Source organism: Camellia sinensis, chromosome 11, assembly GCF_055761805.1.
Source record: "Camellia sinensis isolate YWXY chromosome 11, ASM5576180v1, whole genome shotgun sequence".
Taxonomy (NCBI): domain Eukaryota; kingdom Viridiplantae; phylum Streptophyta; class Magnoliopsida; order Ericales; family Theaceae; genus Camellia; species Camellia sinensis.
The window spans coordinates 10,513,632-10,585,720 of NC_138971.1; the positions used below are offsets into that span (position 1 = coordinate 10,513,632).

Consider the following 72,089-nt stretch of genomic DNA (forward strand, 5'->3'; position numbering starts at 1 on the left):
TTGATTGTACTTGCTGTACTCAGCCAACTTTACTCTCAAGGGCCTGTTATGACACCATAAGCCATCAGTTTTTCTCACTGCCACCTCTGCGGCCACCTTGCAATCGTACCTAACAAATCCAAATCTTGATCTTGTAGTTTTCCTCCTTTTCAATGGTATGAAGACATCCTTCACAACTCCAAACTTGCTGAACAGATTAAATAGATATGAGGGGGTCATAGCCTCTGGTACTTCATCCACGAAAAGAGAGACCAAGTCATTCATCCCTGATCGACCAGTTTGCAGACCCATCCTCCGTTTTTTGAGAACCGGATTCCACCCTCCTTCATTCATCCTTGAGCTTCCTTATTCGGTTATATGATGCAAATGACTTCTATGATTTAAGAGATGAGTCAAATTACCATTATTGTTCTATGTATATTTATAATTCATTTTTTATCGGCATCATTTTTTTAAAAGCTTTATAGATGTTCTTTTATTTGTGATGAAATTCAAATTTATAGTCCTGAGTTATCTTCAATTCATGAAAAAAATATGTAATCAACTAGGCACGTGATTACATGGATGCTGATCTTTTTATGTCTTGGATTGGCAATCTCTACAACTCTCTAAAAGAGTTCGTGAAGGTGATTTTCGTACATATTCTACAAAACCAAAACCAAAAGCATGTCTTTCTTTGTAAGCTTTTTTTTTTTTTTTTTTTTTTTTTGCCATTGTTATTATGAACGTTATGATATTTTGAAATTTACTTTTTTGCGATCTCATTTTTATTCAGTTTGTTTGATTCATTAGGCCTAGTTTGTGAATGATATATCTTCATTTTTGCTAATCAAAACTGTGGATTGAATGTATTTTTTTGATTTGGATTTGTTTATTGAATTTTCTGTTGTTTCTTGTAAAAATGAAGCTTAGTGTATGTTTGCAAAAGGCTTGTTCCATTTGTATTGTGATTACATTGTTTTAAAAGCAAGGATTTATTGTTAAAAATACATGTTTCAATGATTGTTGTTAACGTGTTATTTGTTTTATATGATGAAGTTTAGTTGTTATATTATGAGAAAGCTTGGTCGACTATTATTTGAATTGTGCATGTTCTTAGAACATTTAGATTTCATTATTGTTTTAGGATTTTAGTGATATATTTCATTGTATTATTCATGTGTTTTGTATTTTACAATTTACTTCGTAAGATAGTTTGTTTGTTCTTTTAGTTTTATTTACTTTTTATTTTGTTTTCATGTATAGTGTTACCGCTAGATGTTATTATGTTAATGCAGTGATTGATAAAGTTAGGTTTCACTGTTTTTTTGTTTGTAGTTAAGTGAAACCGTTATAGTTCATATGCTAATCTTATTTCTTCTTATTAAGGTAATTAATAATATTGTCAGAACTAACTATGTTAATTGAGTAAATCAAGACATTTAACCTAGTGGTCGTATAGTATCATTTATAATGCGAGGTTTTAGGTTTAACTCCTATAAACTACAAGAAATTTAAGTTTTAGAGACTAAAATTTAAGGACAAAATTATTTTTTGGGGACAAAATTATTTTTTGGGACCAAATAATTTTGTTGTGAAAAGTGTCGTTATTATATTTTTAGTAACAAAAATTGGACATTAGTAATAAATTATTATCCTTTTTGGACCAAATGTTTTGTCTCAAAAAATAAACTATTTTGAGATCAAATTATTTTGTCCCTAAAAGTCTATTTATTAGTGACATTTTCAAAATTTTGTTGCTAAATGTCTTGTTTTTGACTTTTCAGGACAACCTTTTAGCGACTATCTTCATCACGATGGAAATTGGTCTCTAAATATCTTTTGCAACAAAATTTTCACTATTAGAGACCAAAATATTTTTGGTCTCTAAAACTCTTATATGTTGTAGTAATAGAGAGAAATTTGATACTATTTATGGTAGCTGATTTATTTCTCCTCTATTTGATGATGTAAATATTTCTTATAATGTAATTACTCTCCTATCTATTAACAAAAATATATATATATATATACTCTAACTGGTGTTTTTTTTTATACTATTTTTTCTATGTAGCGCATTAATAATGGTTTATTGCGCTTTCTTGGTGATTTTTATATGATAATAAAATTCTAGGTGTTGGAGCAGTGTCTTTGGAAAAATGATGTTTATTTTTTAAAAATGTTTATGCATAATTTGATTTTGTATTGCTGGAATTAAATAGATGGTCCATTGATAATATTTGCAAATATGACATGTACATTTCTCTTATTCATTTGCTTGAGGATCAGAATTTTGATTCCTTGGTTAAGAGTATTTGTATGATAGAAAAATTTGAGTTATTAAGATAAACCTATGTATAATTCAAAAAAAAGTTAAACGATGTTGTAAAGTGAAATTTAATTGTATTGTTATATTAACATTAAGGGTTATGACAATAAAATCTAACGATTTTTTTTTTCTTTTTTTTTTTATAATTTTGAACGAGTCTCTCCGTTTGATACTTTAGACTTTTTATAATGTAATCATAAATTTTTAAATTTTGAAAAGACGATGTTTATTCTTTGATACACAGGATACATAGCCTAACAATAAGGTTGATAAAGGCGAAACATAAGTTAGAATAATCTCTATGACATTACAAAGTTACGTTTGGTAGAGTTTTCTTAAATATGATTTGAGAATATGAGTTATATTTTGAGTTTATGAGTTTTGAGATTATGATTTGAGTGTGAAAAATTTATTTGGTGAATAAATTTTGAAAAAAGTTTTGAATTGAGTGGGAAATTTTTGTTGTGACATATGATGTTTGATACAAAAACTTACTATTCATAACCAAACACACAACTGAAAATTCTATTAAAACTCATAATTTTTTTTAAAAAATTCAAAAAATATTATTTTTTGAATATATAAAAATTAACATGTGTCAATTGCAACAAAAAAAAAAAAAAAAAAAAATTACACTGTTCCGGTCAACTGGCCGATCAACTGCCCGGACGACCAGTGGAATGTTCGGTGGGACGACTGGTTAGGCTAAATTTCAAAAAAAAAAAATCGAAAATCGCACTTCACACAGAATTTTCTACAGAGTTTTTTTGTTTGTTGTGAAAATATAGTTTGAAAACTCTATCCAAACATGATATTAGAACGTGTGAGTAGAATTATGATTTGAAAATCTTTCCAAACACAACCCAAATCTTTCACTCAAGCTCTTGAAATATCATGACTGGAGGTATGTTTTGATTTCTCCACTGCTTTTGCGTATGGATATCTTATAGCTAGTTCTTCAACAAAAGTGAAGCAAATTGGAAACAACTAGTCAGGGGGATCAAGAAGTTCGCAAAATAAAAAATATATAACAATTTAAGCCATTTAAAGCCATCTTAACTTTAAAATAACCCTTCTACATTTACCACATTATTTATCTTTAAACCTCAGTGATTTTCTCAGCAACTTCAGAAAATCGATACTCCTGTTTGTCATTGATTGTGCAATGTGTCAAACATACCAACATACTTGTGAGATTTTGAATATGTTTTTACAGTCTAAAGTAAACAAAGATATGTTTTTTTTTGTTTTTTTTTATTTTAATATATATTGGAACAAAGATATGTTTAGAAATCTCTTTTTATAATATTGCTTTAATTTCAAAATCATTTAGTCAATGGAATTATTCTGTAGCTAGTTTGTGTGTAATTTATTAATATTATTGAGTTTAATTATTGTGGATCCAAATCCTTTTTATTATATAATTTTAATGGATGATTTCTATTATATTATTTATTTATTGTAAAATAGTAATATGAACTTATTATTATTTTAAATTTTAAAAAATAATTATAACCATTAGATCATATAATGAAAATTTTCATTTAAAATCATATAATTAAGAGGATCTTAATCCAACTATTGTTCTCTCCTTTTTTTTCATCATTCCTTCGGTCCGGTGTGATAACTTTTTTCTAATAAGGAATACATAAAAAAGCAATTTTTGTGTCTTTGGTTATGACTTTTATGTCTTTGGTTATGACGTATTGTATTGTTAGTTATAATTTATTGTAATGTTAGTTATGAAATTATTTTAGTTATGATCGAAGAGTCCTTTATTTTACTTTATGTGTGTTTGGTTATATCTCTTTTTTTTAAATATTTTTTATGACTCCTATTATATTAAATTATGTCATTTGTGGTAATAAAACTTACAAATGATATCATTTGCATGTAGTATAGTATTACCCAATAAAAAAAAAGTAAAAAAGTAAAATTATGTTTCATAACAATACATAGAAGTGATGTAATTTATGCATGTTGATGTAATGTATGCATGTTTTGTGTTTTATATCAATAAAGTTTTTTTTGTTGATAAAAAAAAAAAAAAAAAACAAACAAAACAAATACATAGAAAGTGATGTTAATGCTCGATATATCTTAAAATTATTTTTTCCATTTTTCTTAAAATCAAAAAGCAAAGATAAAAGAGAAAAATATGTTTGATAAATATAAATATAGTTTGAAGTTAGTTTAATAACTTAAAATTACTTTATTAGGTATACTATAATGATTTTGTTTAGATCATCAAATTAAGTAGGATAAATTATACTTTGCACCTTTGCATTTTATATCAAATCCTACTTTGATGTCTCAATTTTCTTACACTTTTGGTCTGTAATCATTCTATTAGTCTGGTGTTAAATTCATTAATGGAAATTAGGGTAAACTACACTTTGTAACCCTGCATTTTACATCAAATATTCCTATCGTTTCTCATTTTTTAATTATAACATTTTTTTTTATTAGCAAAAAAAAACTTTATTGACGATGAAAACATACATATACATGTGAGATGAACATCAATAAAGAGGTAGAAGAGCAGAAGTGCATCATAGCTAACAAACTCAATCCCAACTAGGTTGGCACCGAGAAGAAAGCTCAATTATTTACAAGCTCAACTACAGAGGGATGGTGAGAAACCATGCCCAGCAAGAAAATAAAAAACAAAAGAAGACCCTCACAAACTTAACCCCTAAAACAAACCCACAATACATTCCACACAATTCATTCCCACACAATTCACCTGCAGAATGCTCCACAGCCTGAGACAGCCAAACCCCACTTCACAGTAGCAATCACCATGTAAGCAGTAAAGCTGTTGGATGTTACCTAATGCAAAAAACTACAGGCACAACAGACATATAGCGGCTAAAACCAAAACCATCAATATTAGCAGCACCACTGTCGCAGAGCCAAACCAGTGAGCTATCTACCAGCAGCAACTGCAATCAAGGACAACAGCAGCAGCACCCCTTTCAATTATAACAATTAACATCTTATACTCTCAGTCATGTTGCAATGTGGCCCTTCTATTAGTTTAGTATTAAATTTTCTAATGAAAATTGTCATGTAACCCTTACATATGATATTTTTTATGACAAAAATATAATTTTCATTCAGTTTTTTCCCTTATCTTTTTTCATTGTATTTTCTTTCTATTATATTTTCTAAGCCCATCACCATCAATCATCCATTCTTTGCTACTCCTCCACCTTTTTCTTTCGGCCTCACTCCTTTCCCACTACACATGGCCACTACCCTCATTTTTTCTACAAACTTCATCAATTTTCCACCCACTCTCCACCACTATTCCCCGTTTCATTATTTGCTAGCCAACCTCGCCTAACACCACCTTCACTTATTTTCTACTCGCTTTCCACACGTTATCTGCACCCCATCATTTGACAGCTAACCCTCTTCACACCTTTGCAACCATGAAGGGGTGGTCGATGATGGTGGGTTTATAAAATATAGTTGAGATAGAAAATACTATAAAAATAAATAAATAAATTACATTTTACTTTTAAAAATGCCTCATGTAAGGGTCACATAACAAATTTTCGTTAAGAAATTTAACATTAAACTACGGAATGACCACATTGTAATATGATGTAAAGTAAATGAGTGCAAAGTGTAAATTACTCTAATTTTTGTTAACGAATATAACACCAAACTAACATAATGATTACATTGCAACTTGACAGATAGTGTAAAGGGTTACTATTACAAATGAAAAATAAGAAACTAAAGTGAGATCCAGTGTAATGTGCAAAAGTGTAAAGTGTAATCTTACCCAATTAAGTAATATGAAGTTAATAATAAGAATCAAAACAACTAGCAAGAAGGTATTTCAACTTGCAAAAATTTGGATGCATCATGACTTCATGGTAAAGCCCCAATTTTTTTTGAAAATGTGACATGTTTGGCATGCAACTGGGCATTTGATAGCACTCTAAAATATATCGTTAAAGTATTTTGATATAAAGAGATTAGATGGTTATTGGATTAGTTAACTCTCTATGATCTCCATAACTGAAGTAACAATATATATATATATATATATATATTATAAGGGTAAGCACACTATGTGTGTAATTGAAAAGATCATTAGTGTGTTATGATTAGTGAATTTGTATATCAATCTATCCAAGTCTCTCTGTATATCTACCTAGAACTGCTCTTGGGATATATAAAAGTAGTTATAAAGAAATAGTTATAAGGAATAATTTAGAAATAAGAAAAAACCACAGCATAAATACCAAGTCAAGCTTTTAAAAATATATTGCTTCTTGGGATTATCAATGGTATATGTGGTGAAGTGGTTTGAAAATACTCTTGGATCCTGAAGGACGTCACTGATCCTCTGATTGCCACCTGAAAAGGGATTAACACTCCGGTCGGGGGTGCCGGAATTAGTACTCCGACGGACAAATTAGTATATGTCTCACGTTTGCTTATGCCTTAAGTTTCTTGGGGTTTTCTCTTACATACCTTTCTTTGGCTGATGTTCCTCTATTTATATTCGCTTTTGGGCCTCAGGGTCGGGCCCACTCTTAATCCATCGTGTGATTGTTCACTCGGCCCCTTCTATCATATGCCAATTCCTACTCGGCTCCTCGCTCAACTAGTTCTATAGCTGATTAGGATATTCGGCATCTGGATCATACAAGACGGGACCGAATATAATATATATCCTGATTTTCTAAGTGTGTACTCAGCCTCTCTGCATCCCCTGATATTCGGCTCCCACAATTGCCCCCCAAACACCCCACTAACACCAGTTAATCGGCGTGTTTGGTTTTGAACTTGAAAAGTCAAAACAAAAATTCGGCGGTCAACCTCATGCCAACGCGAGTGTCGGAACGCACACGCTTTTTGGTCATCATTACAATTTCCCGCCCCTTCATACGCTTCCTTCATTTAATGTGAATACTCAAAGTTTCTGGTTCGCCTTTTAGTATAACATCTTCATTTCACGACTTTTTCAATTTCCTTCCGTTTCTCATTGTCTTCTCCGCTTCTTGTAAGTTCTCTTTTCCCCCATTTTGAATCTCATTTCCTTGTTTATTTTTAGTTTAGCATACTCCTTAAACTGGCTAGGATGGCCAAACACTTGAAAGATCTCCTTTCAGCGAATTGAGTCACTGGTTTTCGACGCCATTTTGCCATTCCCGACGACGTCCACCTGTCACTCGTGGCAGAGAGCACACTTGATATAGAGAGGACTGATGAGAGTACAATCATCTTTCCTGTCCTATCAATTGCTGAAGGTGGAGTCCGTTTCTCCCTTCACCCATTTCTTAGGGTCATCCTTTGCCATTGGGGTCTAATCCCTTCCCAACCTAATGCAAATTTTTACTGAATTATAATGGAAATTGTAGAGTTGAACCGACGCCTTAGGATCAATCTCAGTATCCCTGCTCTTCGGCATTACTATGCCTTGGCCAAGTCTTCTGGCCGGCAGGGGCGCTACTTTCTCAGGGCTAAGGACACCGACCATCATTTGGTGACTATGCTTGCTAGCTCTGGCAAGCGAGTTAACGATGTCATGGTCATTGTTCGAGGCAACTGGGAATTCGGCGAGGACGAAAATCGCCTAGATCCTGTGCCTAGACAAAAAGGCAAACTAGATAGCCGTATAGGTTCATACATGCATTTGCTATATATTTACTCGGCTCTCCTTTCATGCACTTATCGTTATGTGTATGCAGGAAACGATTTGAAGAAAGTTTTTGTTTCGACCGACGACGCCGTGCTTGCGAAAATCAAACTGCACTCCAGTTCTTCGGCCGTCCAAACCTCCAAAAGCAAGGGAGGGCAGCTCATATACTTCTTAGATACGAGCCGACTTATGCAACCTTTTCGGCTGCAGACAACATTTCGATTCCGAGAGCCGAACAGCAGTTCACTGCTCTTATCTTCCCCAGCTTCAAAAATCTCAGGCATATTGGTTTGGAAGCTTCTGACTCAGAGCAGGCGGAAGAACAAGTAATTGAGGAAGTTGCCGAACAACCTAATCAGTCCACTTTGGAAGCCGAAGTTGATGAGGCTCTGAACTTGGCTTTTGAGGAAGCCGGCCTTAATCAATCTGACCCTCCATCTACTTCAGGCCGAGGGGACGCCTCATTCGAAGACATTTTTACCGACTTAGGGGACCTTCCCAGCGCATACACTGAGAACATGGTTGGGAAGTCTCTAACGCAGCTGGCCAGAAGAAAAAATGCCGAACGTATGGCCACCCGGAGGAGGGCTGAGACTAACCGGTCCGAACCTCCCCCTGTTACCGTGGCTGAGTCTTCTCCGCCGGATATTGAGACGGAGCAGGTTGAAATGGCTCAGACGGAGCAAATTGAACAGTTGGATCAGGAGGCCGAGCAGAAGGGGAAAAAACGTCCAGCCGAGCGCGAAGCCGACCCTGAGGAAACACTTACCGATAGACGGCCGCGTTTAGAGGAGTCGGACTCAGTCGTGCCGCTCATTGCCCAACAGAGGAAAAAGAACGTGCCGATTGCGTCCGACGCGTCGGCTCTGAAAGATCTGGCTGTGACCTTGAGTATGGCTTCCTCAATTTCCCTGTCGGTTGACAGGGTGACTTTTTATGCGGAGCCATATCTGCTGTCAATAGCATTAGCCGCTCAATCGGCCATATTGGTACGTGACTTAACCTTATTTTCATTCTTCCGCCTATATGCATATAAACATATATTATTAATTAATTTTTAATTTTATTATTATTATTATTTATATTTTTTTTTCTAAACTCTGACTCCTTATTTTGCAGACGGTAGGCAGGATAGCCGAGATCGGCCGCCGCCAACATGATGCTATTGAGCAGATCGGCTTTTTGAAAGCCGAAATTGAGAATGAGAAGAGCAAAGCCGTGGAGGCCTCTCAAAGAGTCGAGTTTGAGGCGGCGAGAGCGGCGGATGAGCACGCAAAAGCCGACGTTGAGGCAAAAAAGGCAAAGAGTTCTGACCAGCTCAAATTAGCCGCCGAGGAGAGGGCAAACGCGAGCGAAGATGTGCTCAAGTTAGCGAAGAATGTGATTGCCAAACTGGAAGCCGACTTGGAAGAATCGAAGAAGGCGAAGGAAATAGCCGACTCCAAGATTTCCAAAGCGTTCCAAGCTGGGAAGGATGCCGCTTTGGAGAACTATGTGGCGGAAGTCTCCAAATTCAAGAATCGAGGCTTCAAACATGGCTGGCTCAAAGCCCTCACTGCCACTAATGTGACATTGGCCCAGCCGATTCCATACGAGCAGGTGGACGTTGAGTCGCTGGTGTTTGACTCCGAAGATTGACTAGGGTGACATTTTGATTTTTGTTAGGCATCTTCCATGCATGGTTCTTGTAAATTTTTGTTAGTAGATTTCTGTTAATTTAAGGTAATTTTCATGTATAAAATGACTACTATCTGTACTCAATTTATTAATGAAAATTTCCTTTGCTTTTCACTATTATCTGTACTCAATTTTTGTTATTAATGAAGATTTTTGCTTTTCACTACTTTGAGTAAAATGACTGCTGTCTGTTACGCGTGCTAGCTATCTATCCAATAGGATGTAGGATCATAAGATGAGTAAATTAAACATCCCACTAAATAGTTGCCGATTAGATAACTGCGTATCTTGGCAATTTAGCTGTCTTTCAATTTAGCCGAATGAATTCATGAATATGCCCTTGCCCCAGTTAAGGAATGAACTGGAATGCCGAATATCGGTGGCTCATGGAATGGCTACAGCACATGATTCTATCGGTGCAAGGCCTTGAGATTTGGCCGATTAGATTAGCGAATCCTTAGCTGCTAAGATTAACGAATTTGTCATTGCCCCAGTTAAGGAATGAACTGAAACGCCGAATATCGGTGGCTTATGGAATGGCTCGGGCACATGATCCTATCGGCACAAGGCCTTGAGATTTGGCCTATTAGATTAACGAATCCTTAGCCACTAAGATTAATGAATCTGCCATTGCCCCAGTTAAGAAATGAACTGGAACGCCGAATATCGGTGGTTCATGGAATGGCTGGGGCACATGAACCTATTGGCGCAAGGCCTTGAAATTTGGCCGATTATATTAGCGAATCCTTAGCCACTAAGATTAACGAATCTGCCCTTGCCCCAGTTAATGAACTGGAACGCCGAATATCGGTGGCTTATGAAATGGCTAGGGCACATGATCCTATCGGCGCAAGGCCTTGAAATTTGGCCGATTATATTAGCGAATCCTTAGCTGCTAAGATTAACGAATCTGCCCTTGCCCCAGTTAATAAACTGGAACGCCGAATATCGGTGGCTCATGGAATGGTTGGGGCACATGATCCTATTGGCGCAAGGCCTTGAGATTTGGCCGATTATATTAGCGAATCCTTAGCCGCTAAGATTAACGAATCTGCATTTGCCCCAGTTAATGAACTGGAACACCGAATATCGGTGGTTCATGGAATGCGAGCATTGATGAGATCGCCTCGGGAGTGCAGCCCCTGTAATAAATAAATTGGGTGGGGGCTACGTGCGCGAGGGTGCCATTATTGCTTTCAAATCCAACAAATTGAGAGAAGAAAAAAGAAGTGAGGACGACTGTAGATGGCAAGAAGACTGTTCTTCAATAACAGAGGGGAAAGTAGGACACTCGCAAAGCTGGACGCAGAGGTGAACCGGGGTGGCGAGTCTACGCGCATGGTGAGTAGAACGTCGACGGAGCGTGAGAAACGCCAATCCCCATGTCACCGAAGTAGGTCACCCACAAAGGAAAAACAGCAACGAGGTAACTCCCTTCATTTGAGAGGTGAAACCAGTGCGACACCGCGTCCGTTGAGTTTTTCAATGTTTGTTGGGAACAAACGGATGACGGAGGCCGATTCCATCATCCGCGACCCAAATGTAGCAGCCGTGTTTGCGCGACAGATTTTTCTGCCAGAAATTCAGCAGTCCATGGTCGGCCGGGCAGATTACGAAGTTTTCCAAGAAGGCGTTCATGGAGCAATAAAGGGTCTGTACACCTCCTATGAAATCGGCATGCGTCTACGTGCCGTACGAAGAGAGATAGAGCAAAGGGATGCTCGCATTCAGAGCTTGCAAGCCCATGCGGAGAAGGCCGAAAATAAGTTGAAGAAAACTAGCACCTCTGAGACTCATTCGGCGAGCCAAGTGAATCTGATTATCGATGAATCTAAAAAATAGGGTTGAGGGTTGGAACGAACGTATAACAAGAATTCTTGGAATTCTTTGGGTATTCTTGATTGGTGCTGAGTTAACTATAGTACAAATTCGTATCTCTTTGGTTAATAATATCCAAAAGGTTTATTGATCCCAAGGGGTACAGATCCATAATAGGCATATAGAAATTATTGTACGTCAAATAACAGCAAAAGTGTTGGTTTCAGAAGATGGAATGTCTAATGTTTTTTCACCCGGCGAGTAAATCGCCAAATTTTGGATCACGTGATCGCCAACCGAGATACAGCCAGCATGTTCGCAATTGAATCGGCGAAGGCTAGGTCTTACGAAAAAGGCTTTCACAAAGGCCAAAAAATCGGAATAGAAAAGACTAAAGAAAAACTAGCCGAGGAGGTCTGTCGATGCGAAAATCGCGGATTTAAGCATGGATGGACCAAGGCACTCTAGGCCACGGGCGTTGATCTAGCGTTACCCTTATATTAGAGTTATACTTTTCCGTTCGAGGCTTTCGAAGCCGAAAAGACTGATGACAAGGGCGCGTCGAATAATTTTGATGTGTTATTTTTTTAAGTGTAAAGCATGTACTTATGATCTATTGAATAAAACGTATTATTCTGGATGTCGATATGTTATTTCGATCAATGCTTGTAGATTAAGTTGTCTACTACTTCACGTTGATCACAACATCCACGAAGGAGCTCCGGATTCGGGGGCTTATTCGGCCCAAACGTGTCAACCACGAAGGGCGTTCCGAATTCAGAGGCTTCTTTGTGTTGGCCCAAACGTGTCATTCACAAAGGGCGCTCCGAATTCGGATACTTATTTGGCCTAAACGTCATTCACGTAGGGTGCTCCGAATTCGGAGACTTATTCGGCCCAAACGTGTCATTCACGTAAGGCGCAACGAATTCGGAGGCTTCTTTGGGTTGGCCCAAACGTCATTCGCGAAGGGTGCTCCGAATTCGGAGACTTATTCAGCCCAAATGTGTCATTCACGTAAGGTGCTCCGAATTTGAAGGCTTCTTTGTGTGGGCCCAAACGTCATTCGCGAAGGGCGCTCCGAATTCGGAGACTTATTCGCCCCAAACGTGTCATTTACAAATGGCGCTCCGAATTTGGAGGCTTCTTTGTGTTGGCCCAAACATCATTCGCGAAGGGTGCTCCAAATTCGGAGACTTATTTGGCCCAAACATGTCATTCATGAAGGGCACTCCGAATTCGGAGGCTTCTTTGTATTGGCCCAAACGTGTCATTCGCGAAGGGCGCTCCGAATTCGGAGACTTATTTGGCCCAAACATCATTCACATAGGGCGCTTCGAATTCAGAGACTTATTCGGTCCAAACGTGTCATTCGCGAATGGCGCTCCGAATTCGAAGACTTATTTGGCCCAAACGTCATTCACGTAGGGCGCTCGAAATTCGGAGACTTATTCGGCGCAAATGTATCATTCACGTAAAGCGTTTCAAATTCGGAGGCTTCTTTGTGTTGGCCCAAACGTCATTCGCGAAGGGCGCTTTGAATTCGGAGACTTATTCGGCCCAAACGTGTCATTCACGTAAGGCGCTCCGAATTTAGAGGCTTCTTTGTGTTGGCCCAAACGTCATTTGCGAAGGGCGCTTCGAATTCGAAGACTTATTCGGCTCAAACGTGTTATTCACGTTAGGCGCTCCGAATTCGGAGGCTTCTTTATGTTGGCCCAAAAGTCATTCGTAAAAGGCACTCCGAATTCGGAGACTTATTCGACCCAAACGTGTCATTCACGAAGGGCGTTCCGAATTCAGAGGCTTCTTTGTGTTAGCCCAAACGTCATTCGCGAAGGGCGCTCCGAATTCGGAGACTTATTTGGCCCAAGCGTGTCATTCACGAAGGGCGCTCTGAATTCGGAGGCCTTTTTGTGTTAGCCCAAACATTATTCGCGAAGGGCGCTTCGAATTCGGAGACATATTCAGCCCAAACGTGTTATTCACGAAGGGCGCTCCGAATTCGGAGGCTTTTGAAACCACCTTAAATTAACAACCACAACTCGCTGGGCAAGAGAACATTGTATTGAAAAAGGAAAGATATACACGGCGTAAAATCAAAACAAGTTATCGTGCCATACAAGGTGACTTAATGATGAAATTTGCGTAAGTGTGTGGAATTCCACGGTCGTAGCAAGCTTCTTCCATCCATGTCTTTGAGCCGATATGCCCATGTTCCTGCGATTGAGTCAATCTGATAGGGGCCGTCCCAGTTAGGAATTTTCCATCAGCCGAATTCCTCACAGCGGGAAGCAATTTCTTGAGGACCAATTCTCCTGGTGTATAACGGCGTAACTGAACACGTTGATTATACGACCTAGCGAGCTGTTGCTGATACTGTGCCATGGATCCAAGGGCTCGGTCTCGACGTTCTTTAATCAGAGTCAAGTCCAAGGCAAACATCATGTCATTTCGGTCCATGTCAAAAACCTTCGATTTCAAGGTTGGGAGGCCGATCTCCAGGGGGATGATTGCTTGGGTTCCGAAGCATAGCGCAAACAGCGTTTCCCCAGTGGATCGCCTCGGAGTAGTGCGATGGGCCCACAGCACACTAGGCAACTCTTTGACCCATCTGCCTTTAGCTTTCTCCAACCTCTTCTTGATGCCGTCCAAAATAACCTTATTGGTGGCCTCCACTTGACCATTGCTGTGGGGGTAAACCGGCGAGGAAAAGTAGGGCCGGATACCATAAGTGTTGCATAATTCTCGATACACGCCACAGTCAAACTGGGTACCGTTGTCGGAAACAAGTGATCGTCGTATGCCGAACCTTGTTATGATGTTTTTCCATACAAAACGCTTAACGTCGGAATCTCGAATATGAAATAGTGCCTCCGCCTCGACCCATTTTGTAAAATAATCCGTCGCAACAATTAGGAATCGCCTGTTGCCTGGGGCCCGTGGTAACGGTCCAACGATATCAAGCCCCCATTGAGCGAACGGGCAAAGATTAGTGATAGAATTTAACTCCTCGGCTAGCAGATGAGTTAAGAGGGAAAACTTCTGGCATTGACCACACTTCTTGACATAACACTCGGCATCGGTTTGCATGGTCAGCCAATAGTACCCCTACGATACAGCGCGATGAGCCAGAGAACGTCTGCCCGAATGGGCACCACAACTACCTTCATGTATTTCAGACAAAAGTTCCTCGACTTTATCTGGGTGAACACACTCTAAGTACGGCCTAGAGAGAGACTTTTTGTAGAGTTTCCCCTGCGGATCCAAATAGTATCGGAGGGCTCTATTTCGTAGTTTGTGTGCTTCTTTCTTATCCATCGGGAGCTACTCTGAAGATAGGAATGCAGCGATAAGGTCCATCAACTCAGACCCGGTTCGATAACGTTGACCTGAACTGATTTTGAAAAGGCTATGCTCGGCTCGGGGACGAACCCTACTTCGATTGTCCGCTTAATTTCTGAGTTGATAGCAGAGGCTAAGCAAGCCAGGGCGTCTGCATGCGTGTTTCGATCCCGGGTTATTTGATTCAGTTCACGGTGATCAAATTTTGCGAGTAAAGAATTCGCCGTTTTCATATAGGCTGCCATGCGGTCATTTTTGGCTGCATATTCCCCTTTCAACTGGTTGATTACTAGCTTTGAGCCATAGAAAATAAGTAGACACCGCGCATTGAGGTGAAGTGCATTTCGCAGGCCGGTCAATAGTGCTTCGTATTCGGCCTCATTGTTCGATGCGTCGAATCCCAATTTGACGGTCTGTTCGATTATTACCCCTTCAGGGGTCATGATTACTACGCCAGTCCCACTGCCACGCTGATTGGATGACACGTCGCAATACATCTGCCAAACGTCGCCAACATACATTCTCCAGTTAGGCTTAGTTTGCACTTGATCAAACTTAAAGTCGGCGAGGGATCCTGTGAATTCGGCTACAAAGGCCCCGTTTGGCAGAGCTGTGGAAAAGTGATTATAGATTATAGCTTACAACTGTGAACATACGCTGTTAAGCTGTTTGGTGCAGATTATAAATTTAAGCAGCAGAGTAGTGTTTGGTAGATAAGCTGTAAAATAGAAATTTTTTGTATAATTGTCCTTTTTGCCCTTATATGATATAAAAATGATAATTTTGTCATTTTTTTTAATTAACATAATTAGTATTAATTAGTATCAATTTATAGAAAAATTGATACATTTGATAAAAATGTAATGGCTTAATTAGTCTCAATTAATACTAAAATTATTAATTAGTATCAATTAATATTAATAATTTTTTTTCCTTGTTTCTTTTATTTATTTTTTCTTTTCTTAATTGATACATTTTCTCTTTTTTTTTTCCTTGTTTCTTTCTTTTCTTAATTAATATTAATAATTAGTATCAATTAATATTAATATTAATATTTTTTTTTCTTTTCTTAATTAGTCCCAATGATATAAAAATGTAATTTTTTTTTTCAATTAAAAATTGATACTTTTTTTTTTCTTTTATTATTAATGGCTTAATTTTTTTTTCTTAATAATTTTCTTTCCTTAAAAATTGATAAATTTCCTTGTTTCTTTTAATAATACTAAAAATGTAATGGCTTAATTAGTCTCAATTAATTCTAAAATGTAATGGCTTAATTAGTTTCAAATTATATTCATTTTAGTTTATAAATACATGAATATTAATTGATATTTTTTTAATTTATTAAAAATTGTTACAAATACCAATTAATATTTTTTTAATTTATTATTACAAAATTGTTACAAAATATACCAATTTATTAATATTTTATAATTTAATTTATTATCAATTAATGGCTTAATTAGTATCAATTAATACTAAAATTATTAATTAGTATAAATTAATATAAAATTTATTTCATTAATGGCTTAATAAAAAAATAGTATTAATTAATAAAAAATTTATTATTATTATTATTATTAAAAAAAACTGATAACCCCTCTTCTCCAGCAGCCCCGGCAGTGGGCACAGAGGCGACGGGGCGTTAGGGTTTGAGATCGCGACGGAGGAAGGGAGATCACGACGGCATGGAAGGGATCTGCTGCGATCGATCGCGATAAAGGACAGGGTGCTAGGGTTTCAGATCGCGATGCCGAAGAGAGATCTACTGCGATCACGATGGCTGTGGTTAGGGTTATCGATCGCGAGCTCTGGTTCGTCACCGTTCGATCGTCATGTCGTCGATGGCGAGCTCTGGTTCATTGATGGCGAGCTAGGGATTTGCCCTTCTGGTTTGTGAGAGAGAGAGAGAGAGAGAGAGAGAGAAAGAGAAAGAGAACCAGAAATCACCCCGTCGTCGGAAATCACCTCCATTTGCCGAAAATCGCCTTTTTGGCTCATGTGTGAGACAAAAAAATGAGTGTATTTTGGTTTATATACATGGCACACTTGTAATAATTTGAAATTGTGAGAGGCATTTTAGTCATTTTACCCCTCACATCTTAGCTGCGTGCTTAAACTGATTTTTGACTTATAAATTAAGCTTCTTCTCCCCCACTCAAAGAATAAGTTGATTTTTGACTTACAAAAAGTTATAATTTGTATTGTTAAGCTGAACCAAACACATCAAAATAGCTTAAATTAAGCTAAAAGCTGAAATAAGCTGGAAATAAGCCCTACCAAACAGGGCTAAAGTCGGCAAGCACTTCTTGCAACCATGACGAGAACAAGGATAAGCTTTTCTAATGGAAGGTAACGTGTTTCGGCGTCGACCATAGCTTTGCTCACATAGTAAACTGGTCGCTGCTCCCCAAGTTCTTCCCTTAACAGTACGGCACTAACTGCCTAGTCGAATACTGCTAGATACAAAATGAATGGATCGCCGGCCACAGGTGTTGCCAAGAGTGGTATTGATTAGAGATAAGACTTCAGGCCGTCCAGAGCGGCCTGGCACTCGGGAGTCTAATCAAATGCTCTGCCTTGCCGAAGTGTGTGGAAGAATTGTCAGCAGTGATCTGTGGAATGGCTGATGAACCTGTTGAGCGCGGTAGCCATCCCCATTAGCTTCTGAACCTCTTTGATTGACCAAAAGGACCTAAACTGTAGAATTACCGTGATTTGCCTCGAATTGGCTTCGATTCCGCGGTGATTAACGATGTAGCCAAGGAATTTCCTGGACCCGATGCCGAATGCACACTTAGACGCATTCAATTTCATCTTGTATTTTCGAAGGATGCCTAATGTTTCTGACAAATCGACTAGATGTGAGTACTTTTCCTTGGATTTGACCACCATATCGTCGATGTATACTTCCATGGTACGGCCGAGTTATTCCTCGAACATGGAGGTCACTAGTCTTTGATAAGTTGTCCCCGCATTCTTCAAGCAAAAAGGCATGACCTTGTAGCAATAGGTTCCTCTTGGGGTGAGGAATACGATTTTTTCTTGATCCTCTGGATGCATGGCAATTTGATGATAGCCTCTGTAAGCATCTAGAAAACTCATGCGTTAATGATTTGTCGTTGCATCTGCTAGTTGGTCTATTCTGGGTAGGGGGAAACAGTCCTTGGGACAAGCTTTGTTCAAGTCCGTAAAATCCACACAGACACGCCAAGAGCCATTCTTCTTCTTTACAACCACAGTATTGGACAACCATGTAGCATAAGTTACTTTGCGAACCGCCCCGACGTCAAGTAACCGATCTACTTCCTTAACGACGGCCGAAGTATGCTCCGCGGCTAACCGTCGGCTTCTCTGAATAATTGGCTTGCATTTCGGATCGAAGTTCAAGCGGTGTTGGGCCACTGATGGGCCTACTCCAGGAATCTCGTATGGTGACCATGCAAATACATCAATATTGCCGAGTAAGAAGGCTACCAACTCCTGCCTTTCGACTTTATCCCAGGAAATGCCGATCATGAAGAACTTGTCAGGATTTCCATCAATTTCGACCCGATGCAAGGCTTCAGTTACTTTGTCACTAGGGATCCTCCCAATATCTTCGAGGCTCTCCCTATCTGATACCTCAATTGAATGCACTTCTAGTTCCATTGGTCTCTTTGTAGCTAGAAGATAGCATGTCTGCGCCAATTTCTGAGAGCCGCGAACTTGTTCGACATCGTATTCAGTCGAAAAACGGAGCAGTTGGTGGTAGGTGCTTGGCACGGCTTGCATCGTATGTAACCAAGTTTTTTCCATGATCAGATTATACGGCGAATGGAGCTTGATCACCAGAAATTCTACGTCTACTGACCTGACGCCGGCCCGTACTGGCAGTGTGATCCTTCCCAAAGGATACTTCGGGTTAGTATTGAAGCCGAATAAAGGGTAATCAGCTGGAGACAGGTCCGAATTGGTGAAACCAAGTTTGACAAAAGTTTTATGGCACATTATCTCTGAAGCGCTGCCCTGGTCAACGAGAACACACTCAATGGTGAATCTGTTTACACGCAGCTCAATGATGAGGGGATCAGTGTGGGGGTGGGTCACTCCAACTAAATCACTGTCATTGAAGCTGATCCTTCCGGTGTCATGTGGCCGTTTTGCTGGTGTCAAAGGGTTATGGGTGCTAGACGACAACTGGATTGTGTGCACCTCGAGTGGTGTTGGTAAGCTGTATATCATATAAATTACACCAAGATGAGGCAACTCCGACTGTAGGGCTACAGTATTTGTTGAATTCTTCTTTTGGACGTATTTCGTAAAACGGCTGTTTTGCACCAACTCTTTAAGGTGATCTTTTAATGAATAAAAACTATCGGTGTCGTAACCATGGTCTCTATGATACTCACACCGTTTATCCTGTCTTCTCGCATCGGGAGGTCCCGTCATCTTGGGCGGTCACTTGAAGTATAGAAGGTGTTGTACTTTTGACAGAATCTTATTGATCAGCTCTGTCAGCTCTGTGTATTTCTTGCCCGAACACCTTGTGCGCATGTTATCCACTTGGTATTGTTCATTAGCTCGTTGTGAACATTGGTCGGTTAATCGACGCGAATCATGCATTTTATCTCGTTTGGGTCGATTCCGCCGCTCGGGGCTTCTTGGTGGCACGACGCTAATCGGCTGAACAACTCTCGACGTGGCCATCTCAACGGCTCTACGTCCGGCTTTGACTCGAAGGGCATCGTCTTTCATTTTGCAGTATTCTTCAACCTTCTTCATTAATGCCCTGACGGTTTTGGGGGGACACCTGGTCAATGAACTGCGGAAGGGGCTATTAGGATGCAATCCCATCTTAAAGGCGGTGATGGCCATGGAATCATTGCAAGCATCATCAACCAGATTAAAGCATTCCCAATAGCGGACCGAGTATTCACGAAGAGTTTCTTCCGGTTTAAATTTGCATGGCCCAGAGAGAGTCGGCTTGCTTCAGCTAAACCTCATTAGTGATAAATCTCGCCCTGAATGACTTTTGGAGTTAGTGGAAGCTCTTAATTGATGCCGGCTCCAATTTATAATACCACCTCATGGCCAGTGGTCCCAGACTGCTTAGAAATATCCGACACATGAGGGTTTCATCGTCAGCATAAAGTGTCATCGCTTGCTTGTAATGACGAATGTGATCAGTGGGGTCTAATTTTCTGTCGTAGAGGGTGAACGACGGTGCCTTGAACTTCTTGGGTAGCACAGCCCTGGCAATTCGTCGCATGAATGGGTTGTGTTTATCTTCCTTATCCAAATCATCGTTTTTCCTTCGTCTATGCCGTACATATGGACTTTCTTCAGACGAGCTGGATACATTAGCGTACCCTTTCTTTTTGGGCTCCGGGGATGGTGAGTCTGAATCACTATCATTATTGCCGTTTTTGAAGTCGATGTCGGCGACCATCCTTATTTCCCGAAGGTCGACCCTGGTCTCAGCATGCGGCTTGTTGAGATTTCGCCACCTCCAAGGCCAAATCCTGGTGCAAGCGTTCATTCTCAGTCATCACGTTCTCCAGCCGCTGTTCACTTTGCTTTGACTGATCCATAATCGTCTGCATTGTCTCATGCATTGAAGTTGAGGGTGAGGTCTGAGCTACTGAGTCAAAGTTCAAGGCACGTCGCGCGGCAATATTCTCTGGTCCCAACATGTTTCTTGTAGTGAGGTCGTCTCTTGGTGTAGTTTCGTCAGCGACTATCGGAGGATCTTCCGTTACGCCCACCATGGACGTACTTAAGTATTCCCACAGATGGCGCCAATTGTGGTGAAGTGGTTTGAAAATACTCTTGGATCCTGAAGGATGTCCTTGATCCTCTGATTGCTACCTGAAAAAAGATTAACACTGCAGTCGGGAGTGCCAAAATTAGCACTCCAACGGACAAGTTAGTATATGTCTCACGTTTGCTTATGTCTTAAGTTTCTTGGGGATTTCTCTCACATACCTTTATTTGGCTGAGGTTTCTCTATTTATATTCGTTTTTGGGCCTTAGGGTCGAGCCCACTCTTAATCCATTGTGTGATTGTTCACCCGACCCCTTCTGTCGTATGCCAATTCCCACTCGACTCCTCACTCAACTAGGTCTATGGCCGATTAGGATATTCGGCATCTGGATCATATAAGACGGGGCTGAATATAATATATATCCTGATTTTCTAAGTGTGCACTCGGCCTCTCTGCATCCCCTGATATTCGGCTCCCACAGTATATATATATAGGTGTGTTCCCTACCAACCCTCTTGAAAGGAAAAAGTATCAATCTTGATCACCGAAATCACCAATCTCTTCTATTTGTTCACTAGTCCTTGCCATTTCTACAGGTGTGATCAAATATGATGGGTTAGTGATTTTAGTGATCGAGATTTCTTTATAAATGTGAACAAATATGAGAGATTGATGAATTTGATGATCAAGATTTCCGGTGAATGTAATGGTTCTTCTTTCCAAAAAAATCAAAATGATCCATTTATGGCAAGGGCGAAGTAAATTAGAATAAGTGAGCCCACACTGGACCTGTCACCAATATCAACAATTAAGAGTGTAATCAGTCAGTAAATAATTGCAATAATCATACATATGCTTAATCGTGATCAATACAATATTGTCATTCAAATCTCCATGATTTCTAGTATCAAAATACTTACAACTATTGGAATTTTTAATATTATGAGTATTAATCTCCATCTTCTCAAATTCTCTATATGATCATCTAATATTGCGGGGTGTGATAATCTCAAAACACAATGTAATTGATGTGAATATTTTCAGGACATGATAAAAGAATTTAGAGATAGAAGATCATATGTCCGCTCTAACTTACACCTGACATATGCACAAGATATGTATATTTGAATCTAATGATCACTTGCACGCACTAATTAAATTAAATGTTAATATACAAATTAAATAGGATAAAATTAGTTTTACTCTATTGTGATTTGGATTATTTGTACTTCGCCTATGATGTTCTTTGATAATAGACAAAGAATCTCCTCGTGGTTTTAACTCTTTTAACTCTTTGATTAATGTGGCTAAAACTTTCATCCAAACTAATAGATATCCTTTTAACAAAGTCAAAAGTCAAAAGTCAATTTTCAAAGCAAAAGCACAAAAATACCCTTAATTTATATTTTCCATTGAAAACCTTAATTTTTTTTGGGAATTAGTTAAAAAGTTAACTTATTTGTTAAAAACAAGTCACAAAAAATAAAATGCATTTATTTGGCTTCTTTTTTTTTTTCTTTTTTTTTTTTTTTTTTTTTTGGTGGTGTGTTAGAGGTTATAACCAAGTCTCTTACCAACTCAGCCACGCCTTTGGCTGCACTTCAAATTATGGGTAAATTAGCATAAGTCTTAATAGTTGGATTTAATTTTAATTAAGTCCTATTGAAAATAAGTTTTAATAAAATTGTCGTTAAAAATAATTTTTTTGTAACAATTTTTTATATATATCGTTAAAAATTGATAATTAGTGACTATTTGTTATCATAATTTTTATAAATTGTCGCTAAAACTTATAATTAGTAACGTTTTTGTATGATAAATTTTTTTCATAGAACTTATTAGACAATAAGTCTACTTATTAAAACCTACATGTAAATACCCTTTATTTTATTTACATAGAAATTAATTACAAAATCAGACACAATTCTCTTTATATGAATGTGAGATTTGCAAAAATGGTATGAAAAACTTGGGTTGGGTTCAATTGGTGAAAGAGACTTACATAGTGGCAAAGATGCAAAGAATTTTGCGAGGTTTAATGCACATAGGGTGTGTTTGATTGGGGATAAGGGGGGACTATCCACTATTTGGACTCCATGTCCGGCCTCCCTCCTTATCCGTTGTTTGATTTTTTTTTAGTCCGACGGACTTCATGTCCGGCCGGACTTCATGTCCCCCATATGGAGGACTATCCTGTCCTGGGGGGGGTGGGATTGTTTTGGGGGGACTAATCACTGTTTGGATTAGATGTGAAAATGACAATTTTGACCATCTACTATTTAATTATGTATTATATTTAATAAAATTTAAATGTCTTAATTTAAAAATAAAATAATTTTATTTAACTTTTTATTAATGTTTTATTTATTTAATTTTTTAAAATAATTTTTTATAGATATTTTGTTGATGTTTTATTTGAAAATTTTGTTTATGTTTTATTTAATTTCATTATTTAAATTTAATAGATGTTTTAATAGATGTTTTATTTAAACAATTAAATGTTTAATTTCAACAATAAATAATTTCATTTATTTAAATTATGTTTTATTTAAACATTTAAACATTTGTACATCAACATGTTTATTAAATTATTTCAACATCTGTACATCAACATGTATATTTATTTAACATCTATTAAATTATGTTTTAATACGTCAACATTTGATTACATCTACATTTGTTAATTGTTAATTATATCAACATTTATTAATTGTTTAAACATAATCTGTACATCAAAATAATTTCAATGTTAATTGTTTAAATAAAAATTTAAACATTTAACCATTAGTATGTTTAATTTCAACAATAAATTTTTATTTGTTTAAATAAAAATAATCTGTACCAATCAAAATTGTTTATCAATATTAGTATGTTTAAATATCTTTAAACAAAATTTAACCATTAGTATGTTTAATGTTTACTAAAAATAATTAAAATATTAAAGATATGTTTAATATTGCTATTACTTAGTAAACAATTGAAAAAGGGTAAAATAGTCTTTTGTTCATTTATCCTATCCAGTCCGTCCAACCAAACGTTGGATTCACTGAAAATAGTCCTATCCAGACATCTAATCCCATGAAAAAACAAACATAGGATACATATCCAATCCGACCAAATAGTCCGGGGGATTCACAGTCCCAGGACTCAAGTCCGATGGATTCTAATCCCCTCTTTTCCAGTCCGTCCAATCAAACACACCCCTAATGCGATTGAATTTCTTGTTCCAACCATCTGCATCAAAAACATTAGAAGATGAGCCCCCAGTACTGCTGCCGCCACTATGATTACCTAAGGTTGCACTACTACTACTACTATTTAGAGCTTTGTTTTCCAATAATGACTGCTTTTCCGACGAAGAATTCACCGCCAAAAAAATTGGTTGAAATCACAGAAGAAGAAAAGTAAGTTAATTAATTAATTAGTTAGCCTGTGTTTGGCAAGTGAATTTACAGGTTTTTTTGACTATTTTAATTACAAAAAATAAAATAGGCTATTTTAGTCATAACAAACAAAGCATCACATCCAACCCATAATCATTACATTCTTCTCTCACAAAAAAATTTAAAAAAGCCAAAAAGTCCTTTCCAAACACAGCTTTTAAGCCCAGGCTAAAATAGCCAAAAAAAGTCAAAAAGCTAAAAAGCCAATCCACTTCCCAAACGGAGGCTTAATGTGTTGGATTAATTATATTTTTAGATCCGAAATATGTTATCTGGCATTTTGATCTCTAATATTTAAATTTTTATAAATATGGTCATCAATCTATGAGACCACATGAAGAAAGCGCAAGGTAAAAATAATGATAATGAGTGGTAGAATACAAAAATTAGTCTTTTTTTTCTTTTTTTTTCTGTCTTTAGTGATATTTTTTCAAAAGTACGTCGAAAATTTTTTTGATTTGTTTTGTACAGGCGAATCTAAAAAAATAATATTCAAAAAAAATTAAAAGTAAAAACAAGCCATAAAAATTCACTATTTTTGACTTATTTTTATCTTTTCTGGACATTTTTTCAAATTTTTCGATTTCTCTCATTGACTAAAATCTAAGAGCATAAATTTGCTTTTAAATTTTTTTTTAAAAAAAAGTCACTGAAGAGAGAAACAAGCTCACAAAATAATTAAAAAAAATTAAAATCAAAACACAGATATATATATATACATATAGTGTATGCACCTTTTAGAAGAGTTTTCTTTGAAGATTCGTCGATGTCTTCTTCGTCGGCACTTGCTAATCTCTCAGCTCGATAAGACCACTTGCGAGAGAGAGCTTTCTGCAACCATATATAATTGAGGTAGAATAAAATTTAAATAATTAGGAAAAGTTTCATTATTAATTAATTATTGCTCCATTTTTATTTTGCCAGAAAGCATTTTAAAATGTTTTGTTTTAAATATTTTTCTGTACAAAACATTTTTTTTAATGTTTAATTGCGACTTTGAAATTATCAGGTTAATAGTTCTGTAAGTGTTAGTGGTAATAGTAACGGTGATGGTAATAGTAGCATAGATGATGATGGGATGAAGAAGACGGTGGTCACGGATGAAACTATAAATTTTAGGGTAAATTACAAATATATTGCTTGAGATCTGCTTAAAGTATAGATTGTCCCATGTAGTTTGAAAAATTACAAATACTTTTTTGTTAAAAATTTTTATTTAACAGAATTAACTAAAAAAAAGAAATTCATAATTGCTCTCCAAGACAATAATAAAATTACCTAAATTATTAATTGAAACATATTTATAATATCATTAAAAATTATTAATTGATTTTATGATTTATTAATAAAATAAGCGATTTGTTATGAAATTAGAAACTTCAAAGACTGGAATGTAATTTTTAGAACCACGGGGAGCGATTTGTATTTTAATCAAATCTCAAAGGGTGTATTTGTAATTTATCCTAAATTGTATTTAGGAAAAAGCCAAAGTAAGTGGGCTTTTAAGAAATGATAATTTCTTATATAAGCAATATGTAAAACATAATTAAAAATTTAATAAATAAATATCAACCATGTTTTAATATTATTGCAATGATTTAATACAAATTTTAAACTATATAATTAGAATTTTAGTTATAATGTATTAGACTATCATTTTAAAACATTTTATTGGGACAACAAATGAAATCTACATGTCAAAGCAATAGAATTTAGTCATTACACAAATGTGAAATAGTTGGGAGTTATACTATATATATATATATATATACACTGGAATTTAGTCATATTTTTTTTTCTGGAATTGGGGTCATTGCTGTGCCTTTGGCACAGCAGTGATTGTTGTGCCTCATTTTATAGTGCATTATGGATTTATTTTTATAATTTGAACCGTTCATGTTGTAAGGTTTGTTGAGTACTTCATACCTACCAAATATCATATTAATCGGATATTAATAACTATATGATTGATAACCAAAAAAATAAATAAGAAGTTTTTCTTTTCAAAAATAGTATAAAAATATGCAATTCGATCATATAGTTATTGATATCCGATTAATATGATTTTTGGTAGGCTTGAAGTACTCAACAAATTCTACAAAATGAACGGTTCAGATCATAGAAATAAGCCCATATTGAATCACAAAATAAGACACAACAGTCACTGCTGTGCCAAAGGCACAACAGTGATCCCAAGTCCTCTTTTCCTCCACTTGACATTAAGGAGATGAATGACTTCATGACACCAACTAAGGTCTCGTTTGGTAAGTTAACATTTTAGTCAAAAAGTTATTAAGGGTTGGTTTGGGAAGTGGGTTGATTTTTTGACTATTTTAGCCTGGGCTAAAAAGGTTGGTTTGGGAAGGATTTTTTGACTTTTTGACTTTTTTTGTGAGAGAATAGTGTAATGATTATGGGTTAGATTGATGTTTTATTTGTTGTGACTAAAATAGCCTATTTTGTCTTTTGTGGCTATTTTAGCCACAAATCATCTTCCCAAACGGACCCTAAAAAAGCCACCTATACTAAAAAGTTAAAGATTTTTTTTTTCTCTACTTTTTGTAAAAAATCAAAAAGCCACCCCAAACATACTAGTTTTTTTTACCTCATATTTTAGTCAAAAAATTACTAAAATAGTGTGTTTCCAAACGAAGCCTAAGTATAGGTGAACATGGTCGGTTTGAATTGGTTTGAGACGAAACCAAGAGCAGTTCATTGTCTACGATTTCATATCAACCCAAACCATTGGAACCAATTCGAGCAAAACCATTTAAACACAATTCAATTTAGTTTGGAATCATTATTTTACATAATCTGTTCACAAGAAAAATCATGTAATATTTAAAAAAAATTCAACCCGTCATAAACTTTAAAAATAATAATAACATACCCATTGAACAAATTACTCTCATAATATTCACCCACTAAGCAAAAATATAACAATAAGCAAATATTATTTAACATTAATCTATCATGATTTTTTAAAATATAAACATAAACATTGTTACACCATTAACTTAAACAAATATAATATCTAGCAAATAAACATATATAGTTTAAGCTGTACGGTTCAGTTTGGTTCAAATCTGGAACCATGGACCTAAATTTGAAACCAATCCGTGGAAATTGGTTCCTCAATTTTTCAAATAAGGATTGAACTACGAATTAAAAAAATCAAACCAAACCTACCAGATTGGTCTAAACCGGTTTGGTTTGTGAATTTTTTGATTTTCTTACTTAGCCCTACAACTAAGGTGTTCCTTTTTTATAATAGCATATATATATATATATTATAGAAATACTAAGGGTCAACAAAACAATATTCAAAAACTTAAGGGACTATTATGCGTTGTTTTGCATGACTTATATTGTTTATTATGAAAGACGTGCAAAAAAAAATGAGAGGTGAAGTAATTGAAATTAACTAATAAGTCAATAAACAGTTTATTTACGTGCTTTCCAAAAGAAGCCTATATATACATTATTAAAATACTTGTAAATTATAGGACCAACATGAGATTTTTGAAAATTTTAGGAGTGTCATGGCCATTCTTCGCCCCTACCTATCTTCATCCCTGATGATGATAGTGTGATTGTATTAGTAAAACTTTAATATCAAAAATATTTATCAACTCTTAAAGGAAAATAATATTTTCATTCAAACAAATTAGTTTTCCAAAGACCACAAAAAATGTTCACTTTCATTTTTTGTCATGTTAAAAATAAAAGAATGCAAAAACATATTTTTGCTCACAACCATTTTTTGCTAAAACAAATAGAGTGTGAGATTGAGAATGGAGAACAATTTACTCACAATCATTTTGGGGCTCCCAGAGCTTCTATCTGAGGGTTGTTGTAGAAGAAGGCTCTCAATATCTACCACTACAGTCCCAGTTTTATCCAAACTTATGGCATCAATCTGCTTCAAAACCAATAAATAAATAAATATAAACTACAACAAAAATTTGAAGTCGACTGTATAAATTCATTGGGATGTTATAATTTTCTTTTATTCTTTTTATCAGTCGACATAAGATCAAATATGAATTAAATATTGTGTCAACTTAAATTAAACATTTAATTATGATGATACAACGTGTTTCAGATGGAACGGGTCGGACTGATCTACACTTCCCAAACCAGTGTCCGAATGACCAAGCCCACCAGGAGACCTGCACAAGAGTTTAATGGGGAACGGGAAGTCCCCTAGTGAACCCACCGACGAGCAAGCCAGAAAGAGAGATGGTATGTCGAGATGAATTACAGATAGAAAACTTAACATTTTTCTTGTCTTCGACGTCCGCTTATATCCTCTGGTAATCATTTCGTTGTCCCTTCCGACCTGTCGCCATGGCCGAAAATCTATGCTCTAGATTGCCTTGTTCATGGTGAGGCCGTTCTGTCTTGACGGAGAGGGCTTATCGCAATAAATGTTGTAAGGGGCTTCATTAATGGCTGATGTGCGGTGCAATAACTTTGCAGGATCTTTGTCTGCTTATGTGGCCTGTCCTTCACTTGCCACATGTCTAAGTGTCATTGGTTCTTGATGCCATGTTGAGCTCCAGCAACGCTGGGCTGTGGTATTTGAATTGTGCATTGGGCCCTAAGTGGTGGGCTGTATCTTTTATATCTTTATAGGCTTACCCATGTCAGTAGTCCCCCATTCCCGAGTGCAGCTTTAGTCCAACGAAGGGAATAAGGAAGAAGACAGTGGTTGTGAAAGACTGGCCGGGTGAAGACCGATCGAGAGGTGGGTCGAGTGAGGGACCGACCCTGAAGAGGGCCGACCGCGAAGGGTGACCGAGTGGTGGGGTCGACCATGAGGAAGGCTGACCGCGGAGGGTGGCCAAGTGGTGGGACCGACCATGAGGAGGGCCGACCGCGAAGGGGGGCCGAGTGGTGAAACCGACCATGAGCAGGGCCGACTGCGAAGGGTGGCGGAGTGGTGAGACCGACCATGAGGAGGGCCGACCGTGAAGGGTGGGTGGTATGGCGTGGGGCTCAAGGGGCAGCGGGGCATGTGGTGAAGTGAAGTGAAGTGGAAAAGACATGGAAGGGAAAAGGGGGCAGTGGATCATGGGCGTACACGTGGCGGAATCCCATGATAGGGAAGGTTAGGCATTGAGCAAGAAATGAAACGATAGGTCAATATAGGGTGTTGAAAAGACAGTTTTGGCGGATGTTTGAAAATTTTCAAACTAGCAAAATTTAATTGTGACCCTTGGAATATAGGCAAGCCTTAGGCTTTTGGTATTATACGTTTTACCTATCTCTTTGCAAAAAATCAAAACATCTCAGAAGTAAACTCATTCGTTGCCAGTGATACACCCTTACAACACTTTGTGAACTTTCTTGCACCCGCGTCCGAAGCCATTCGCAGACACATAAGAGAGATGGCCCAAAAGGAAGCAACAACCGCAAGGGTCGATCCGTTAGGCGACGACGATGCGGTGGACTTGGCGGAACAATACCGTACGGAGCATAGGGAGGGGGAGGGAGCAAGTCATGCTGTGCGGGCTCGCCCTAAGACAATAATCTCGGCTGCGAGACCTATTAGCCAGGTGGAGCCGGACCATTGGCACACCAAACCGGACAGATCTGTACTGACAGCAGAGGAGTTGGAGGGAATAAGAAAGAAGTATCAAATTCCCTCGGGGATTGTCATGACCCGAACCCGCCCCTATGGGTTAAGGACATAACCGGCCAGTAATCTTGAGATTACTTACGGCCTCAAACCTTAACAGACATAACTCATCAAAGTAAAGGGGCCAAACGGAAGCAAAATTTTAAAACTTTGTCCATAGAGCCGTGCTTATATGCACTCAAAACAAACCATGCACATATACATTAATAACCCACAACAAGTACAGTATCACAAAATCCTTTACAGACAGGATCATCCAAACTGAGTCAACCCATATCAAAACTATATACAGATGTACACAAATGTCCTTGCCAACAAGACAAACTATAAATACATAACAAAATGGCAAGGATGGGTCTCGTACGTGAGACACAAGGCTGACTCTCCAAAACTCATGTTGTTCTTGGCAGACTTCACTGGGGCTGGGTTTGGACTTCCCTCGGCTCACCTACAAACACATGAATGAGCGTGAGCGATAGCCCAGTGAATAATATCAAATACATAAGTTACATAAGCAATATGAAGAACAACATGCTCCGTACGGCCTTGGGCCCAATGCATATTTCTGCTTAACATATATACACTTATACAAAATTCAGATCAAATGACTGTAATTCCAAACATACTGGCCTTTGGCCCAATCAGATTTCCATTCATGTCAAAACGGCCTTCGGTCCATTCATTTATGTCAGAACGGCCTTCGGCCCATTCATTTTTGTCAAAACGACCTTCAGCCCATTCATTCACGTCAAAACAGCCTTCAGCCCATACATTCGTGTCAAAACGACCTTAGGTCCATTCATTTATGTCAAAACGGCCTTCGGCCCACTCATTCATGTCAAAACGACCTTCGGTCCATTCATTTCTATCAAAACGAACTTCGGTCCATTCATTTCTATCAAAACGACCTTCGGTCCATTCATTTCTATCATGTCAAACTTTTGTCCACAATCCCAATTAGCAACTCATAAAGCTTATAAGGGAAATAAACAATTGGACATTGACAAGCTTTCAAATATCGATATTACTTACAGTGATCGGCTTGTGAATTTGCCCTGGAGCTTGACCCTACACATTTCATGAACACAAAAGGGCTCACTAACAGTTCAATCCATTCTTTGATTCACATATTCCTCTTTAGGCTTTATTCTTATCTCATTAACTCATTTACAATGTTTAACATATGCCTAAGAGTGCTTACAAGTGAAAGAGAACGGAAAACGAAACACAGAACAAGCATACAGAATTTCAGAGAACAGGGTCCCCGCTCGAGCGTCAACTTCCCCGCTCGAGCGGACCCTTAAGGCCTGCAAAAGTACTGGTTACATGAAAAATACGCTCGAGCGTGGAATAGAGCGCTCGAGCGAAAGGCCTATCTACAAAAGCTCCCTGCTCGAGCGTGAGATAGCCCGCTCGAGCGGACATCCAACTCTGCAAAAAGTGTTGGGAGCACGATTTGCCCGCTCGAATGGCTCTTCCCCCCGCTCGAGCGAACATAAAAAATCTGGGTTTTCCAGATTGAGTTCTTGAGCTCCAATTAGAATTTCAACCAACAAAGCATGCATGTTATGGCTCAAATCTCAAATATAGTTATGCTAACATGCCATAAACACCAAAACACATTACAATAGAGCCCAATTCACAATTAATTCACGTGCATGCCCCAATCTCCCATCAACTCATTCTAATACAAACAAAATCATACATTCAAAGCTCATATCTTAATTATTCAAACATGCATGCTAACCTTGATTTCATTTCCATCCCAAACAATGCAAATGGTCTTCATTCTCATGGAATATAACAAAAGCATGCTTGCATGTAAGATTTAACACCTTTATTTCCATGTTCAACTCAATACCCTTACATTCAAACTAATTCATGCTCTTGACCATCTATTAAACTTGAATTCACAAGATGATGACTATAAATGCATGAATCACTCACCAAGGAGCTCTAATCTTCCCAATTTGGCAATACTTGTGCTTAATCTCCAAAAGGTCCAAGTCTTGAACCACAAATGCAATATTCTCTCCTCTCACTCTCTAACAGCCGGCTCGCTTTCCCTTTCTCAAGTTTTGATCAGCCAAAATGAGGTCATAGGAGAGAATGGGATGTGTAGTGCTCAAATACAACAAACCCCACTAGCCACAATTAAAAATATTAACAATTTGAGCACAATGCCATTAAATAAATCAATTTAATTTGACCCGAATCAATTTTCAATTAAATTTCACCGTAGACTCTAAAAATTATGCTAATCACAATGACGTAATCAATTTCGGGTTCCGTGGCCGATAAGGCCCTCAATTTAATTTTCAAAGCAGATTATTCAAATAGGTATTCCTACGGTGAACAGATAGAATTCCAAAATCACATATATTCACATAATGGCACACAAAATCATATCAAAACATATAATCACATACATATTAGGGACCAATTAACATAATACAGAACAGGGGTATCACAGGGATAGGGCTAAGATTGCCCACAACTAAGGAAAGGGCATCAGATGTACGGTCGGGCGAATTTAGTTTGTACGAGGAGGCGTTGCGAGGGGGTTTGAGGCTACCTCTCCCCCAAGTAGTGGTGGATATGCTAAACAAGCTGGAAGCGGCGCCAGGGCAACTGATGCCGAACGCCTAGAAGATAGTAATGGCGTGCGCGAGTGCCTGGCCACAGGCGACCGGAGGGACGGCAATGACAGTAGAAGAGTTCTTCTCCTGCTTCAAGGCCTCCGGTCAGCAGGAGACTTGGGTGACGTTGCAAGCAGTGGCGGCGCGCGAGGTCTGGTGGTGGGTTTGCTATCGTCGGTGAAGGAGTGGAGACCGAGATGGTTCTTTGTGATGGCGAACGGTGGGGCTGGAGTACGTACAACGTGGAAGGTCCCCACCAAATCAGTCGAGCCGAAGTTGGACGGGGTGGCAGAAGAGCGAGTGAAGAGGGTGAGGGAATGAAGAGAAGAAAAGAGGGTGAGGTGGGATGAACTGGTCCTACCTTCAACGTTGTTTGCCCTGAACTTGGGGCCGCAACCGTTGGGGGGAGACCTAGCAAGGAAGGAGCTAGAGGCGCAGAGGAAGGCGGAGGAGAAGGAAGAGAGGAGATTGTTCGCCTGAGCGGACAAGTATAAAAAGGCAAATTTGGGTCCTGCTCCAAGGTTGGTAATGAGGGAGAGGATTCGACGTCGCCCTAAGCCTTTGGGTGACAAGAACCTGAGTGAGTTTGCCCCATTACCACAACCCATAGACCCCCTGAAGGAGAGGGACAGACGAGAGGTGGAGGTGGGACTGAATAGGTCAAAGAAGATGGGGGTTGCCATTGAGGGGGCTACAGATGCGCCCGGTGTGAAGAGGATGAGGGTTAGTGGAGAGGAGACCCCCATGGCGGAGAAGGCAGAGGAAAGGGTAGTGGGGGCTACTCCAGAAGGGGTAGTTGTCCTAGAGGCGCAGGGGGACAAAGGTCAAGGGGCCCAAGGAGAAGAAGAACACATGAGTGCCATGGGCCCTAAGATGCAAGTGGAAAGTGGGTCAGCGGGCCTTGAGGAGGGGGTGGAGCAGCTTCCCAATGGGGGTGCTGTGCCCCAAGGAGAGGGGTAAAGCTGAAAACTGCTTTCTACCACGTTGCAGCGGTGTCTGGGCGACTGGAGGGAGAAAAAGGCCCAACCAGGACTGCTGTCGACCTGCTCTTGGACGTGGTAGAGGATGCAGCAGTGCGCTCGATGGCGAGTTTTACTGAGGCTGAGCTGCTAAGGGGGTTGTACTCTACTCAGATGAAGGCAACTGCCTTAGCAGGAGCCCTGTTAAACAAGGTTACGGCTGCCAAAGGCGAGGTGAGGCCGTTGAAGGTAAAGTTGAAGGAGGCGGAGGCCCAACTGGAAAGTTTGAGGAGGGAAACTGCGGGATAGAGGAGGACCGCACGGCGCGTGTGCCCGAGGGGACTGGAAGAGGCCCAGAAAGTCAAAAAGATAGAAGTGTTGGCGATGATGCAGGGCTATTCAGCCGACCGAGCCAATCTTGAGCTGCTCGTAACCTAGTTAGAGTTGGAGACGGAACGCCGTAAGGCAGTGTCGCTCGAGTTCCAATTGGGGAGTGAGCAGAAGAAGTTGGAAGAGGTGCAGAAGGCCTGCACCGTCGCCAACGAACAGTGGGATGAAGCCATGACTTGCAATGAGGATCTGCGGGCCCAGTCGATCAAGGAAAAAGAAGAAGTAGATTCGAAGATCGCTGGGTTGGAGAAGGAGTTGGCAGATGAGCGCGCCAAGGCGACAACGGAAAAGCGGGGCTGGAGAGGGCCTTGGAGGAAGAAAAGAGCAAGCCAGCATCTGATAGGGCTTCGTATCCCTACCTGTGCATTGCAACGGTAGAACAGTTCAAGGGGTCCGCCGACTTTCAGATAGCTATTGATGCCGCAATCGCCAACAGCTTGGCAAGGGAGGGGTCTGGGGGGGCTGGCTTATCAAGAGCGACCGCTGGGAGCAGGAGTGAAGAAGAAGTGATTCAGAGCTTCCAGAGGTCAGACTTCTACAAATATGAGATGGCTGAGTTCTGGGACAACGGCTGGAAAACGTTCAAGCGAAAGGCTGAGGAGCTGTTCCCAGACTTGGACTTCAACAATGTTAGAGTAAAGGAAGATGATGTGGCCCAGACCCCTTAGATGAAGGAGTTAAGGAAGAAGATCTTGTTTCGAGTGAGGAGGAATGAAGAATGTAAAATCGTTGTACTTCATTTGTAAATAAAAAAATAAAAATTTTGTTGTTGCTTTGTTTGTGGTTGTTTTTCTCTATTTTTTTTTTTGGTTGGGCGTGTAACTTCTGTAGTAAACTTATGTATAAGTCTGTGAATAAATAAAATTCTGAGTTGTGTTTGTCACACTGTGGCCTTTATTTTTGTAAATATGAAAAGAATGAGAATGGTTGTTCAAATAAGGCTGGTATATAAATCGTAGTGAAAATTGGGAAATGGGGAGCCAAGTCAGCTTGTGAGAAAATGATGATGCAAAGGATGCTATCAATAAGAACATTGCAATGTAAAGATCTTAAAATGTGAAGTTTTAAATCATGTTGTAAGGGTGTTGATAAATGATAGGTTGGGTTGGGAAATGTAAGTTAAAAAATGTAAAGAGTGTGAAGAGGCGTAAAAACGTGGACCTGGAATTTGACTAAGTATGGCAACTATACCACAATCATGAAGTTACAATAGTGGCTTTGGCCGAGCGCTTCATTCGTGCTCAGTTTGGGTCTGGCTGAGTCTTCAAGTAACTCAGTCTGGCCGAGCTCTTCATGCTCTGTCTGGCTGAGGTCTTTTAGGCTCAATCTGGTTGAGGCTTTTCATGCTCAGTCTGGTTGAGACTTTGAGTAGCTCAGTCTGGCTGAGGTCATTCAGGCTCAGTTTGGCTGAGGCTTTTCATGCTCAGTCTGGCTGAGGTCTTTCAGGTTCAGTCTGGCTAAGGCTTTTCATGCTCAGTCTAGCTGAGTGCTGCAATCAGGACATTACTGAAATACCACACAGATAACTGAGATATAAAATTATTGTCATTTGAAGTGTAGCCCGTTTGATCAGAAACTTACATCATGTAAGAGAAGAACAAAAACATTCAAGTGCGTAGATTGTCAAAAAGGAAATATAGCTGTAATAACCCCGATCTGTAATTAGCCACTAATCCGTAATCAATGATGCTAATGAGAGGATTAAAATAAATTATGTGTTTATTCTGTATTTTGCATGATATTTGGCTTTCTATCTGTTGCCTGTAGAAATATCTGTTTGGATTTTCCGCTTTAATATGTAAATTGAAAGCTTTGCATCCGAAACTGAAATTGATTACATCAATATGTTATTTGGAATTTTTAGAACCTTGTGGCAAATTTTATTAAAAATTGATTCAGTTTGATTCGTTAGGTTGTGTTTGGCAAGCCTTATGTCTAATTAATGCATTTTTAGCACCCTAGCTATATATGTGAGCCTTTAAGCTTATTTGAGCTCATTTTCCCTCATAACTAAGTGCAAAAATCTGAGAAAACATTTTAGAGAGAGAGAGATTTCATTCTAGAGAGAGAGAGAAGGAGATTGAAGAGAGAACTCAAAGATCTGTAGGTGCTCATCTAAATTGTGTAAGTTCTTAGCAAGAGCAAGACTCTAGGTAAGAATTCAACCCCTAATTTATGAATCTAAGTCACCAACATGAAGATTATGAGTTTAATTGTGAATATTGAGCCTAGGATGAAGATTTGAGTTATCATTCATACATGCATGCATGAATACATGGAGTTTTGACATGTTAAGTTTGATTTTGGGCATCTATGTTGTTATCATGAGTTATTTGGCACATGCATGTGTAATTCATCATACTTTAAAGCTTAAATCCATGTTTTGAAAAGGATTTCCCTCATGCATGGAGCCTTTGAGCTCAATTTACTAGTTTCATGAAGTTGGAAGAAAAGAGTTTGAAAGATTTTACATGCATGCTTTGTTTCTTAAACTTCAAGATGGAATATGAGTTTTTGGCAAAACCTTGGGCCATGATTTTATGAAATGATCCTAAATTCTTCATGTTTTGCAAGTTTGCTTGTTATCTCAAGTTTTGGGGCCTAAGAGATGTGTTTTGGATGGTTGAATTCGAGTTTTGAGCTTGGTGATCAAATTTGGAAATTCCAGAATTTGCATCCACGCTCGAGCATGGGAGTTCACGCTCAAGCGTGGGAGTTCACGCTCGAGTGACCACTTTGAGTGCTTACACTCCGCTCGAGCGACCAAAAGTCCGCTCGAGCGTGAATTGCAAGCTCCCAGAAGTTTCATGTCTTTTACAAATCACTCGAGCGAAGGAATGTGCGCTCGAGCGACCATTCTCATTTTCCATGTCCGCTCGAGCGTGGAAGTTGTAGCTCGAGCGTAGATTGAGACCAACCAGTACTTTTTCCCAAGTTTGCAGATCGCTCTGGCAAAGGAAGTCTTGCTCGAGCGACCCCTCTCATTTTGCATGTCCGCTCGAGCGAGGAAAGCTACGCTCGAACGGGGACCTTATTTTCAGAAATTTTGCCTAAGTGTTCCAACTCATGTTTTGGCATCCTCATTGCATCTTAGGCATTCCTAAGCCTTAATTAAGCTTTGATAATGAGGTTATGGATTAGAAACACACTAAAAAAAAGAATGTACTAGGTTCCGAGACTGCAAGTGTGTGTGTGTTTTAATCAATGTGCTAAGTATGAACAAGAACTAACGTAATGAAAGTTAAGCTATGTTGGCCATATGAACGTGTAATAATGAGATATGTCGTGTTATGTACTTTTGTGATTGTAGGTCAACATTTGAAGATTGATTAACCGTTTGCGAGAACCACTGTGAGTAAAGTTATCGTAAAGATACGTTTATATGAATTGTGTTCCAAATGAAATATGATAAGATATGATTTCTGAAATGTTATCTGTTTACGTGAACGAACATTCCAAGTTTGAAATCTATTATGACATCCTTAGATAGTCCCAAGTCATGGGAGACGGCATGAAAATGAGGGTCCATGACATACAAGTAATTGCGAGATCTCGTTAGCCACTTCATTGTGGTGATATGTGTTTAATCGGTATCCGGAACCGGTTACTTTAGTCGGAAGACATTCTGTGATGTGTTCTATGGGATGTACCATTATTATGTTCTGATATGAGGATGATTATGCTATGATCTGTTTTCCGCTTATGATATGTTCGGATTTCGTTCACTAACCTCTTTACCTTAATGTTATTCACTGGGTTTTAGCTAACTGTTTGTATATATATATGTATAGGTAAGCATTCTGGAGTTCAAGTCTGGATCTGTGTTCTGTTGTCAGCCAGCCATTGTGCCTCACGTGGAGGTTTCTGAAGTGTCCTGTGTTCAAGTTCTGTTGGTCCTGTGTATATATATGACTTGATGTAATTCTGTTGGCTGTACTTTAGATACTTTAATGTGTGTGGGTATAATGTATGATTGACTTTTGACTATATATATAAAGTTTTAAATATTTTGTTTCATATAAGTCAGCACAGCTCATTGGACAACTATATTTATGTATTTGCTTCCGCTAGCCCCTTATTATATGCATATTTGTTCAGAGGCCTTCGGTAATCTAAGGATTACTGGCCAGTTACGATGCTAAACCTATAGGGGCGGATTTGGGTCGTGACAATAGCAATTAATCAATACAAAAGATACAACTTTTATTGAAAATAACGCTTCAAGTGCTCGGCGTTCCATGAATGGGGGAGGTCTCAGCCGTCCATGTCCTGAAGTCGGTAAGTACCCGGACGAGGTCTGGCTTTAACAACATAAGGTCCCTCCCACTTGGCTACCAACTTGTCCTTAGCCGGATTTTTGGTGACAAGAGTTGCTTCACGCAGAACAAGGTCTCCCACGGCGAACTCCTTCGGTTGGACTTTGCGGTTGTAGTGAGTTCTCATTTTCTGTTGATATGAGGCCTGTTTGACAGCAGTGGTCTCTCGGAGCTCTTCAACCAGGTCTAGGTCGGCTCGACGCAGTTCTTCAGTGAGTTCTGGATTTGGGTGTAGAACTCTCGGGGTAGGCAAACCGATTTCCACTGGGATGACCGCCTCAGTGCCGTATGTTAAGCGAAAGGAGGTCTCCCTAGTGGGGGTGCGGGCTGTAGTACGGTATGCCCAGAGTACATTTGGTAATTCCTCAGCCTAGAGTCCCTTAGCAGCTTCCAGCTTAGTATTGATGATCTTCAGAAGAGAACAGTTGGTAACCTCAACTTGGTCATTGGCTTGGGGATGACCTAGGGAAGAGAAACATGGTTGGATTTGAAGTTCGGCACAGAATTTCCTGAACTTGACATTGTCAAATTGTTTGCCGTTGTCAGAGACAATGGCTCGAGGGATGCCAAATTGGCACACGATCGACTGCCAGATGAATCTGGTGGTGTTCCGCTTGGTAATTGTAGCAAGGGGTTCCGCCTCTACCCATTTAGTGAAGTAATCAATGGCAACAATTGCGAATTTGGTTTTGCCTCGGCCAGTGGACAATGGGCCAACTAGGTCGATCCCCCATTTGGCGAATGGGTAAGGGCTACAAAGTGTGATCAACTCTGTAGGAGAAGCATGGGAGATGTTGGCGAAGCGTTGGCACTTATCACATTTAAGCACGAATTCAGCGATGTCTTGGTTAAGAGTAAGCCAGAAGTAACCAGTGCGGAGTATTTTGTGGGCTAGTGACTTAGCACCCGAATGATTGCCACATACACCCTCATGGACTTCTCTCATCACGTAGGTCGTTTGAGCAAGATTGAGGCATCTCAAATATGGACGTGAAAAACCACGTTTGTACAAGAAACCGCTGATAAGAATGTAGTTGGACGACCGAGCCCTAACTTTGGCGGCCTGCTGTTTGTCGTCTGGTAGTTCCCTCGTTGTCAGAAATAGAAAGATGTCGGCCGCCCATGGAATAGGTTCATTTTGGAGGAAGTGGACTTGCTGCTGGTTTGGGGAAATGACGGAGTGGGCCAGGTGCTCAAGGCGGTCACCGTGGTTGAGGTCTGACTGGTCGGCAGAAGCTAATTGAGCCATCTCATCTACCTTGAAGTTTTTTGCCCGCGGGATGTGCTTGATGTGGAAAGCGTTGAAGTGGCGAGCAAGGGGGAGTGCAATATCCCTGTAAGCCCGCATTGTGTCTTTCTTGGCATTGAATTCCCCCGTGATTTGTCCGACAATGAGCTGGGAATCGCTGAACACTTGGATATGGCTAACACCAATGTCTCTGGCTAGGCGGAGACCTGCTATCAATGCTTCATATTCGGCCTCATTATTGCTTGCATCGAATAAGAAACGGAGAGCACATTTGAAGTAACTACCCTCGGGGGCGGTGAGGATAAGACCAGCCCCATAGCCTTCTTTGCGGGATGATCCATCGACGTTGAGGGTCCAAGAGTGGGGGTCTTCTGCCTCAGTCTAGGGTCGTGGAGGTGGTGGGGCCTTGGTGGGAGTGCGATTAGTGAATTCCAAGATAAAATCGGCGACAGCCTGCCCTTTGATCGCCGTTTGAGGTCTGTAGGAGATGTCAAACTAGCAGAGCTCGACTGACCATTGCATAAGTTGGCCGGACAACTCTAGTTATTGCATTATTTTCTTCAACGGTTGGTTAATGAGGACGACGATGGGGTGCACCCGAAAGTAAGGTCGAAGTCGCCTTGAGGCTATGACTAAGGCTAAGGCCATTTTTTCAAGCAATGGGTAGTTCTGTTCTGCTCCCTTGAGAGCTCGACTGATGTAGTAGACCGGTCGTTGGACAGAGCTGTCTTCCCTAATGAGTGTTGCACTGACTGCGGTGTTTGACACAGCTAAGTAGAGGAAAAGGGGTTCACCTGTGATTGCTTGAGAAAGTAGGAGGAGTTGGCCATGCACTGTTTTAACTGCTGAAAGGCTTCTTCGAATTTTGCCGTCCACTCAAAAGTTTGCCGAAGAACTTTGAAGAAAGAGAGGCACTTGTCCGTTGTGCGGGAAATGAAGCGGTTGAGGGCGGCAACTCGGCCAGTAAGCCTCTGAACCTCCTTAACCATTCTGGATGACTGCATTTCAATTAAGGCCTTGATCTTTTCGGGGTTAGCTTCGATGCCCTGCTGACTGACCATGAAACCCAAGAACTTCCCAGATTCAACACCGAAGGCTCATTTCTCCGGGTTTAGCTTCATTTGATACTTTCGTAGGGTGCTGAAGGTCTCTCGGAGGTCGGCCAGATGATCAGTGGAGAGCTTGCTCTTGACTAGCATGTCGTCGACATATACTTCCATGTTCTGGCCTATCTGATGTTGAGAGACGACATTGACCAATCGTTGGTAAGTGGCCCTAGCATTTTTTAACCCAAACAGCATGACACAATAATGGTAGGTTCCCCGGTCGGTGATGAATGAGGTGTGCTCCCGGTTAGACGGGTGCATCAGAATTTGGTTGTATCCAGAGAAGGCGTCCATGAAGTTGAGCATTTGATGGCCGGCCGTGGCGTTAATGAGCAGATCTATGCGAGGAAGGGGGTAACTGTCTTTGGGGCAGGCTCGGTTAAGGTCTGGGTAGTCGACACAGAGTTGTCATTTACTGTTGTTTTTACGAACCAAGACCACATTTGATAGCCATCTGGGGTAGTCCACATTTTTGATAAACTGTGCCTCGAGGAGCTTATCTACTTCGGAGGCGATAAGAGTGTTGCGCTCCGGGTGAAAGATGCACTGCTTCTGGTGGAAGGGTCGGAAGTGGGGCTCGATGCTGAGATGATGGGTTATAAAGGAGGGGTCAATACCCGGCATGTCTGAGTAGGTCCAGGAAAATACGTCGTTGTGCTCAATTAGGAGGGCGGTAAGGTCGACTTTTGCTTGGAAGGATAGTTGGTTGCCGATTTTGGTAGTTTTTGTCGGGTTGGTGGGGTCGATGGGGACCTCAATAAACTCTTCCACTGGTTCCCCTCTGACCAGCTCGTCCTCGTTTCTGACGTCGAGCCCTTCGATGATCATAGCCTCCTTTAGCTTGACATCTTTTAGTGAGACGACGTAACATTCCCTGGCCACGGTCTCCTCTCCTCTTACTATGCCGACTCCCAAGTCAGTGGGGAACTTGACGGCAAGATGGAAAGTGGATGTAGTAGCTTATAAAGTATTTAGGGCGGTGCAGTTGAGGATGATGTTGTAGGCAGAGGGACAGTCGACGATGAGGAAGGTGAGTAACTTTGTGGTCTGCCGTGAGTATTCCCCGATTGTGATGGGAAGATCGATGGTGCCGATGGAGGTCACTCGATCTCCAGTGAAACCGACTAGTGGGGTTTGGAGAGGGGACAAACTTTCTTCCCCGATCTTGAGCTGGCAGAAGCAATTTAGAAAGATGATGTCTGAAGAACTGCCGTTGCCGACGAGAACCCGTCTGACCTTTTAATTGGAGATGAGGGCGGAAATGACGAGAGGGTCGTCATGGGGGTAACGGATGCCTGTGCAGTCGGTATCCGTAAAGGTGATAGGCTCCGTCCATTGCTTGGGCTGTTTGGTGGGTCGGTCCAATGTGGCAACTTCTTTGTCTGAGCCTTGCCTTATTTTTCTGAGTTTCGCTCGCTGAGCCGAGCGGGATGGTCGTCTACAAGCGAGCCCGTCGGAAATAACTTTGATTTCTCCAACAGGTGGGGCGGGGTTACCTTGTGCCCGAGGTTGCTGTGGAGGGCGATCATGACCTTGGTTAGGTTATGCTGGTTGTCGAGGAGGGGTGCGCCAGCGATTATTTTTGATGGGTTCAGTACTTTGCCTCTCCGTGAATCGACTGAGATGTCCTTGACGTATCAAGCCCTCGACCTGATTTTTGCGGTTAACACACTCCTCGGTATTATGGCCGTGGTCCTGGTGAAGACGGTAGTATTTGGACTGGTCTCGTCGATTGGAAGGAGACCGTGATGGTTGGGGCCATTTTAGGAGGTAGTCTCTTTGGATCTGATTGAGGACTTGTTCCATGGGAGAATTGAGGGGCATGTACCGTTCGAACTGGCCGGGCGGTCGGGTTGGTGCCGACCAGTTGGCTCGGGGAGGTCGGTCAGTATACTGAGGTATTTGGTTATTGTACTGGGTGTTTCTGGTTTCTGAGTCCTTTCTCTTCTCTCTGGGGGTTGGGTTTTTGGCTGTAGGGTCTTGGCTAGCGGCTAGGGAATCTTCGGCGTTCATGTATTTTTAGGCTTTGGAAAGTAGGGTTGCCATGGAGGTCGGGGGATTTTTGGAGAGGGAGAAGAGGAAATCAGATGATCGTAGGCCGGCCATGAACGCCGTGAGGATGACCTTGTCATCGTTTTCTGCCACCTATAGGGCTTCGGTGTTGAAGCGAGCGACTCCCCCTCAGTCTGACAGATGTTGAGGAGCTGGGTTGCCAGACGCCGTTGGCGTTGGGCTCCAATGAAATGGCTGAGAAAGGAGTCACTGAAGTACTAGAAAGTGGAAACAGAGTCTGCTGGTAGTTGACTAAACCAGAGTCGAGCCGACCCCTTGAGTGTTACGGGGAAAGCCCGACACATGATTTCGTCGGGAAATACATGGAGGATCATGAGGGTTCTGTAGGTCTCCAAGTGATCGACTAGATCCGATGTGCCGTCGAAAGAGTTGACCTCGGGCATTTTAAACTTGGGGGGTAGAGGTTTGTCCCTGATGGAGGCAACGAATGGGGAGTTGGCTGTGGTAGATGGTTTATGTTGTATGTTCTACATGACTCCTTGGAGTTGGAGCTTCATGGCTCGGAGTTCTGCATCCCAAAGAGGAATGTTGCCATCACCGGAAGGCAACGGTGGTTGGACGCTACTGGCCTCTCCTTCAGGGGTTAGTGCCAGGACCGATGGATGCGGGGCCCGGGGTAGCGGATTTATTTCTGGAGGAGGGGGTCGAAAGTCTTCCAAGTTGGGTGGATGGGGCTGCTGGATAGTATGGCTCGGGGCTCGTTCTTGGTTAGATGGAATATCTTGAGGTGGTGGAGGAGGCATGAGAATGTTTCTTTGGAGTAGAGCATTAATCAAAGCTTGGTTTTGCTCGGCCAGGCGGTTAATGCTGTTGGTGAGCTCGGTAAAATAGTGCGGTGGGTTGTTAGGATTGGGAGGGTCGACTTGGTGGTCGGCAACATTGTGGTGAGAAGCCATGAATCTAGTTGTAACCATCCACCTTCGCAGGTGGTAAGAAGAGGTTATCGAGAAAGGGTCTCCGGCGACAATGAGCATAACTGCTGAGTGGAGCAAAAGATTTCCACAGACGGCGCCAAACTGATGATATAGCGTGTTCCAGATGGAATGAGTCGGACTGATCCACACTTCCCAAACTAGTGTTCGAATGACCAAGCCCACCAAGAGACCTACACAAGAGTTCAACGGGGAACGGGAAGTCCCCCAGCGAACCCTCCGATGAGAAAGAGAGATGGTATGTCGAGATGAATTAGAGGTAGAAAACTTAACCTTCTTCTTGTCTTCGACGTCCGCTTATATCCTCTGGTAATCATTTCGTTGTCCCTTCCGACACGTCGCCATGGCCGAAAGTCTATGCTCTAGCTTGCCTTGTTCATGGTGAGGCCGTTCTGTCTCGACGGGGAGGGCTTATCGTAATAAATGCTGTAAGGGGTTTCATTAATGGCTGATGTGCAGTGCAATAACTTTGCAGGATCTTTGTCTGCTTATGTGGCCTGTCCTTCACCTGTCACGTGTCTAAGTGTCATTGGTTCTTGATGCCATGTTGAGCTCCAGCAACGCTGGGTTATAGTATTTGAATTGCGCATTGGGCCCTAAGTGGTAGGCTGTATTTTTTATATATTTTATGGGCTTACCCATGTCAAATTACAAAATAAATTCTAACATATAACCACAACCATACAATCAATTAACCAACCAACCAACCAAAGAAACAAACACTGTAGTTTTTGGCTAGGTTTATAGTCACCATTATTAGTTTTTAGTTTGTAATTTTTTAAGAAAAATTGCACAACATTTCCTGTGGCGATAATATCGTGTGACAATAATTTTGGAGATCTTTGCCAACTTCCAAAATGAACAAGACAGAGCTAGGGTTCGATCATTAAAGGGGCCAAAAAGATTGCAACGGCTGTTGGGATAGGTTGGTTTGTAATAAATTTCGAACCAAATAAATATTACAAAAGAGGAGGTAGTTGTTGTACAATTTCTCTTATAATAAAGGCAAATTAATTTAGTGGTGGATGAAAATACCAAGAAAGGTGTGGCCAGTGAGAAAGGGGATTAAAAAGGGGAAGAGAAATAAAAAAAAAAAAAATTGAGAAAAGAGAAAAAGAAGGGAAAAAAAAAGAAAAGTGAAGCTGAGTTTGGATTATAAATTTAAAAAAATATTTGTACAAAAAAAATGAAAGAAAAGAGAATAGTAAAAAAAATAAACTTATATTCATTCACTTCCTATTTTCCTTCTCAAAGCAGTCTCTAAATTTATGTTTTAAACGCAACATAAAAAAAACCAAAAAATAGAAGATAATGTTGAGAAGGACCACACACAAAAAAAATAAAAAATTGTTAGGGGATAGAGGTGGAAAAGCAAATTGAAAGGAAATGCATTAATTGTTTAAGAAAAAGTATTTTAAAGTTGATCTACAAGGCCCCGTTTGTTTTGGCCCCGTTTGTATTAGGATTAGTAATACCAAGATATTACTAAGATAGTAATGAATTCTTTTGAGGATATAGTGTACTTATAAAATACTATAATGTAGTAAGATAAAATGCAAGGTCAGGATCCTTTGGGAAATTTACCCATAGAAGGAATGGAGGGTCTAAATTTGGAGGGTGAGGTAATTCATTTCATTCTAAAAAAAGAGAAATACTAAATACAAAAAAAATGTCCACATGATATATAGAAACTCTTACATGATGGTATGGCCACTTCTTTAAGTGAGAGTTTTTCGTACATTCCATACTTCAATTTTCTTTATATATATAACATTGTTATTCTCAAAACTTTGCAGAAACAATGCCAAAATATTTAAAATTGTACACACTATTTTACTCTCATTTCATATGAGTAGGAGACTTACTTGTTCATTTTGCAAAGTATCCTTCTCCCTCCGCTCCTAAATATTAAGATCATTCTTTATGAATTGTATCATTTATAGTGATTTTCACAAGACTTGACTTTAGGATTTTTATGGCACACAAACTAAATTATTGGTGTTACACAAATTTTTTTTTATAGGAGTAATTAAGAGAATCATTTGGCATCCATCTAAAAAAGTCTTTTTTCTTTTTCTTTTTAACCTTAAGTAAATTTTTTTGCAAATTTGTGTTAGAAAAAAATTTCTTGGTTTGTCTATTATTTTATCCCATAAAATAATCAAAAAATTAAAAAATTATTAAACAGCCAAATTATTAAACGGAATTGTTTTGAGAATGAACTATTTTAATTATTTTTTTACGAAAGACATGATAAAAATAGAGAGAAGGCAAATGTTTGAAAACAAATCAGATTTGGAAATGTCCAAAAGAGAATTAATTATAATGTTTAAAGGCAAATGATATCAAATGTGCACTATTTACTATTAAAATTCATGGAAATAGTAGTTTGCAAATGATGAAAAAAAAATTAAATTAATAAAAAAAATCTAGAAATTAGTAAGCAGTATATTCTTCTTCTTCTTTTTTTAAATCTTTTATTTTGTGTGTATGTTTTAAAGATACTAGTTAACCAAATTTAAACATAACAATTACATTTTTTATACCACACATTTTCATAAAAAACATATAAATTTGTTTCTAACTTTTTATCAACTGCTCATTAACAACATGGAGACCTATCCACAATTTTTTTAAGAATCATTATTTAGTAGTCTAAAAGTGTCATATAATATTATTTATGCCATACTCTTATTTAATAATACAGCAAAATTTTGTGCCAATATAACAATATTAACTCGTTTATTTATAAATTATAATAATAACACTACAGAAAATATATGATTTAACGGCGTTTATTTAACGGCGTTTTTTAAAACGTCACTATTTATAATATTTAACGACGTTTTGTCAACGTCGCATTTTGTTTTAATTAAAACGGCACCGTTTTAAGTAATAGAAGTCGTTTAAAAAGCGCCTTGGAATGTTTTAACAGTCCTTCTCTCTCCAAACCCTCAAATCTCTCACCAACTTATTTCAACCTGAGAAACTCTGCAGTCTCATAGAAACCGATCCCCCAAATCTGACTCACTCGCTCTCTCTCTCTCTCTCTAGGTCCTTCAGCTCCTTCAACTCGATTCAACCTTCTTCAGCTCGATGATTCATCATTCGGTCGATCCAATCTCAGAATGATTTTGATTTCGAAGCTCCACCGCCACCGCCAGATTCTACAAAATCAGATTCTACAAAATCAAATATTTCATACACTCTGCGATTTTGATTTCACAATGCTCATTCCCTCTGCGATCACGTTAGCTTTTGACTTACAGATTGCAAATGGTTGGGTTGATTCAATACATGATGTTGGGGTGATTTGATATCGTCAGTGCTTTCCTTTCTAATGACGAGAAAGGTGAAGAAAAGCCGCATGTGAAGACCACAGGTTTACGACATTTACCTTTGTGGTCATTCGAAACTACTTCGTAGTGTTTGAGTTATAATTTATAAATGGATAACAAATTCATAGGATGAACCTGTTAGGTGTTTGCGATGTTTGCTTCTTTGGAATTCAGCCACCCGTGTTCAGTTAACAATCTTAATTTTAATTTTTAATGAATTTCCTCTCTAAATTATTTGTGATAGTAGTTTAGGATAGTTTTTGAACAATTATTTCAAACTGTTAAATAGAAATAGAACTGAAGCAGAGTGTTTCTCACACATTGATATGTATTATGTATGTGATTTATATACACAACACATTACATGATCATAATACACAACACATTACATGATCACACATTGATCTTTTGCTGTTCTTGGGGAAAAATTCTAACAAAAATTCTAACAAAGAAGCTTTCGTATTGTTCTTGGGGAAAATGTTACATGATACATCTTTTTCTGTTCTTGGGGAAAAATTCTACATAGTGGTCTTATTTTGGTTTCACACAAAAGATAATTGTTGAAATACCTGTTCTGTTGTATATTGACAATTATATGACTTCTATCTTTTGGAAGGGAAACAAATTTATCATCCACCACATATCAAGATAAATTATTTTATGATATCAACATTTTGTCAGGGGATCATTATTGGTCAATGATCATTATTGGTCAATGCAACTTCTGAACTAGTTTAGATTTGGGTTTCACCTAATTAATTTGTTCTTGCTCACTTCATTAAGGAAGTTTCAAACACTTGCATTTATAATCAAAGTTTCAGTTGAAATTACGTTTTAGTATTAATTTGTGTGATTGAATCAAGTTTCACAAAACCATTGGATCACTCTTTTTTGGTTCTTTGATTAGGAGAGAGAAGATTCGCTTGAAGAGGCTTTATCTGATATGTCGCATTGGGTGTCTGGTTTTGAAGGTTTGTCCTGTAAAGTTCTGTTCTGAGATGAATAGGTTCTTAACATTCATACATGTTTTTTTTTTGTCTTGCTTGTTATAATGTGCTTAACAGAGGAAACATCTGCAACTGGTCACGAGGGCCTGGATCAGTCATCTGAGGGATGGCTAGCTGATTGCTTCAATAATGATGAGATGCATTGCAGCCCTGATGATCTGTATATATCTCTCAACTTTTCAATTCAGTCTTCTTCATCTTCTCCCTTATTTTATTAAAAAAAAAAAAATTATGTTTCAGGTAAATGAAGTAGTATTTTCCATTCAATGTGTTGATTATTTTTTAATTTCTATTTTCCTTGCACTTTTATTATTAATAATTCTAGATTATGTTTAAATAAGTCCTCAATTTATTATTTTTTTTATTTTGCTTTCAGTGCAAGCCTTTTCTGGTATTTTTTATGTAGTCCTCTTTGCAATTTAAAATCACTGTTAAATTGTGAATTTCTTCAGAATGCAGTTGGTTCTCATTTATACCCTCAGAATCCAGTCCTCCGCCTTGGAAGTCAGCTCAACTTCAGTGTAGAAGGTTGGTGTATGATAAAATTTTACATTAATTTTTAGTTGGTCACAACTAAAACTCACAAATCTATTTCGGAAATCTAGATCTAAAAGACAACATTGAATTAATGTTTAAAAAGCCATACTAATTGTATATGTCAGGTAGAAATCTTAGTCTGAAATTGATGAATAATTCAAATGCTATTTTTTTTTGTCTGAAATCTATACTAAACCATTGGAACAGCTTAGCTCAGCTAACTCTAATCCTTAAGTTGGATATGCCCAGTAGTTGCAGGAATGCCATCAAGGATTTATCCGTTGGGTTAAGCTTGAAAGCTCAAACATTGAGTGTTTATATTTAAGAGCTTCTTCCTTCCATGCTATTGGAGAATATAGAGAAGCGGTATTAGGGATTCTTTTTCTTGATTTTCCCATTTAAACTACTGGGCATCATGCTCAATTCTTCTTTGCTTTGGTTTACTAAATTTCATTTTATGATAAAGGTGAAGGATTATGATGCAGAAAATTACAAATTATATGAAGAAGTTGGAGAAGGTGTCAGCGCCACTGTTCACCGGGCTCTCTGCATTCCTTTGTGTTGACTGGGATTTGGGAATGTATCCTGCTCAAAATTGTCTTTGTTGTACATGAACCTATTATGATTAATTGAATACGAATCCCTATTTTGCAGTGTAATGATGTGTAATATGCTTGACTATTCCATTGCATCTGCATGTGCAAGCAAATGACTTAACCTATTTTTTCTTTTTATTTTTTGATTGTGTTTGTTGTTTGATTTTAGTTCAGACACAATCATGTAATGTTTATTTAGTCAATATATTGAAGTAGCTGTAAAATTTTATTCATATTATTGTTATTTTTCAGCTTTATTACAAGTATGTTTTTTAGTTAAATATAACAGATTCAGAACAATTTTTTTTTAAAAAAAGGAGCTATAACGGCGTTTTTTCAAAACGCCACTACAGTGCCAACGGACATTTTTTTTAAAATAAAAAAATCTATCACGGCGTTTTAAAAACGTCGCTAAATATTGGATGACGTCATTTTATCATTATTTATCGCATTTAGCGGCGTTTTTAAAAACGCCGCCTATACTAATTTTACGACGTTTTTAAAGCGTCATAAACTTATAGCGACGGCCACGTCCTCGACGTTTGGTGATAAGCGTCACTAAAGGAATTAGCGACGTTTTTCATACATATAGCGGCGTTTTTAAAACGCCGCTAAAAGTCATTTTTCCAGCCGTGTAAATAACTTACTTATTATATTTTATAATTTTAACTTATCAAAAATATCACATAAATATTGTTGCCAAGTGATATCATCACACTAGGCTCATAAGTTTTCAATTTCTTATCTACCACTAGGCCATGAAATGTGTGCACCTGCCACTAGGACCATACTCACTCAGCATGTCGTGTGAGCAAAACCAAGACTATGAAAAATAAATAAATACTAAATAAAATAGAAATCAGCTCTGCCTTTGTCAGATCTTGCTGTTGGCTGTGTTCATTATTATTTGTTTCACATTAAGGGTGTGTTTGATTGGGGATAAGGGGGGACTATCTACTATTTGGACTTCATGTCCGGTCTCTTTCCTTATCCGTCGTTTGATTTTTTTTTTTAATTCGGCGTCCCCCATATGGGGGATATGGGGGACTATCCTGTCCTGGGGGTGAGATTGTTTTGGGGGACTAATCACTGTTTGGATTAGATGTGAAAATGACAATTTTGACCCTCTACTATTTAATTATGTATTATATTTAATAAAATTTAAATGTCTCAATTTAAAAATAAAATAATTTTATTTAACTTTTTATTAATGTTTTATTTATTTAATTTTTTAAAATAATTTTTTATAGATATTTTATTGATGTTTTATTTTAAAATTTTGTTTATGTTTTATTTAATTTCATTATTTACATTTAATAGATGTTTTAATAGATGTTTTATTTAAACAATTAAATGTTTAATTTCAACAATAAATAATTTCATTTATTTAAATTATGTTTTATTTAAACATTTAAACATTTATACATCAACATGTTTATTAAATTATTTCAACATCTGTACATCAACATGTATATTTATTTAACACCTATTAAATTATGTTTTAATACGTCAACATTTGATTACATCTACATTTGTTAATTGTTAATTACATCAACATTTGTTAATTGTTTAAACATAATCTGTACATCAACATTTATTTAATTATTAATTGTTAATTGTTAATTGTTTAAACATAATCTGTACATCAAAATAATTTCAATGTTAATTGTTTAAATAAAAATTTAAACATTTAACCATTAGTATGTTTAATTTCAACAATAAATTTTTATTTGTTTAAATAAAAATAATTTGTACCAGTCAATTTTTTATCAATATTAGTATGTTTAAATATCTTTAAACAAAATTTAACCATTAGTATGTTTAATGTTTACTAAAAATAATTAAAATATTAAAGATATGTTTAATATTGCTATTACTTAGTAAACAATTGAAAAATGGTAAACTAGTCATTTGTTCATTGATCTTATCCAGTCCGTCCAACCAAATGTTGGATTCACTGAAAATAGTCCTATCCAGACATCTAATCCCATGAAAAAACAAACACAGGATACATATTCAATCCGACCAAATAGTCCGGGGGATTCACAGTCCCAGGACTCAAGTCCGATGGATTCTAATCCCCCTTTTTCCAGTCCGTCCAATCAAACACACCCTAAATATTGAGTATTTAATCTAAAGTTGTGGGAGATAGGCCCGTTTGGTAGAGTTGTGGGAAAGTGATTATAATTTATAGCCTAACAACTTATAACTTATACCTGTGAACATAAGCTGATTTTTGACTTATAAATTAAGTTTTTCCTCCTCCACTCAAAGAATAAGTTGATTTTTGACTTATAAAAGTTATAAGCTGTATTGTTAAGCTGAACCAAACACATCAAAATAGCTTAAATTAAGCTAAAAACTGAAATAAATTAGAAATAAGCTCTACCAAACAGGGTCATAATTATTCAATAATTTCTCAGTATATCATGCGATATTATTTATACGATATTAAGATTTCATTTAGTAAGTTGAGATTAATTTAGTTTATTAAAATATAAAATAAATTAAAAAGTAATGAAATAAAATGTTATATTTAAATCATAATTATTTTACATTTTTTCTTACAAAACTATAAAGAAAGCCAAAAGTTTTTTTCCAAACCGAACATTTTTAACAAGGTTAAAATAGTTAAAAAATTAGACTAAATTAATTATGTAAAAGAAAAAAAAAGTATTGTGAAATATGCTAACTTATTTTTGTTAAATAGCTGGAAGATAAAAATTGACCCACTTAATATGTATTTCTATTTTTTATCTATTCAAATATTATATAAATAATATCATACAATAATTGACAAATATTTAATAATTTTCCAAAGCAGTTTGATAGAAAAGAGAATTTGCAGATTTGTTTTGGATACACAAAAAATAAGAACTTTATTGACTTATTAAGATCACATTATTTTTTTATTTTTTTTATACGTCTTTTTGTGATTAAAAAAAAAAAAAAAAAAACTATACCTTAAACAAGCCTTAACCCTTGGTTTAAGCCTTTTTGATATATATATATATTAAAAAAAAAAAAAAGAAGTTTGGTGCCGATTTTAACAAATTGAAAGTTAATAATTAAAAAATTAAAATTAACAATATATGTGCCATTATTTTTAATAATTAATTTTTTTAACTTATTTTTATCACTAAACACTATGATACAAACTTTCAAAAAGATAAATATAAATATAAATAAGTCCACAGAAAATTAAGATTTTAAGGATCAAAATTTAGGGACAAAATAATTTTTAGGGATCACATATTTTTGTTGTAAAAAATGTTATTATTATATTTTTAACAACAAAAATTGGACATTAGTGATGAATTATTATCTTTTTAGGACCAAATTTTTTGTCTAAAAAAATAAACCCTTTTGAGACTAAATTATTTTGTCTCTAAAAGTGTTTTTATTAGTAACATTTTCAAAATTTTGTTATTAAATGCCTTATATTTGATTTTTCAGAACGGTCTTTTAACGACTATCCTTATGACGATAGAAATTGGACATTAAATGTCTTTTGCAACAAAATTTTTACTTTTAGAGACCAAAATATTTATTTTCTAAAACTCTTAATTTTAAGAGTCTCCAAAAGTACATCCTGCCTTGTGATTTTAATTTTAAGCAAAATCTAATACACATGAAAAGATTTTGTTTTAGTCCTCATGGTTTTAACTTTTTTCTTCCATCTAGTAAAGAAAGTGTAAAGTTTAAATTCTAGCTACCAGAATTAAGGAATTGAGCGTATAGTTAAAGCAAATAAATTAAAAACTAAAAAGAGAGATAAAAAAGAAAAATGATTTGTTATCATAAAGTATAAATTCTACCTATCTCTTCCATTTTTTTATCCCAATTTTACCCTAATATATAAATTTCTAATTTTATTCAACCTTTAAAATCCTAACCTTACCCAACCCCACTACAGCCACCACCAGCTCCAAGAGGCAACGAGATTTGACAAAGGAAGATAAGAAGGATTTTGCCATTAGGGTTTCACAGAGGGGTTGGTTTCGAAGGAGAAGAAGTTGGGCGATGCATGGAAAGAGTATGAGGGGCTGTTAGAGGTAGGGTAGTGGTAGGGGAGGCTAAGAAAGGGAGATCAAGAAAGGGTATAGTTAGAATTATAGTAGGTTAAAAATAAAAAAATAAAAAAAGAAGAGCAATTTTAGTGACTAGGTCCAAAGTAAAAGAGATGTGATTGAGACCCCCTCAATCACCAACCCCCACCACTCCCACACATACGTGGGGGTTGGTGTTTGGTGGAGGAGAAAAAAAATAAAAATAATCTAGCCAATCAATCTAAGAGGGGGTCGTGGGGATGGGAGGAAAAGGGCAGCCGGATCATTTTTGAATGTAAAATAGTGGAGATTATTATTAATCGCACTCTTTTTGTTTATTCTACCCGTAATCACTTCCCTAAAGAAGGGATAAATTTTATTTATTTGCCCTTTATTAACTTGAGTTTTACTTGGTACACCCTAGCAGTGTGGAGGAAAAGTTAAAAATACATTAAAAAAAAATTCTATGAGGGCCTAAATTCTAATGTTGCTGATTAGTCTAATAAGATTACAAAATTATTGCCTAATCAGAGTGCCAAACTATTTTCACTAATATATAGTTCTCTTAGCCTCCGTTTGGGAAGTGGGTTGGCTTTTTGGCTTTTTGGCTTTTTTGGCTATTTTAGCCTGGGCTAAAAAGCTTGGTTTGGGAAGGACTTTTTGACTTTTTGGCTTTTTTGACTTTTTTTGTGAGAGAAGAGTATGATGATTATGGGTTAGATGTGATGTTTTGTTTGTTGTGGCTAAAATAGCCTGTTTTGTTTTTTGTGGCTATTTTAGCCCCAACCCAACTTGCCAAACACCACCTTAGCATTTTAGACATTACATTAGTGCCTTTGTGTAAGTATGGAAAGAGATTCTTATTAAATTCTTATTAATTTTTTACTACATTCTTATTAATTGGGTACAAATTATTGTCACTAATATCAAATTCTCAATTTTTTGTCTACAACATTGTTATGTAAGTATTTGTCTAGAAAAAAAAAAAAAAAAAAAAAAAGGTAACAAAAAAATTGTAATGACATTAATACCCTCAACTACGGGTACACATCTAATCATACTGTATCATCTTTTTCTTCGTCTCCTTCTTAGGGATGGCAATTTAAACCCGGCTCGATGGGGACCCGATCCCCCGACCCCGATTGGAACGGTTTTTCTCCGAAAATTATCCCCATAGGGTCGGAGATGGTATTAAAAATTAAACCCCCGATAATTTTTGGGCCGGGGACGGGAATAGGTTCCTCAACCCCGACCCCGGCCCCGCCCCGCCCCGGCTGTTCCCCGCCTGTATCCCCGTATAATTATATTATAATATATATATATATTATGTTAGTTGTTTAGTGTTAGTTGTTTAGTGTTATTATAATATATATATATATATATATATATATATATTATATTATATTATTTGTTTAGCCCTCTCTCACACTCTTTCACATTCACTCACATCACACTCCTCTCAGAGTCTCAGCCTCTCTCTCTCTCTCTCCTGTGTAGATCCTGTGATGAAGATAAGATCAATAGCAGATAGCCTCCTCCTCCTCCGACGAGGGCCACCTCCTTCTCGTCCGACACCTCCGACAACGATGCCGTTGATGATGTTTTTTTTTTTCTCAGATCTCCTCCTCCGACGTTGATGATATATTATATTATATGTTTTTTTTTTCTCCTTCTCATCCGAGACCTCTCTTCTCAGATCTGTGTAGTGTGTGTGTGTGATGTTGATGATGTTTGCTAAGTTCTCTTTTTCTACTCAGATGTCTCTCAGAGAGCTATTTTTCTTCTTTTTTTGTTGATCTGTTTTATTTTTTTTTATTTGTGGGTGAAGATCAACTCCTCTTCCTCCTTTTGTTTTTTTATTATTTTTTATTTTTTATTTTTCTGGAGTTAATTTCTTTTGAAGATCTGTTGATTGATGATGTTGTATTTGAGCTGAAGTGGGTTGTTAATGGCCGGGGATTTTCGGGGTCGGGGAAACCCGATCCCCGTTAGGGGCGAGGGTGGGGGCGGTAGTGGGATCCCCGTCGGGGATCGGGGCCGGGGATCGGGGGAAGTTCGGCGATCGGCGATCGGGGACGGAGAGGGTGATCCCCGGCCCCGCCCCGCCCCGTTGCCATTCCTACTCCTTCTCTCAATCTACCTAACCAACACAACACAGCTACCTTCCACCACCTATTGCCATTGTGACCCATCTCCTACCATTACCACTATCACCATTCCTCGCTTTACCGCTATTGTCATCGCCACTGTCACCACCTCTCTTTCCACCAGTATCACTTCACAATATTATCTTTCTATTGAATTAAAGTCTCGTTTGGAAATAAGTTATTTTAATAAATTTTTAATTTTTTACAAAAAGATGTACAGAAAAATAAAGAGAGTGATGTGACAATTTATAATAATCTTTTAACTAAAATGTATAGTTGACAAATGATACCTAAATTAGAGGTGTCAATTTACTACCAATATAGTCACTAAATTAAATTGAAGAGAGCTATACCTCGGTTTGACAATGATAAACTATAACTATAAACATCGCATTCCCTAGAATACAACATATATATGTGGGGTATAGATGACCTAAAATGTAAACCATAGTGGGAAAAAAAATGTAAATGACATTCAAAAGTTGAATAGAAAAATCATTCCGTCTTATTTATGTAAGACTGTGAGTTAAATGAATAAACAAATGAAATCAAGAAAAAGTTGAAGAATTCAAAGGATGGTTTGGAACAAATAAACAGAATGAAAGTAGTATGAATTCACACACAGACTATGAATAGAAATATCGAAGTGCAAATGACATTCAAAATAAGGGAACAAAAATTAAATAGAAACATATAAATCAAACTTATATTATATATTATGGTCACCTTTACTGAGACCTCCTCCATCTGAAAGAAAGCAGAAATCAAAAATCAAAAATCAAAAATGTCCCCGCTCTCTTTTCCTCCTCTCAATGTGAGCCTAGCCCACTAACAATGGCATTACAGTCAGAGGTCTCAAAGGCTCAAGAACTCTCTCTCTCTCTCTCTCTCTCTATCTATGAGTGTGAATATTGGAAACAAAACAAACAAATCTCTCATTTTCCTTCTCTTTCACTTCTCTTCTCTCTATGGAGGAGGAGGTGGGGATGGAGGCTTTTTGCTTTTCTGTCCTCTCAGAAAAATAGGATCTGATTAGCTGGACACGCCATAATATATGACGTTAGAAGGGACTGTTTGGCTCTTTGGATTTTGTGTGCTAATTGATGGACAACTTGACAGCTCGCTTTATGGAACATTGTACATATTAAAAGCAATGGTCCCTCAATCATAACCTAAATAAAACCTTTTTGTTCCAATTATTTGGTAGGGTCCCATTTAGGTTAGTGTTTGATTTGTCCTTAATTAATTTAATTAAGTTAAAAAATAAGTCTGTTTGTTTTCAACTATAAAAATTAAAATAAAAAAAAGATAACAATGAAAAAAAAAAAGGAGAAAATATCATTTTGAAAAGTAATTACAAATCAATAAAAAATTATATAAATATTACTAATTAAAATTATAAAATTTTCATAAATTAGTATTTTTTTTTTTTCCTCACATCCACTAAGATGTAATTACCCAAGAGAAAACATAAATTTCAAAGGGCAACTCAACTTTTCTAATGGGAATGACTTCCCTTCAGTCTAATCACAAATTAGAGGATATTGTTGGGCTTGTAGGGTTTATCACAGGTCCTGTTTTGATAATGAACCGTTCAATGCGTAGAACTTATCAAGTACTATATGCCAATAAAAAATCACGTTGATCGAATATCGATGGCTATGTGATCAAACTAATTTTGTATGAAAAAAATAGATGATGAAAATAAACGGCTTACAAAAATTTAATTTGATCACATAGGTATTGATATCCGATCAACGTGATTTTTTGCAAGCATATAGTACTCGACGAGTTCTATACATTGAATGGTTCGGATTATCGAAACGGGACTCATGGTGAGCCCTCACGGGTCCAACAGTACCCTCCAGTGATCGGATTCGAGGAAAGCCATTCCCTTTTCTAATAATCTACTATTATTTTAAAACTCTAAAGAGCACATGTTTTTTACTTTTTTTTGTATTTCAAAAATACCCTTCCAGATTTATTAAATATTACATATAACCTATATCGACCAAACAACCAAACACATTTTGAAATTCAAATACCTTCAAACAACAAACACCTTCAAATATCATAACATGATCATTTTTTTAATAATTCTACTACTGTGGCATGTTCAATATTTGTCTCTTCCATTACTTCTCATGAATGGTGAGCATTCAAACATCAATTTAAACATTATAATATGATTATTTTTTTAATAATTTCATTACTGTGGCTTGTTTAATATTTGTCTCATCTACTACATTCTCATGAACGGTTAGGGATATAATAATGGCCCGACCCGGGCTCGGGTTGGCCCAAGCTGGCCTTGCAGGCTCTATCTTTTTTAGTGGGTCGAGCCGACCCAAATGCCAAAAATTAAAGGCTGGGCCCAAGCCCAAGCCCACTCATAATAAGGCCTAGGGCCTGGTCGGCGGGCCTGGGCTAAGCCACAGGCCTGGCCTAATCGAGCCCCCCCTTTTTTTTTGTGAAAAATAAACGATAAATACATTATCTATGTAGATTATTTATTAGGAATAAAAGAAAAATTATATTAGAGTATTTTAATTAACATTAATGAGATGTTTTGTTTGGTTATATTTCATGGTGGTATTTAAATTTAATTATGTATGACTTATGTTTTTTAATTATGAACTTATAACTAAAAAAGTATGCAATTATGCAATTTTTTTTCCCTTTCGCAATGAATAATTTTATATATATGAAAATGAAACTTTCAATATTAATATATTAAATTAATTATATAACATTTATTAAATTAATAATTTTTATTTCAAAATGAAATAAAATATTACAAAATAGGTGTAGATTATTGATGATGGTAGAGCAATTACATCACTATAGCTCAAGTACATCCCAACTAGGTTAGCACCTACTAGCTTACCAATCATTTGCATTATACTCCACCTCAATAATCTAATACCAAAAAAAAAAAAATGAAATGAAATGAAATAGTTAAAAAAAATTGTTGATCAATCATCGGAGGAGATAGGCATTTCAGTCGCGTTACCCGAGGATATGTCATCCAAATTATTTTAAATTCGCTCATTTTCATTATAATTTTGTCTTCTTATAAGCTCATTCATATGATTTCTGAATATTATCAGTGCCTCAAACATTTTGGGTGAAAGCCTGCTACGGTAATCGCTTAGCACTCGTCCACCTGTACTAAAAGCCGTTTTCCAAAGCAACTGTAGAAATAGGAACGATTAATATATCACGGGCCATCTATGAAACCACAGGCCACATAGTTTTATTTTGTTTCCACAATTCCAAAATGTCAAAATCATTAGAATCATCCACTGACGAACTTTTCAAATAACGTTGTAGTTCAGAACTACTTACACTTGTATGTTGAGATATTCTTCTATTTTTTATTGTTGAAAAAATACTTAACCTCCCGCCTCAAGATGAGATTGTTAGTATAGTGTGTGTAGGTGTATTTATAGATACAACTGCCATGTATTCTTCAAATAATCTGTTTCATGCATGCATAATAGGGGCAAATTATGTTTGATCAACAAAAATACGTTCTAAAATTTTTTGTAAACCAATTTCTTTACATCTAGGATCAATTATTATGGCTAAACCTAAAAGATGAGGCAAAGGATCAAAATATTTATCAAATTTTGCTTTCATTGAAGTTATAATGGTTACACAATATTCATTACCCATATAATTTACGAAAACTTTAATTATTTCTGCTAGCATATGTAAAACAAATGGTGAAGTAGGAATATATATGTAAGAAAATAATTTTGCTGGAATATCAAAAACTTTAAAAAAATCTTTATACAAGGCTACTTGACGTTAATTACGTTTTGTGAGGAGTCAGTATTCCTCCTATTGATGTTGTTATAAAAATAAGTCTATTACTCTTCTTTGTTTACAAGCTATTTTTAACATATTATATATTGAATTCCACCTACTATCTACATCTAAAATTGATTTTTTAAATAACATATTTTCTCGTTGACAAATTTTTCTATATTCCGAAATTCGATTAGCAGAAAACATAATAGTAACAACTGTATTTTTTATTACAAGTACAGAAACCTCGTATACATGCATAGCTTCTTTAACAATCAAATTTAAAATATGGATACAACAACGAACATGAAATAAATCACCATCAACAAATAATTGTAAAGTTGATTTTAAATGGGCTACAGTTTTATTATAATATGCTACATTATCTAAACTAATCGTAAATATTTTATTTTGTAAAACCCACTTATATAATACATTTCTTATTTCTACACCAAGCAAATGACTAATGTATGGAAGTTCAACTAATTTAAATGAAATAATTCTTTTATTTAATTTCTAATCATTATCAATAAAATGTGCAGTGATACATTGATATTCAAAACCCTTATTTGACCACAGATCAGATGTTAAACAAACTCTTATATTTAAATTTTTAAAGATGTCAAATAATTCACTTTTAACATTCTCAAATTTCTTTAAAATCCTATTTCTAGTAGTATTTCTTGAAAAACTTTGATATTGCGGTGCAAAACTTTCGTGAATCATTTCGGTAAAATCGAGACATTTACTAGTAGTAAAAGGTTGTTTTTTTTTAATAATATAATTAACTATAGAATTTTGTGCACATATAAGGTCATATGAAAATATTTACAAAGTATTAGTTGATGAAACCCTTAATTGCATTTGATTTCGAATATCAAGTTGTTGACTTTGTAAATATTTGTTAGCTTGCATTTTTAGATGACTAGTACCCCATGTAGATGCAGTACTAAGTAAATGTGCACAATATTTACATTTTGCTTTAAATGTAATTGTACCATCAGGATTATTTATAGATATTTTTTCAAAATATTCCCAAATACTACTACTTCTGTCCCTAGATAACGATCCAACTGTTGGAAGATAGATATTAGAAGGAGAATCAACAGATTCATGTTGTGTAATATATGTATCAACATCGACATAAATATTAGGAATATTATGATCCATAGTAATGTAAGTAAAACAATATATAAGAATTAATAATTAATTTAAGTAATGTATAAATACAATGAGTAAAAAATAATAATTAATAGATATGTATAAATAATTAATGAAAAAATGAGTAGTCAATAAATTTAATTAAACTAATTAATGTTACTAACTGGCGAAGGCGATACAAAAATTAGCTTATTTTGATAAAAGCTTCCTGTTGCACAATTTGCCACTCAGGGATGACATTTCAAAATTAATTGAGACTTGAGAGAGATTGAGAGAGTTTCAGAAAGATAATTATTTGTGAGATTTATTTTGGAAAAGGAGAATATTTATAGTAGTTTGAAATGTTGAAATAAATGTATAAATTTTAAAAAAAAATTACCATTATATTAAACGGTAATATGACCGTTAATTTTTATTTTTAAGTGCAGACATTAATTTTTTTCCCATTGCAACTTAACTTGATATGACGTAAAAAGTGATATGATGCATGATGTAAATGAAGGGTAGGGATAGACACGGGGCAGCAGGTACAAGCAAATAATTTATTTACAGTATTTATTTTCATTGCAAGTTGCAACTTGATGTGACTCAATGAAGATGGATGTGATGCATGCAAGGGGCAGCAGTAGATATGTAGAATTATAAATTTTTTTTCCATTCATTTATTGTAAGGAAATAACCGTTGTTTTATTTTATTTTGTTATAAAAATTGTTTTGTTTTTATTTATTTATTTATTTATTTATTTATTTTTGCAAGATCAAGCATTTATTTTAATTTTATTATTTTTATTATTTTTTAACTGTTGCAAGTTGTAGAGAGAGAGAGGGCTGGGTGGGTCGAATTGCCCTCAAGTCCCGATTTTTTTTTTGGGCCAAGTCAGGCCAGTGGGCCAGTGGGTTGGGTCGGGCTTCAAACGAAAGGCCTAGGCCCAAGATATTGGGTTGGGCTCGGGCCCTGGCCCGGGCCTAGTTGGGCAGTAACGGGCTGGGCCCACCTCGGGCCTCTGGCAAGTTTCGGACCGCCCACGGGTTTCAGGCCATTTTTACACCCCTATGAACGGTAACCGAGAAAAAATTTGTCATATTCAAATCAACAAAAATCATGAAAATATATAAAAAAAATAAATATTTTTACATTTGATCTACTTTAAGTGAGTGGTGATGATTCAAAGTGGTCTTGCTAGAAAACTAATAGCCCTCGGATTATTTTTTCCAATTGGGTTTTGTGTATTAATAATAGACTCTGTTTCAGAGGGTTCAGAATAATCGTCAGTTACAATCCATTATAACGCTTTCACAAATAATAATTGACTTTACTCTGGAGGGTTTGGAACAACACTATTTCGCAATCTAAAATAGATTTTACAATCAGTATTACGCACTCTGTTTCGGATATTTCGGACCACGTCTATTACATAGCCCAATGGTTAAACATTAAAATAAAAATTTAGGATAATATGTGAAATTTACCACGTGTAGCGCACGTAACAAACGACATTTTTAGCAACTAAATTTTAGTAGTCAATAGTCACTTTTTAGTTGCCTGAAGGTTTTGCCAACTAAATTATTTTGTCGCCAGATTAGTCGTTGAATAATTATCGGGAAAGGTAATTGGCGACTAAATATTTTTTAGTAGCCAAAGATCATTAATTGGCGATTAAAAATTTAGTCGCCAAAAATTTTCAGTAAAATATGATTTTATCATTCAGCGACAAAAACATTTAGTAGTGGATAATTTTAGTCACAAATAATACTACATTTGAGGACCAAATTATTTAGTCGCTAAAGACTTCAATTACTTTGCACTACTAAATATTTAGTCGCTAATATTTTTTTTTTTTCCAATATATTTTTTTGAGCTACTAATTATTTAGTAGCCTATAGTCGGAATTTTTTTTTTTGGCCTACTAAATTTTTAATTGCCAAAAAAAAATATTTTTTTTATCTTATTTTTTTTAGCTATTAAGAAATATTTTACCTACCAAATATTCAGTTGCTAAAAACATTGAGTTGCTTTTAAGCTAGTAAGTGGTTAGTCACCAACAATTTCATTATTCTTTTGGCTAGTAAACGTTTGGTTGCCAAAAATTGTATTTAAGATTTGTTTGGAATGTCCTAAATAAGTGTATTTTTTATTTTTTTGGACTAAAAAGTTGAGAAAAAAAAGATGGATGTTTAGGTTAACTTATTGACTTTTTACAAAAAAATGTGTATTAAAAAATTGTATGAATTAGTGTGTAGGAAAAGTTTTGACAGTATAGGTTGTACGGTACGGTGGTAGTAAGGTTTGCAGAGTGGCGTAATAGGAAATAGTTGCCTCTTTTTCGAGCAACTATTTGGACGCTGCTCTTTGGCCAGTGGGAGCCCACCACGGGTCCCATTTTGCTAATCGGAACCGTGCAATGTGTAGAACTCGTCGAGTATTATATGTTTGTAAAAAATCACGTTGATCGGATATCTATAGCTATCAGATCGGATTAGTTTTTTTGTCAACCGTTAACTATAACACCATCAATTTTTTACACAAAATTGATTTGATCATCTAGTTAACGATATCCGATCAACGTGATTTTTTACAGGCATATAGTACTAGACGAGTTCTACATATTGAACAATTCGGATTATCAAAACGGGACTCGTGGTGGGCCCTCACGGGCCCAACATTACCGTCCAACTTAGTGAATATATATATGTAATTTTTTTTTGTTCCGGTACTTTCCCATCAATTCAGTACTGTAAAGTTGGTTTGTATTAAAATATTATATATATTAATTTTTTTATATTTTTAATTTGTGAATAGTAATACATTTTTTGCCTTTTTTTCTTTTTGATAACTTTTTAAATTTTCTAACATTCCAAACCAAGCCTTAATATTTTTTTAAGGGCTTGGCTTCTGTCCAGTCCTTATTGGGCCCGTGGAGGCTCACCACGGGTCCCGTTTTGATAATCTGAACCGTTCAATGTGTAGAACTCGTCGAGTACTATAAGCCTGTAAAAAATCACGTTAATCGGATATCGGTAGCTATGTGATCAAATCAGTTTTTATAAAAAAAAATAGACGGTGAATAAATTAACGGTTGACAAAAATCTGATTTGATCACATAACTACCGATATCCGATTAACGTAATTTTTCACAGGCTTATAGTATTCGACGAGTTCTACACATTGAATGGTTCAGATTATCAAAACGGGACCCGTAGTAGGCCCCCTACGAACCCAACAACACAGTCCAATCCAATTAAGGATTGGACAGAAGCCAACACCTTTTTTTAATTATTAATTTCTCCACAATCTACATTTAGGCCGTGCGACATATACCCTGTATATAAACAAAACAATTCATATATAATCAACAATTGCACAACCTGTATGCATTTAACTTCCTCATCCACCTCTGCTAGTACAAAATTTATTTTAAACCTTTATCAAACCTATCAGCTTTTTTGATAAAAAAAAAAAATTTAAAGAAAAAACTACTAAAAATTAATTGTCAAGCCAACGATTACTTCTATTATACCCATCCGACATGGGTTGGTTAAAAAAAAAAAAAAAAACATTTCTATTATCTGACACGGCATAATTTCTATTGTTGAATATTAATAGTGTTTTGGGTTTTTAATTGATAGTATTTTGCATAAATAAAAATGTTAAAATGTTTTAAATATTTTTCAATATCTGATGTGTGGTTGCCGTGATAAATTCAGATATGCAACTGATACAAATTACATATTATGGACCAAAATGAAATAGGAGCTATACTTTAGGTCCCTTTGTGTAATTTACCCTTGTTTGGAAGAAAGATATTAGAAATGTAGAAATTTGATTTGATTTTCTTACAACATGGGTAAATTATACTTTTCACCCTTCAATTTTCACTTGAATTTCACTTTGATATCTAATCTTTTAATGTCCTAAAAATGTGTTTTACGTGGTCATCACGTATTACATTATGTCAATTTTTTCTAATAACGAGTGAGAAAATTACATTGAAACAAGGGTTAAAATTGTAGAACTTAATTGTTAACAATTAGAAAATGAGAAACTAAAGTAAAATTTGATTGAAAGTTAAGAGGGTAAAAATGTGTAATTACTCAACAAAATAAAAGGAAAAAAAAACACACACACACTAATTCAAAGTGGCACAAAAACAAAGCATTTAACAAAAAATGAAGACCTTAATTTACCCCAATAGACTCTACAATGCCTAGTTGAACAACAAGATTTCAAATCCAAAGAAAAAATCATATGCAAAAAAATTTGAAATGCCAACTTTATGAAGAATTCATATACTCAAATGTTCTTCCCGTGGTAAGCTCTGGACAGTATCCGACCATCTTCCCGGAGAATGATCACTGCTATTCGACGACACTTGAGCTTCTGCTCGAGTCGCTCTGATCATCCTCAACACCTCCCTCATCGCGGGTCTGTGCTCTGGTGCAAGTGAAACACAAGCCATTGCAATGTTCAAAAGTACCCATAGTTTCTCCTCCGAGGCCTCATTGCTGGAGGCCGGGTCATCACCAGACTCGGTCTCTTCTTCTCGGACTGACCGGACCCACCTGACAATATCCGAACCATGTTCTTGAACAAGGTCTTGGAAAGGAGTCTTTCCAGTTAGGAGTTCGAGAAGCAGCACGCCAAAGCTGTAGACGTCAGCTTGCTGGGTGGGTGGCTTTCGGGGGTCACGGCATTCAGGGGCTCGATAGAAGAGCGATGAAGCACTTGATTCTTCGAGTGTATTTGGGTTTTTAAATGCGGTCAGACCGTAATCGGTGAGGCAGGACTCAAAGTCTGACCCTAATAGTACATTGGAGGACTTCAGGTTTCCATGGGTTAGACTGGGGTTTTGGTGAATGTAAAGCAGTCCGGTAGCCAAGTCCTCGGCTATTTTAAGGCACGATGTCCAGTGAAGAGGCTTTCCACCGCCTGAAGGTCTTGATCCTGGATAAACTATCAACTGTTAATGCACAGAACAAACACCAATAGGCAAATTATACAGATGGCAAATTATTCATCATTCATATAATCAAAATATATGACTACCTACTTGAAAAGTAAGGGTATAATACATAAAGTGCAAAAATGCTTAGAACTCAAACTTCTACATTTTCTCGTTCCATTTTCTTTCTTGCCAGAGGCTCCATTTCTATTCACTTTCTCACTTCCAGATTTCCATTCATTTTGGTGGTTTTCAATCTGAGCCTAATTATCAACTTACAAAAAGAAGTACAATAAAGGAGTATCTGAACTTTTTCAAGTTCATAAATTTTGAGCCTAGAATCATGATAATGTTTTTATCATATGCCTATTTGAATCACTAGAAGTTGAAGGCCTAATCAATGAACTAATGGGGGTTTTTAGGCAGCAGCATGCGTGTTAAAAAGAGTAAGAGAAAGTGAAGAAGATACAGCCATTAGACATAATGAGAAGAGCTGAAGCTCTGATCCACAACCATGGAAAGCTGCAGGGGCTTTGTTTCATCAAGATAACCCACAAAAGTGCAGATAAAAAGTAAGAGAGAGAGAGAGAGAGAGAGAGATCTGGATGATGTATCTGAAGATGCTAGAATCTACTAATCTTCAGACTCTAGGGGATTTATAGATGTGGTAACGCTGAGCAAGCCCTCTTCTTCTTGTTTTTTTTTTTGTTTTTTGATAGTGAGGAAACCCCCGACCCACCTTTGGTGAGACCTGGGGTAATCCAAAATCAACAACAACAATGAAGCTCTTGCCCCTTTTATTTGTCGGGTACCCATCTCTGTTGTTAATATGATAACAATATATATTCTGCAGCTAGCAGAATAATAGATATGTAGAGAGGTTTTCCATTATAGCAACAAGAGTGTTTACATCAACTATTAGCAAGGGACATTTAGGACGAGTATTAATAGAAATGTTTGCAAAATTGTAAGATAATGAAACAAAAAGTAACAGCAACTAAATTTCGGTTGGTCCTTTTGCAATTAGTGAAGCCTTCAATCATATTAGCTCAGAAGCAGATCACAACTCTAATGTATTTAGCTCAAGTAGGTTGACCATAATCCCGTGTTCGCAAGTTCTTCCTTTTCTGTTTTCCTTTACTTCTTCTGTTGGTTAGGATGTGTGTGTGTGTGCGCGCGTGCGCGCGCCAGTCGTTGAAACATTAAATTATCCCTTGCATACCGACAAAGTACTTAAATGCACAATTTGTGTGTTATGTTTTGCCCACCCATAATATAACAAAGATTTAAAGAGAGTAGATAAGCCAACTTCATGAACCTATGTTAAAGATGTTAACCTTGCAAACATTAGTACACAAGCTGCCATAAAGTAGACATGTTGTGATCCAAACTATTCAAGCAAGGAACTAGCATCCCAAAAACAAGTAGTCACTCACAACAATATGAGTTTAGTGACATTATCAGTAATCTGAATGGACCGAGAAGTACACACAAAACCAATGGTGGAAGGTGGTAAATAAATCACATGATCGACTCAGCAAGCCTTTGTCCCAATTACATGGGTCGGTTATATGGATTCATTTCAAGGCAATCATGTTTTCCTTATCACTTCAACCAAAGCTTTTTTTGCACTTCCTCTATTTTTTTTTACCACCCTATACTTGGATTGCATCACTCCTCTTTGAAATTGCATTAATTGGCCTACAATGCACATACATGCTCATTCCATCTCAAATTATTTTCCCTCAATTGGTGTCACTACTAACTTTTCCCTAATAGATTTATTCTCTATCATATCTTGTAATAACTCTCATTCATCTTAGCATTTTTATTTAAACTAAACTTATTTTCTAAACATACTGTTTCTTAACCGTCTAACATTATGTACCATACATTATAGCATGCCTTATTGCAGTTCTATTAAAAAATTCTCCTGATTTAATTTTTACAAATCCTATGATCACCTGGATTTCCCCATTTGATCAATCCGCTCTAATTCTATAGGCAACATACTCAATTTCTCCTTCTTTATGAATAATTGATCCAAGAAGGAGAACTATGTAGCTTACAAGTTTTACTTTCGAAACTTACTACTTTAGTTATATTTGAAGACGCAATGTTGCAACTTTACCTAGAACCTGAACACAAAGGTTCATCACAAAAGCACACAACTGACCTATTGAGCATACATATAATCAAAATGTTTCATCAAGTAACAGCCAATGAGGGGCCGACATGTGAGATGATAAGGCCAGGAGACACAAGCAATAAACTGAACAAAGTCGCAGCAAGATATGGCAAATTATGAGGTGATGAAAGCCATTCCATAGATCGTAGAATATATAAGCTATGATATCATCAGCCGTTTTAGCCACAAGCTATTTAGGATTCGTTTGAGAAGTGGTTTTTTACTTTTTACGAAAGACGTGTAAAAAAGTAGAGAGAATGAGAATGAATCTTTAACCAATTCCCAAACATAATTTTAGTACAGCTAGAGTACGATTGGAATAAGTGAAGGAATATGGTGTTCTTTTATCACATTTTATCTACACGTAAAGTGACACATTAACTATATATTAAAATGTGGCAAAAAGGTATGATCATTAAATTTATTTATACTATGTGCTAAAATAACATTAGTCAATAAGTCTTACTACTTCTTAGACTACATGTCCTCTAGGTAAACATACAATACAATGTACCAATTGTATTCTAGAATTAGGTCTATATAGTTAGTTGTGGAGCTAATGTATTAAAATCTTTGTTGAATAAAAAAATATCTATTTCAAAGATTATTCTCTCCACTACCCTTGTAGGTTCATTGCAGCCCCTTGGACTTTTAGTGCAGCTCTAACATCTCCCAACAGATTTCGAATGCTTTGCATGCACCAAATATGAAAAATTCTAAATGTACATATCTCTATCACAAAATCAAAGACAACCTACGTAAGAAAATTGTGCAAGTGCATAATTGCGTGAGGCGCCCTCTTCATATACACCTAATATATGTGATCAATAATAAATACACCCATAAGTTTGAGGCACCGTCTTTCATAGGTCATCAGTTCAAATTAAACCAGTCACACATTGTTCATGTATGCATTGAAATGAAATAAATCCAGGTAAATTACACTAATCTCTCTTTTAGTAAGGTTAAATGAATCAAAACTAATTCAAATAGTGCGAAAATACAAAATAAACAACCTAAAATATACATTTTTGTATAAAAGATATGACAATATCATTTTGTTATCCATATAACTAACAAATTATTGATAAAAATGAACTAAGTGTTATATAAATTAAACGGTTAGACTTCTCTCATGTTGGTCATCTCAACTTGAGAAAATATTTAGACTTGGTAGGGCCTATTTCGTCAACGACTTTAATAATTCGAACCGTTCACTTTAAGCTCGTTAAGTAAAATATTCATATAAAAAATCAAGACAATTAAATATTAATAATTATATATTTGAATCAAATTTGTATTGTTATAAAAAAATAAATAATTATTCTTGAAATTATATTTATCGTCTATTTTTTAAAAACAAATATGATTTAAACATATAACTATCAATATCCAATCATTTTGATTTTTTATATAAATATTATACCCAACTAGTCTTAAAATGTGAACGATTTGAATCACCAAAATTAGTTCAAAAATGAGCCAACCAAATCCAAACGCCATCTCAAATTGAGATGACAATTTAAAAAAAATTAAATCCTAAATTAAAATCTCAAAATAACTTAATATAATTATGTTAAAATAATGAGACTTACTTCACTTTTTCTAAATCTCACGAGATATCAGTGTAATTTACCCTAAATACACCCACAAGTTCTCGGTTGAAGACAACCACACATTGTTCAAGTATGTATTTAAAAATAAATAAATAAACACTGCATGTTTCTTTTTGGCCGGTATATTAAGGCCTAGTTTGGAAAGACTAAATAAGTGTACTTTTTGACTTTTTATGAAATATGGGTTGGGTTTGGGTTGGATTTGAAGTGATGTGTTAGAGAGGTAATGTGACTTAAATAAGATGATGTGACTTAAATAGAATAGTGACTTTTTAACTTTTTTGTCTTTTTTGTCTCATGCCAAACTTGGCCTAAATAAAGAAACAAAGAAAAAAATTGTCTTTTAATTTTTTTTTAACCCAATAATCCTAACTGATTAATTTCCAAATTACTCAAACAAATCAATATTATCACCACTTAAAATAAAAATAATAATAAAAAAAATAACAAAAATTCAGAGAGAGAGAGACAGCAATGAAAGCATCATATCATACCATGGATGAGAGAGAAGAGGCTGCCATTGGGGAAGTAATCATAGACAAGAAGGCGTTCCTCCTTAGCCTGAAAATAAGCCCTAATCGGAACAATATTGGGGTGGCGGAGCCGCCCCAGCACCTCCATGTGCCGCCGCAGCTCCTCCGGTCTGGGATACCTAGCATCCTTCAACCTCTTCACCGTCACAATAAACCCAGTCTCCATCACCGCCTTGTAAGTACTCCCCATCGTCCCTCTCCCCAGCGTCTCCGCCGACGCCTTCAGCAGATCCTCCAAGCTATAACTCATCTCCTCCTCCCCTCCTCCTCCGCAAAACACCAAGCTCCCCAACCCCTCTCCCTCCCACGAAAACCCTTGTTTTCTATCACCGCCACCGCCGCCACTCCCTTCCCCTTCCACCACTGCCACTTCTCCGCCGCCGCCGTCGCCAACAACAGCGATTTTACCGCCTCTGTTTTCTCCCCTGTTTTCTGTCCTTTTCCTAGAAACCAAACAGAAAAATACTGAACAGAGGACTAATAATACAATAAATAATCCACTCACACTCGCCGCTATTATCGCTATTATCTTTTTCCTCCGGCGGTGGTGGTTCGACCGCGGCGGCGCCGGACTCGTCGATGGACCCGGAGCTAATAATCCATGGCTGCTGTTATTACATGAAATGTGGATTTGTTCGCCGCAGAGATTGATGTTGTTGCCGGAGAATGATGAGATGTTGAAGCGAATGAGTGCCGGAGTGATCGGGATTTCGCCGGAGAGGTTGTTGTTGGAGACATTGAAGAATCGGAGGCTGGACTGGTTGAAAGGAGGGATTTGGCCGGAGAACAAGTTGTTTTCCAAGTAGAGAACGTAGAGTCGGCGCAGATTGAGGAGAGAGAATGGAATATCGCCGGAGATTAGGTTTCCGGAGAGTACGATGGTTTTGAGGCGGTGGAGGAGGGTTACGGAGGCCGGAAAGTCGCCGGAGAAGTTGTTGTCGTTGAGGAAGAGTGATTTGAGGTTGTGTAAACCAGAGAGGTCTGGAATTTGACCATTAATGGAGTTTCCTTTGAAGCTCAGAACTCGAATCTGATCTAATCGATTCAGAGATTTCTCATCCAATATACCACTCAAATTCAAGTGTTCAAGCACAAGCTTCGTGACTCTTCCATTCATACACTCTTTAATTCCTTCCCAGCTACACACATCGCTTCCTGGCCATTGCAACGAGTTCGAAGGATCAATCGAAGATCTCAAACTCAAAAGCGATTCAAAATCCCCTGATCTCACACCAGAAACAAGAACAAGAAGAAGAACACACAAGGACAAGGAGAGAGAATGAGGGTTGTAGTCCATGAATATCAATCTTCTCTATCAATTCAATGATGGATTGAATGAAACCCAGTTTGGTTCCATAAACAGAGACATTTTGATCTTCCACTTTTTGACGTACCCTTTTGCTCAAATCGCTATCTAAATCCAAAATCTCCAGATCTAACAAAACTTTCTCATCAATGGATGCATAACAGTGAAATGAGTATTATATGGGTTGAGAAAAGCCAAAGGGAAAAGGGGCCATTATAGGGTCATTATCAAGAACTTAAGTTTTGACTATAAAGCAAATTTGAGAGAAAGGGATGAGTCAATAACATACAATTATGGGAAGTTCATCAGCTAGTGAAAGTCACTGTAGTTTTCACAGATCACCCCAGATGGAATTTCAAAACGCATATATATAAGATGGAATTAAAAAACCATATGATAGAATTGAATTGAAGTGATAAACAACACATAGAGAGCTTGATGATTGAAAAAAAAAGGGTAAATTATAAATACCTCCCTCCCTCGAGGTTTAACTAAATTACAAATATTCTTCTGAGGTTTTGGAAAGGGCAATGATTGGTGGGCATAAATTTTATGGCTCAACTGGGCCGAAAATACCAAAATGACGTCATTTTGGGTACAAAATAACTCTAAAAATCTCAAACCGACATCGTTTTGACATTTTCGGACCATTTGAGCCACAGAATTTGTGGCCACCAAACATTTTTCTTTTGGAAATTACAACTCGCCCCTTGAGATTTGTATTTTCATAACAATTTGCCACATGAGATTTATATTTCATAACAAATTACCCCATAATTTGTTATACAAATATAGCATTCAGGAAGAAATTTGTAATTTTTCAAATCTCAGAGATATTTGTAATTTAACCAAATCTTGATGGGATATACGTAATTTGCCCAAAAAAAAAAAAATGGTGTAGCAAGTACCGCACTCTCATTTTTTAATGACTCCTATGGGAAGATGGGTATTTTAGTAAATTATTTTAATTTTTAATTATTTTAATGAGTTAAAATTTTTGTGTTTTAAAAGATGATTGAATTTTTTTATAGTTAAATGTGATATTTGTGAGTGAAAAAATAAAACGATTATAAATTTAATGTGGCATATTATTATATTAATTATTTTAATTTATTTTATTTTTATTTTTATTTTTATTTCTGTTTTTTTTTAATTTTAACCCATAAAAACTAAAGCCCATCTTGCCAAACAGGCCAATATATGACATGAAATCTCAAATAAGATTCTCTCATGTTGTTGGTGCATGCAAGTATCTTTTCATTCATCTTTGTTTTTTCACATTTTTTTCCGTAAAAATTAAAATTTAATTTTTAAATATATTATAATTTTTATCTTATATTTTAATCAAAAAATTTATTAAAAATTATATTCTCAAACAAGACCTAAATCATTTGGCATAGCAAGTTTTGTGGTAAAAGATTATTTTAACCACAAAATAATAAAATAAACTTAAAAAAACAAAAAAATCAACCACCATCATAAAGGAACCCTTAACTTTACGTTGAGGTTCTGTTGGGCTTTGATGGGTGGATTTCGAATTTACGCCA

The 72,089-nt window shown here is 37.0% G+C and overlaps 1 protein-coding gene and 2 long non-coding RNA genes across 6 annotated transcripts; 1 reads left to right on the plus strand and 2 right to left on the minus strand.

Moving 5' to 3' along the window:
- Positions 1-5,066: 5,066 nt before the first annotated feature.
- LOC145801851 (uncharacterized) lies at positions 5,067-55,987 on the minus strand. Its single transcript, XR_014343514.1, has 4 exons — positions 55,712-55,987; positions 27,818-27,922; positions 24,738-24,834; positions 5,067-5,253 (listed from the first exon to the last, which is right to left on the minus strand). It is a non-coding gene; the product is annotated as an uncharacterized LOC145801851 (long non-coding RNA).
- On the plus strand, positions 46,493-48,852 carry LOC145801846 (uncharacterized). Of its 4 annotated transcripts, none has more exons than XR_014343503.1 (4): positions 46,493-46,693; positions 47,557-47,620; positions 47,714-48,184; positions 48,446-48,852. It is a non-coding gene; the product is annotated as an uncharacterized LOC145801846 (long non-coding RNA). The 4 variants fall into 4 exon arrangements; XR_014343501.1 differs by lacking the exon at positions 46,493-46,693 and having other exon boundaries at positions 47,225-47,620; positions 47,714-47,816; positions 48,109-48,184; XR_014343502.1 differs by having other exon boundaries at positions 47,557-48,184.
- Positions 55,988-63,995: 8,008 nt separating the features above from the next.
- LOC114296283 (inactive leucine-rich repeat receptor-like serine/threonine-protein kinase At1g60630) lies at positions 63,996-70,980 on the minus strand. Its single transcript, XM_028240576.2, has 2 exons — positions 69,198-70,980; positions 63,996-64,901 (listed from the first exon to the last, which is right to left on the minus strand). The coding sequence occupies exons 1-2, from the start codon at positions 70,531-70,533 to the stop codon at positions 64,243-64,245; spliced, it is 1,995 nt and encodes a 664-aa protein (XP_028096377.1). The 5' UTR covers positions 70,534-70,980; the 3' UTR covers positions 63,996-64,242.
- Between the last annotated feature and the right edge of the window lie 1,109 nt (positions 70,981-72,089).

Coding starts and splice junctions, on each gene's coding strand:
- LOC114296283 (XM_028240576.2), bottom strand. CDS start 70,533: ATGGACTACAACCCTCATTCTCTCTCCTTGTCCTTGTGTGTTCTTCTT. Junction 64,902..69,197: donor CCTCTTCTCTCTCATCCATG/GTATGATATGAT, acceptor TAGTTTATCCAG/GATCAAGACCTTCAGGCGGT.